A 72,089-nucleotide genomic window follows, 5' to 3' on the forward strand; every position below is an offset into this window, starting at 1 on the left:
ATCTCCATCCTTCATCATAGGTAACACTCGCACCGAATCTAACTCACAAGCAAAGGAGGGAATTTTTTTGAGTTTGACTATCAGGCACGAGTAAATTAGGTGTGGAAGTCGCGGAGAGGTTTTCTTACTATGGGATCAGCTGCAACTTCATAACGCACCTCACTGGGCCGCTGGGACAGTCCACAGCCATGGCCGCCGAGAACATGAATGTGTGGTCAGGAACGGCGTCGTTGCTTCCGCTTTTGGGTGCATTCGTGGCTGATTCTTTTTTGGGCCGCTACTGCACTACTGTCATTGCTTCTCTTATCTACATCCCGGTTCACCTCTCTCTCTCACACGTTGCTGCTACACAGAAAAATTGAAAATTCCTCTGCTAATCTATCTTTGAATTGAAAAACAGGGACTATTCTTGGTGACTCTGTTGGCTATGCTTCCATCTCTAAGCACTTCTTCTGACTACTTAGACACCAAAATCGTACTGGGTTCTTCAAATCAGGTCCAAGAAATCCTATTCTTTGTATCTCTGTATATAGTTGCTGTTGGGCAGGGCGGACACAAGCCTTGTGTTCAGGCTTTTGGGGCGGATCAGTTTGATAGGTAGGATCCAGACGAGTGCAGATCCAAAAGCTCATTCTTCAATTGGTGGAACTTTGGTGTTGTTGCGGGCGGCACAGTAACAATAATGATGATGAGCTATATACATGGAGGAGAAGACACGGAGATGGAGGAAATGAGGGAGCAGCGCAAATTTTTTTGAAAAACAAATGAAGGGTAATAGTATAATTTCACATCAGGGGAATGACTTAAACAATATCTAAGCTGAGCCATACCTTTTGCCAAACACCCCCTAAATGTTATACACCAATATATTACTCGACATAATGACACGCAATCATACACAGAACATTGCATAAATGTATAAGTTGCATAAACTTTTACTTTCATGAGGCCAATAACTTTAATTAGTTTAATCCATCTAAATTAAAACATGTTAAAATATTTGTCCAATATGTATAGTTTAAAATGAAAAATATAAAGAAAAAAAAATAGCAAAAAGAATTAATGACAAAAATTTCCTTCGAACGAGTACGTAGGAAATACCCTTCAATCTATTTAAAATAGGGATCCGGCTTATATGCTGTTATTAAAATAACAACACGTATGCTGTAATTGAATCAACAGTCAAGGTTGAATTTTAAAGTTGACTTACTTTTATAAGCATTTAATAAGAGAGAGAAAATGAAAAAGAGATTTTAAAAAATTTAATCTTGACCATTGATTCAACTACATCATACATGCTGTTATTTTAATAACAGCATGTAAGCTAAACCCTTAAAATAGTATCATGTGTTTATAAACATTTAAAAGAGACATTAAATTTAGGGAATGATGGAACTGATTGACTTTCCAATGCCCAGATGGAAAGAAACGAAAATTATGGCATGGTGCATGGGGGTCAACGTGGGAGTCATAAAGGGAGAGATTTTTTTCCTAAACAAAGCAATGCTGGAATTTATAATAAGAGTGATGGGCGGAATGGTGAGCATGAAAGGAGAGATGGTTCGCAAGAATTTAATGCAGCCAAATCTTCTTCAAAAGGAAAGGCAGATGGGGGGAGTTTTAATGGGGAGCGTGAGGTGGCAGTGGAGTGTTCAAGAGGGTCAAAAAAACGGAAGGGAATAGCTGAGAATGAAGGACAAGCTGGTCTTTCTCCTAGTCCTATGTCACGTGCAGATTCTCATTCAACATACATGGGACCTATTTTGGCCGATGTGGAAAAAACCATGCAAGCGGAGAGGGGTACGAAGGAGGTGAGTGTAAAGAGGAAATTTAGAGATGAGGAAGATATCCCTGAGAGAAGTTTGTCACCTCCCAAGCAAGGAAAATGGAAGTAGAAGGAAATTTGGGGTGTGGTTCAAAGCCTTGGTTTTGAATTTCGCGGACAGAAATTGGCTTCAATGACAGAAAATCTTAACGGTTCGGGGAGGGTGGAAGCTGCAGAGCAGCTCCGCTGACCGCAATGATGATTATTAGTTGGAACTGTTGGGGGCTTGGGAACCTCCGAATAGTTCGCGACCTTTGCCCAATGGTGAAGGAGAAGTGCCCATTGATGGTTTTCCTCATGGAGACCAAAATGCGAAAAGAAAAAATGGAGATGGTAAGATATAAATTGGGGTTTCCAAGTATGTTTGTAGTTGATAGTGTGGGGAAAAGTGGGGGTATGGCCTTGTTTTGGGGTGAAGAGATTAGGGTGGATATTCAAAACTTTAGCCAAAGACACATCAATGGCATTATCAAAACTACATATTCTGATGTTCCTTTGAAATTTACGGGTTTTTATGGACATCCGGATGTAGCTAAACGTCATGAGGCCTGGGAATTACTTAAGGTGTTGGGTAACCTATCTCCGGCTCCATGGCTTTGTATAGGAGATTTTAACGAAATCGTCTCCTTATCAGAAAAATGGGGCGGCAATGGGAGGTCTAGTCACCAAATGAAGAAATTCCAATCTGTTTTGCATGATTGTGACCTGTCTGACCTTGGATATCGCGGCCCTAAATATACATGGAGTAATGGTCGGAAAGGGCAAGATTATACGAAGGAGAGATTAGATAGAGGGGTAGCAAATTCGACTGGGTGCAATTTATTTCCAGCTGCTGAGGTATTGGTGGATTCCACGGTTAATTCGGACCATGCAGTGTTAATGCTCTTTTTAATTGGACAGAAAAATGGCTGAACGGGAGGCAGGAAATTCAGGTATGAAACGTCATGGGCTCTTGACAGGGGTTATATTGATTGTATCGAGCAGACATGGCACATGCCTTTGCGTGGGTGCACTGGTTGGGAGAGCATTAACATTAAATTATCAAGATGTAAACGTGCATCCTGGAAATGGCAGCAAGCAGGCCGAGGATCTCTACAGACTTCTATTCAGCAACTTTCCAAAAAATTAAATGAGTTGTATGGAGAGGAGGACGTGGCAGCAGTTGGGGAAGCCAAAACAGTGCAGCAGGAGCTAAACAATTTGTTGACCCAAGAAGATTTAAGGTGGAGACAGCGTGCTAAGGCCGAGTGGTTGAAGAATGGTGACCGGAATACCAAGTTTTACCATGCTTGTGCAAACCACTGGAAAAAATCCAATCAGATTTTTTCAATTAAAGATGAGGAAGGTGTCTTATGGGAGTCTCCAGAGGAGGTTGGGCAGGCCTTTGTTGACTATTTTTCGGGTTTGTTTTCAGCTGGTCTTGCAGGAAATTTGGAGCCATGTTTGCAGCAATTTGAAGGACGAGTTTCGCTCTCAATGAATGACGAGTTGCTGAAGCTGTTTCTTAGAGAGGAGGTTGAACAAGCATTGTACCAAATGGCACCGCTTAAAGCACCGGGTCCGGATGATTTTTCTGCGGGGTTCTTCCAAACTCATTGGGAAACGACGGGTGATGAGGTTTGTCGGGCTGTTCTTGATACTCTTAATTCTGGAATTATGCCATCTTTTTTAAATATGACGCATATTGCATTAATTCCTAAGGTGAAGAATCCAACATGTGTTACTGAGTTTAGACCTATTACTTTGTGTAATGTTTTATACAAACTAATCTCGAAGGTTCTTGCTAATAGACTGAAGAAGATTTTATCACATATTATTTCACCCACTCAAAGTGCGTTTATTCCGGGGAGGCTTATAACTGATAATATTTTAGCTACTTATGAAGCTCTTCATACCATGCATTCTAGGATGAATGGTAAGAAAAGTTTTATGGCAGTTAAATTGGATACAAGTAAGGCGTATGATCGGGTGGAGTGGTATTTTTTGGAGGAAACAATGAAGAGGATGGGGTTTGATGTAAGGTGGATTAAGTTAATTATGATGTGTGTGACGTCTGTCCAATATGCAGTGGTGGTGAATGGTACTCCATGTGGCCATATATATCCGACGAGGGGTTGGCGGCAAGGGGATCCTATTTCTCCTTACCTATTCCTTATTTGTGCAAAGGTGTTGAGCTCTATGTTATCACGGGCTAATCGAGATGGTTCCTTAACGGGGGTCCCTACTTCAAGACAGGGTCCTCGTATAAGCCATTTATTTTTTGCAGATGACAGTTTATTATTTTGTAGGACTAGCATCTTACAATGGGAGCATTTGTCGAGTCTTTTAAAAAAATATGAAGAAGCATCGGGACAACGCCTAAATTGCAATAAGACGGCTATTTTCTTTAGCGAGAATACTTCTGTGGTGGACAAAGGGAGGATTCTTGAGGCGGCCGAAATACCTTCCATACAATGTTATGATACTTATTTGGGACTACCAGCTTTGGTTGGAAAATCTCGCACAACTGCTTTTAGGGGGATTATTGATCGGGTTTGGAAGAGATTGCAAGACTGGAAGATAAAATTTTTGTCACAAGCTGGGAAGGAAATCCTGTTGAAAGCGGTGATCCAAGCAATCCCAACTTATTGTATGAGTGTCTTTCTCCTTCCGAAGACTCTATGTTCGGAAATTAATTCACTTATGCAAAAATTCTGGTGGAATAAACCCAATAAGGAGTCCGGGGTGCATTGGATGAGTTGGAATCGTTTGGGGATAGCAAAAAATTTGGGTGGAATGGGATATAGAGACTTCCAGAGCTTTAATAAAGCGCTTCTAGCCAAGCAGAGTTGGAGACTTTGGCAAAACTCGGACAGCTTTCTTTCAAAAATCGTGGAAGGTAAATATTATCCAAATGGCAATATCCTTGAGGCTTCTCTTGGTTCACGACCTTCGTACGCTTGGCGGAGTATCTTAGCTCGTGTGACTTACTAAAAGCCGGGTTAATATGGAGGGTGGGCGACGGGAAAAAAATCAGAATTTGGAAGGATAAATGGATTCCTAGGCCGTCTACGTATATGGTGCAATCCCGGCCATCTTTGTTACAGCACGATGCTACTGTTAGTGAAATCATCGACGATGATACTCGGTGGTGGGACTATACCTTGCTGGAACACCTTTTTACTAAGGACAAGATTGATCTTATTCAGTCGGTGCCGGTTGGTTTATCTAATAGAGCAGACCGGTGTATATGGCGAGGCACAAAAAATGGAATTTTTTTTGTTAAAAGTGCCTATCATTTGCAGCTGGAAATGGACCCTCAGAAGGGTGCTTCATGCTCACTACAGGTGGGACGTAGTACAGTGTGGAGCAAGTTATGGGCGCAAAAAATTCCAAATGTCGAAAAGAATTTTTTATGGAGGGCATGTCATGAAATTTTGCCTACTCAAAGCAACTTACACAAGCGGAAAATTGTTGAGGACCCTTTGTGTCCATTATGTGGGAATGCTCCAGAAACGGCTTTGCATATATTATGGGAGTGTCCTTCAGCTATGGATGCTTGGAGTATGGGGTGCCAGAAACTGCAGAAGAAAAGTTCTACAGGTGTCTTATCTTTTCTCCAATTGGTTGAGGATATTTTTATTCTTTGTGCAGAAGCTGAAATTAAGCAATTTATAGGCCTGGCTCGTCGTTTGTGGCTTCGACAAAATGACGAGGTGCATGGTGGCACTATGACCCATCCCACGTTACTGGTTCAACGAACAAAGGTGGCTATAGAAGACTTTAATGCAGCTATCGGGTTGGGAGCAGGGGCGCATGACACACGCACTAAAGGTATTATGGTGAAATGGCAAAATCCACGACTGGGCTGGAAAAAAGTAAATTGGGATGCTTCTTTGGCATCTGGAAAAGGCTGGATGGGTTTTGGTGTTTTGGTGCGGGATGAGCAGGGGATAGTCATCGCAGCTTTGAGTAGAACCTGTGTGGGCAGTTTGGATTCGCTAAAGGCGGAGGCACGGGCAGCTCTTGTGGCGGTCCAATTTTGCAAAAATTTGGGACTTGATCGCCTTCATTTTGAGGGGGATGCACAGGGGGGTAATAAAGGCCATTAATTCTTCAAACCCAGATTGGAGCAGCATGGGGATGATGGTGGATGATATCAAACAAGAATTATAGTCCATTCAACAATGGTAAATGTCTTTTGTTCGCAGGGAGGGTAATCAGAGAGCACATATTTGATCAAAAATATCAACTCATAATTTTATGGATAAGTTGTGGCTACATGAGCCACCTGCATGTATTTCTGATCTTTTACAGATGGAGCAATATGCTCTAGCTGGATTGAATTAATCAATGAGAAGGCAGTCTTTTCTTCAAAAAAAAAAAAAAAAAAATGCGTTGGATGATATTTTTTCTAGACTAAATTTTAAGGAAATTTATGTCCTATAAAAAAAATACCATATATAATTTTTTTTAAAAAAAAAAATTAAAAAGTAAAAGTAAAAGAAAAAAAGAAGTGGTTCAATTAATTCTAACCAAAGTGGTGGATTTGGTATCTCTTTCCACTTTCCAACATTAACGTCTCTCTCTCTTTCTCTCTCTCCATCGGTAACAAAATCAAAACTTATTAGCCTAAAAATTCGACTAAGCGGTAATTCTTCTTCTTCCTTTTTTTTTCTTTTTTTTACTCTCATACCAACAGTATTATAGATTTTTGCTAATTTTCTATTAATTCTTTGATGATCAGAATCTAAGTTTTATTCTTCTTCTTATTATTATTATTTTTTGTCTCTTATACTTCTTTTCATTTTAAACTACTCCACAATTATGACATGTTTTAATTTATATGGGTTAAACTAAAATTAAGAGTTTTATGTTTTAATTCATTTGAATGCTTTATGAGATTTTTTGTTTGTTTGTATGATTTACTCGGATTTTCAAATATTTTTTTAAAGTATTTTTTATGCTTTTGAAAGCAAAAGAAGGCAAAACTTTATTTGATTAATATACAAAAAAGGAACTTTGAAACAACTAAGAGATAATATGATGTGGGAAGATTATTTGATTGCATTATTGACTAAAATATTTATTATTATTTTGCTATGTACTTTTTTTTAAGACTCGGAATTATATGGGCTTATAATTTGTATTAAATATAATAGATATAACGCTAATAATATTAAAGATTTTTACTAACTTTCTATTAATACTTTGATAATCACAATCCAAGTTATAAGGACAGAAATTTTTTCCAAACCAGTTTGGAGGATATCCTCTGCTACAAGTCTAGTAATATAGGTATTTTAGGATTAAAATACTTGGAGATAATAAGTTATCTTTATAGAATTATATTTATAATTTAAATATTAGAGATTATATATTATCATTAAAGATAATATATTATCATTAGAAGTAGTTTATTTCTATTAATCTTTTATATCTATTATGTTTTGTAATTCTCTATTAAAAGATACCAAGTTTATTAATGAAATTAAGCAAAGATTAATAATTTTCAGATTTGAGTTGACTCCTTGAACTACCCTTATTTATCTGTTATGGTGTTTGAGAAATTAAGCCCGTAACATCCTCTAACCTATTAATGACATTAAAAATTTAATGTGTTTTTTAAATGTTTATAGACACTTGACAATATTTTAAATAAGTTTTGTGGGGAAAGATGAAAATTCCATGGCTGAGTTGGAAAAAATTGGGTATGTCAAAAGCCCGAGGGGGTTTGGGCTTTCAAGATTTTTTATGCTTCAACAATGCCCTTCTCGCTGTTGAAATATATATAGAATATAAAATACTAAAATATAAAAGAGAAAGAAAAGAGAGCTGAAGCGGAGAGAGACATATGGGCTACATCTTGTATATTCACTGTCTCCATCAATATTACATAACTCTCTATTTATAGAGAGACAATGAGTAGTGACCAAGAAAGCCAAATTAAACCTTAAAATAGATAAGGAAAGAAATAAATCCTACATTACAAATTAAATAACGGAAATATAAAATATTCCAATAAAGGAAATAATATATTCTAACATCCCCTCTCAAACTCAAGGTGTAAGCTTGAGTTTGGAAAAGAGAATAAATTGAAGGCCTCTGAAGTCGATGGTTGGATCAAGACAATGCCGGCGAGAAAGGCTGAAAGTGACGGCAGGAGAAATACCGGAGAACAGAGACAAGCTGCTAAAAGAATCCGGTTAAAGGCCAAGCCGCAACTGACAATGACGGTCGAAGAACGAAAACTAGTCATTAAATCCCTTGAAGGGCCAAACCACATTGTGCCAGGGTTCGCCAATAACAAAGACGAGAAAGGCTGAAAGTGACGGCTGGAGAAATACCGGAGAACGGAGACAAGCCACTAAAAGAATCCAGTGAAGAACCAAGCCGCAACTGACAATGAGGCTGGAGAACGAAAACTAGCCGTTAAAATTCCCATGAAGGGTCAAAACCGCATTGTGCCAAGATTCGCCAATGAATAAAGCCGTGGATCACAACAAAATTAAGAGATCATCAAAAGAGAATGCTATAAAACACCATAGAAACGTCATAAGACTTTTATTGAAAGCCACAGAAACAGAAACGTGGCTCTGATACCATGTTGAAATATATATATAGAATATAAAATACTAAAATATAAAAGAGAAAGCAAAGAGAGCGGAAGCGGAGAGAGACATATGGGCTACATCTTGTATATTCACTGTCTCTATCAATATTACATAACTCTCTATTTATAGAGAGACAATGAGTAGTGACCAAGAAAGCCAAATTAAACCTTAAAATACATAAGGAAAGAAATAAATCCTACATTACAAATTAAATAACGGAAATATAAAATATTCCAATAAAGGAAATAATATATTCTAACACTCGCGAAACAATGTTGGCGATTATGGCACATGCCGGACTGCTTGGTAGCCACCATTTTGAGGGCAAAGTACTATGCAAATAGATCAATTCTTGATGCCAAATTGGGTTCTAAACCCTCTTTCGCATGGCGGAGTATTTTGGGCGCGTGTGACCTCCTTAAGGAGGGCTTGTATAAGTGGATTGGCAATGGAGAGTCTACATGGATTTGGGGTGATAAATAGATCCACATCCCGTCAACCTTCTCTATTCAAAGCCCACCACATGTACTGGATGAAAATACGATGGTAAGTGCACTTATAGATAAAGACACTCATGGATGGAATACGGGTCTCCTGAAGGTTCTCTTCAATTCGGCTGAAGTTGAGGCTATATTGTCGGTCCCGTTGAGCAGCACCAATCGACCTAATGGGTGATCTAGCGGGGGAGTGTCAATGGATTGTTTATAGTAAAATCAGCATATCATTTGGCCAAGGAGATGGAGCTTCTTCGGCAGGCCAGTAGCTCCAATGGAGGGGAATCGGGTGAGTTATGGAGATCAATCTGGAAGGTGTAGGGTCTGAATGCGAAGAAACACTTCTTATGGAAAGCCTGTAAGGAGATTCTCCCTACCAAGGTCAATCTGAGACAGGGGCGTGTTCTTCATGAGGACTTGTGCCTGATATGCTGACTACACGAAGAAACTGGATATCACATCTTATGGGACTATCCTTCAGCACGGGACGTATGAGGCGCCAGTTTGAAAAAGTTTCAAAAACTGGTCCCGGATGGTCCAACATTCAGGCAGGTGGCAGAACTGATGATTCAGACGTGCATTGGGCCTCTTTGCTAGAATTGCATGACGAGTTTGGTTGCGGCGAAATGAGTTTATGCATGATGGCAAATTTACCCATCCCAGCGCCCTGGTAAAGTAAGCTATGGAGGCCCACACTGAATACAGGTAGCTAATTCCCAAAATAAAATTCCTAACCGAGTTGTGGCAGAGGTGACCAAATGGACTGCTCCTCTAGAGGGGTTTGCTAAAATAAATTGGGACATGGCAATTTGTTCCAAGCGAGGAGTGGTGGGTATGGGGGCTGTGGTTCGTAATATCAAGGGGAAGGTTTTGGGTGTTCGAAGTATGATACAACTGGGTAGACTATTCCCTCTAGCAGCAGAGGCGTGGGCAGGAGGACAAGCTTTACTTTTTGGGAAGGACTTGAGGTTGCAGAACATCATCTTGGAAGGGGACTCTAAGCTTGTGGTGGACACCATTAATGGTGGAGGCGTTAGTTGGAGTGGTTTTGGCCACTTGATCAACGACATGCACATCCTGTTATAGCTTTTCTCCAGTTGGAAGGTTATGGCAATTTGTAGATCTACGAATTATGCGGCCCATGGGGTTGCACGACTGGCTATTTGGGAGAACGTAGCTAGGACTTGGCAATTTGAGTATCCTGATTGTATTCATACGATTATCCTAGGGGAGATTCCCTCCTCTGATAATGTTTAAGCAATAAAGGTCCTATTATTCTTAAAAAAAAAAAAAAAAAAATAGGGTTTGAGGATATTTCCTCCAGACTAATTTGGAGGAAATTTATTTCTGATATATAATCAATATATATATATATATATATATTCAATTTTGTTGTCTTGTCCTTAACAAATATTTTGAATTATATCTAGATTGTTTAGATCCACATCTTCTATGAGCTTTAGATCTAGTTTACCTTCTCTACTTGATATAGTTAATGAAGAAGAATATAACATTCCCGAAGCAAATACAGATTCACATGATTGGAACATACCCAAGGTCCCAACCAAAGAAATTTATAAATCAAGTTTTTCACCCTTATCTTTTAGCAGTGATTACAGCGTAAAAACAGTTGAACAAGTTTATGCTTTAAATAAACATCATGATACATATCAATTACTTTCCAAAGAAGTAATTAAAAAACTTAGAGAAAAGAAAATGAATTTCCTTCATGTAGGATTAATCCAAGTTGCAGTAAAACCCCTAGTTTGTCTAGGAATTAATGCCTCTGTACTTTTGTGCTTAAGAGATGCAAAACATAAAGATTACAACACTAGCATGTTAGGAGTCGTTGAATCTAGTCTACATAAAGGACCAATTCATTTCGATTGTTTTCCTGACTTCAGTTTAAGCCTAAGTGATCCACAAATTTTAAAAGCTTTAACTTTGAACATAAAAACAGTAGGTTATGATATGTTAGAAGGAAGCCAACCTTTAGCATTTATTTACAGATTTTATTATAAATCAATGAAAACAAATCCTAATATGTATGCTCTTGTTAAAAGTCCCAAAGATAAAACTTTACTTATATAGACACATTCTTGTGATGCAAATGTTAGAGTACCAAAATCAGTAGTTTGGTCTGAAGTAGAACTTCCATCAGAATGGTTATTAGAAAATGAAAACATTCCAACAAAAATACAGCATTTGATCTACATTGTTTACAACAATACTTAGATGGTACGGTTAGGTTAAGCTTTGATAGACCAAGAATCAGCAAACCACCCTTCATGATAAAAGATACAGCTTTCTAGGATACACGAACAAGCCATAGAAATCCACAAGATACAAGCCGTAGAAATTCTGCCTCTTCCTCCGTTAATCTTGAACCTTTAAGAAGAGATAAAAATTTAAAATTAAAAAATATAAAAGTAGAATCTGTAATAAGCTCCCCATGCTATGCAGCTAATCAAGAAAATTGTGAAGAAGAAGGACCAAATTCCCCAACACAAACAGATATAGAAGAACCTCCTTTACACCCACAATTAATGACTATAAGTAAACCATTTACTTTAGACCTCCAACCCTTAATAAAAAACTATAATTCTACCAAGAATACAGAAAAAAGAGAAAAATATAAGTTAAAATATACAAAAGAACAAACGATAAAAATCTTTGCAGAATGGGAAAAATTTATGAATGAACATAAGTTACATATAAAATTCTTTGACTTTATAAAAATTTATGAAAATCAAAAATTAAACATGATAACCCAGTGGGAAAAAGAAGATAAGACAATAATAGAAGCAAGTCACCCTCCAAAAGAACCAATCTTTGTAAACTTTAAAGGATCAAAAATTTTAGCCTCCCCTTTTAAAACTTCCAAAGATGACGAAAACATAAAAAAGCTAATGGAACAAAATAATTACACAAACCAAAGCCTCATAACCATAGGAAAACAACTAGACCGAATAGAAAACAGAATTACACCTCCAACCAAAACGCAAACTGAAAAGAAAAAACCCCATTATGAACAACCCCTCTTAAAAATTTCACAACCCAAAATGTTATACTTAAAAGACAAAGAAGAAACCTGTCTTGAAAAGGTCAACAATATGCTAAAACAACTTGAAAATGTCAAGTATGACGCCCTAAAAACCCTTGAAAATGTTAAAACTGAAGCCTCTCCCTCTAAAACTGTCCAAGTCATCAGAAAAGATAAACAAATAATTACATACGAAACAACAAGTGAAACACAAAGCTCAGAATCTGAACAAACTACAGATCAAGAAATACAACAAATTGAGCAACAATTCAATGAATTCCAAATCAATAGAATGATTAGACCAACGCCTAACGCCCTCACTTGGTACACTAGACCTACACCACCAGATATTCAATATGAAGAACGAAATGTTTTTAACCAATTCTCAGTCTCTACTGACAAGATTTATGAATGGAATATTGATGGTTTATCTGAACAAGAAATTTTAAACAAATTACAGCACATGTCAATGGTTACTAATAATTATCTTACAAATTCAGAAAAAACTAATCCAGAAATTGTAGACGTTTTAACATCAGGATTTACGGGAACATTAAAAGCTTGGTGGGAAAAATATTTAACTGAAGCAGATCGTACTGACATAAAATATGCAGTTCAAAAAGACAAAGAAGGAATCCCAATTTATGATGAAGCACACAACAGAGGAATCCTAGATGGAATTAATGTTTTAATTTACACCATAATGAAACACTTTACAGGAATCCTAGTAATGTTACATCCAGAATTCATGACCAACTAAGTAACCTTAGGTGTCCAACCTTAAGTGATTTTAGATGGTATAAAGATGTTTTTATATCAAGAGTAATGTTAAGAGATGACTGTAAAAATGCTTTCTGGAAAGAAAAATTTATCAATGGTTTACCCCATCTATTTGCCCATAAAATCCGTGAAGAATTAAGCAATAAAACTGAAATTATAGAATATGATAAACTTACCTACGGAGACATCATAAGTACAATAAGTAAAATAGGATTAAAAATGTGTATATATATGAAGATAAATAAAAACTTGAACAAAGAAAAAGAGAAGCAAAATATGAAATGGGAAATTTTTGTGAACAATATGGCTTACCTCCTATACCACCCTCTAGAAAAAAACATAAGGATAAATAAGCAAAAACTAGAAAGCCCTACAAAAAAGGTTATAGAAACAACAAAAACTTTGAACCAAATCAATATTACAAGAAAAATAAAACAGCGAGAAAATATTACAAAAACCCAAAAAACACAAAATATGACAAAAAGAAAGTAAAATGCTTCAAATGTGGAAAAACAGGCCATTACCAAAAATGAGTGCAAAGTAAAAGATAAAATCAATCAATTAAAAAATTTCCAACGAAGAAAAAGAAGATTTGTATAAAATCTTAGAACTCAGAAATTCAGATTCTAGCAACAATGAAGATGAAATCTTTAACACTTCAACAGATTATGAATCAAGTCAAAATTATAGTAATTCAGAGGTAGAAATAGGCTGTAAAGATTCATGTTGTAAAACAAAATTTAAGATAAACGTCTTAACTAAACATGAAGAAATGTTAATCGATTTAATAGAAGGAATAGAAGACCCAGAAACTAAAGCCAACTACCTTAAAAAATTCAAGAGTAATTTAATAGAAAATGAAGCAAAAAAAGGACCAACAAAAATTACAGAACCACAAATTAGTATTGATAAAATCCTCAATAGATTTAAATCAAAACAAAGAGAAGTAACACTCCAAGACTTACAGCATGAAGCCAATCAAATCAAAATAGAAATAAAAAATTTAAAAGCCAAAAACAAAGAATTAGAACAAGAAGTAATGATTTTAAAAATTGATAAAAAATTTTCTGAACAAAGTCAATCTGAGAATGAACAAGAATCAGAAGACGAAAAATCTACAAGATCTTCAATAAAGAGTTTAATCTTCAAAGACAATACAGATGAAAAATACTTAAACATAATTGATAGAATCATTTTTCAAAAATGGCATTCTAGAGTAACAATAATTATTAATGGTGAATTCGAATTTGAAATTATAGCTTTGATAGATTCAGATGCAGATTTAAACTGTATTCAGGAAGGAATGATACCTACCAAATACTATTTAAAAATTACAGAACATTTATCATCAGCTAATGGCAGTGAAATGCAGATAGATTACAAGTTGCCTAAAGCACATGTCTGTCAAGGTGATATTTGTTTCAAAACTTCATTTGTCTTAATAAAAAACATGCCTGATTCAAAAGTCATATTAAGAAATTCCTTTTTATGTCTTTTGTATCCCTTTATAGTAGATCACAAAGGAATTACCACAGAAGTTTTAGGAGAGAAAGTAAAATTTAAATTCTTCAAAAGGCCACATATTAAAGATCTCAATATTTTAAAAGAAATTTCAATTTCTAAAACAATTAACATTTTACAGAATAAGAGCAAGCATTTGAACTCCCTAAAAGAAGAAATTAAACATAAAAGAATAGAAGAACAACTATCAAGTCACATTCTTTTACAGAAAATTGAAAAATTCAAAGAGAAAATACAAAATGAAGTTTGTTCTGATCTCCCCAATGCCTTTTTGCATAGGAAAAAACATATTGTAAAACTCCCTTATGTAAAAGATTTCAGCGAAAGAAATATTCCCACTAAAGCTAGACCCATCCAAATGAATCAAGATTTAATGAAACTTTGTAAAATTGAAATTAAAGAATTACTTAACAAGGGAATAATTAGGAAAAGCAAGTCTCCTTGGTCCTGTTGAGCCTTTTATGTACAGAAAAATGCAGAATTAGAAAGAGGAGCTCCAAGATTAGTAATAAATTACTTACCTCTTAATAAAATTTTACAATGGATAAGATATCCAATTCCAAACAAAAAGGACCTGATAAACAGAATAGGTCAAGCCAACGTTTTTTCAAAATTTGATATGAAGAGTGAATTCTGGCAAATCCAAATTCATGAACAAGATAGATATAAAACATCATTTGTTACACCATTTGGCCACTATGAATGGAATGTCATGCCCTTTGGGTTAAAAAATGCCCCAAGTGAATTCCAGAACATCATGAATGAAATCTTTGATCCTATAGGACATTTCTCAATTGTTTATATAGATGATGTCCTCATATTTTCAAAGTCAATTGATGAACACTGGAAACACCTTCATTCGTTTCTCAGTATCATCAAAGTTAGTGGTTTAGTTGTTTCAGCCACAAAAATCAATTTGTTTCAAACAAAAATCAGATTTCTAGGATTCAACATCAGCCAAGGAATGGTTAAACCTATTGATCGGGCCATTCAATTTGCAAACAAATTTCCTGATATCATCCTTGATAAAAATCAGCTCTAGAGGTTCCTAGGATCTTTAAATTATGTTGCTGAATTTTATCAAAATCTTAGAAAACATTGTAAACCATTGTATGATCGTCTTAAAAGCAACCCTCCACCTTGGACAGATCTTCACACTTCAATTGTCCAAGAAGTCAAAAAAATATGTCAAGACTTTGCCCAGTCTTGGCATTCCTGATATAAAAGCTTTAAAAATTGTAGAAACAAACGCCTCCAACATTGGATATGGGGGTATTCTCAAACAGAAAATCTCTCCAGATTCTCCTGAACAAATTGTTTGTTTCCATTCAGGAATCTGGAATTCAGCACAAAGTAATTATAGTACTATTAAAAAAGAGATTTTATCTATAGTATTATGCATCTCAAAGTTTCAAAGTGATTTGTTAAATCAAAAATTTTTACTTCGAGTTGATTGCAAAAGTGCAAAGCATGTTTTAGAAAAAGATGTTCAAAATATAGAAAGTAAACAGATTTTTGCCAGATGGTAATTAATTTTAAGCATATTTGATTTTGATATTGAATACATCAAAGGAGATCAAAATTCTATACCTGATTTCCTCACTCGTGAATTTTTGCAGGGAAAAGATGGATGAAAAGCCACAATCCAGTAAAAACAAAAATAAAACACCTTCCATCAAGTCACAACCAAGTCACCAGATAGTCCTGACCCCAGGAAATGTAAACCCCTATGACACATGTTCACCCATTAACATGTTAAACAAGTTTCAGGTTCTTGGTTCCCCAAGACCTACTTTTTCATCCACTTTAGCATCCCTAAGTCATCCGGACCCTTACCAGTTGGTAGAATGTCCTACAGCAACCGTTATCCCTACCCAACAAAACTCTTCAAAACCCATACAGCAGCAAAAATTCTATACCAACCAGCCCATTACCTATACCAATAGATCTAAGTTTGTCCAAAAAACCTATATAGAGAACCTATTTTTTGTAGAACATGACCAACGTCATCTCAAGAATCCTTTGGATCTTGTAAAGAGTTATTTCCCTCCTAAATGGAATTTCATTCCATTTCACCCATCTAAATCCATCAATTTCTATAGAGACATTTTACTCCAAACAACATCGATTTCCAAAGACTCGGTCCCAGACAAATATGATCTAGAACAGAAAAGAATAATTTTTTATAAAATGTACATCACAAAAATCATTTCAGCAAAAGAATGGGGTCACCCAGCTAATCTCAAAGTCCTGCAGGGTCACCAAGTTCAATACAGCTACTATGATTACATTGAATCATGGTCAAAAGTACTTCTTTATCAGAACAATAATAACAGTCATTCTTGGTACCTTTGTTTTGATAACAACTTCAGCAGCCAGCTCCCTATCTGGTTCAACAGATGGTGGCAAAGTCATGGGATGATTCCCGAGATTTTACCCCTAGAACTTGCAAATGCTTTACAACAGTTCTCTACAGCCTACGGAGTCAATGAAGCCGAAAGTCAATTTCCTTCTTTGCTCCATATGGCAAAGAAATATAAAATCCCATGGCTCTTCAAATGGGATTATGTCATTGATCAAGGAATTTACAGAAGAAACAGATATGTCCGTTGGTGGGACAAATACAACATTCAAAAAATCATTTCATCAATACAGAGAAAATTTCCTTCATTCACCACTCAAAGCCAATTCTTAGCAAATAAATCACATCTACAGACAGAAATTGCAGCAGCTATGGCCCAGGTCCAATGTAAAGAAGACCTCAAGGACCTTTGCAGAAGCCTTCTCCTTAAAGCAGAAGGCATTGAAGAACAAGGAGAACAAAGACCAACTTCGTCCTCCTCTTCGACAAATCAAGTGCAGCCCATTTACCAAGATGCCCAAGCCCCTATGATCTTGGTGAAGATTGAGACTTAGAGAAGCCCAAATACAGCAAACACTGTTCCCAAATACAGCACTATTCATGTCACTGTTTTTGGCGGTCATTACTGTTTGGCGGCCATTACTGTTCATGTACTGTTCATGTCGGCAATTATTGTTCATAAGCACTATTTACCCGACAGATCACTGTTCATCTACAGTATTCAGCACTATTCATCTACAGTATTCAACTTTTGATTTTTATTTAAGAAAGCTTCAGCTCTTGTAAACGGAACTTGAGTTCTTCTGAACTTAATTCTCTTTTCTTTTCTCCCTCTCTGATCATCTGTGAAAAACTCACGAAATGTATGTCAGAGTTTCATTTATGTACAACAGAATGTTTTGTTCAATGAAAGCTTCTTCAAGCTAATTTTACAGTATCATATTTTCATAAATCTTTATTTTCATATATCTTATTTTCATTATGTATATTCTTGAGTTTATGGTTCCAATTGAAGTATCTTCAACATTTCATATGCATATTTATGTTTATATCTTTGTGTATCCATCTAGATATGCTGTTCATATTCAACCTAGATTCTTTCAAGCAGTCTCTGTTTAAATTCATTACTATGTCTTCAATTCTTCCGCTTATGTCAACTCGTTCTGCGAGCCCCCCTTTGGTATGGACCAAGAATCAGCAAACCACCCTTCATGATAAAAGATACAACTTTCCAGGATACACGAACAAGCCATAGAAATTTTAAAAGCTTTAACTTTGAACATAAAAACAGCAGGTTATGATATGTTAGAAGGAAGCCAACCTTTAGCATTAATTTACAGATTTTATTATAAATCAATGAAAACAAATCTTAATGTGCATGCTCTTGTTAAAAGTCCCAAAGATAAAACTTTACTTATACAGACACATTCTTGTGATGCAAATGTTAGAGTACCAAAATCAGTAGTTTGGTCTGAAGTAGAACTTCCATCAAAATGGTTATTAGAAAATGAAAACATTCCAACAAAAACAAAAAATACAACATTTGATCTACATTGTTTACAACAATACTTAGATGGTACTGTTAGGTTAAGCTTTGATAGACCAAGAATCAGCAAACCACCCTTCATGATAAAAGATACAGCTTTCCAGGATACACGAACAAGCCATAGAAATCCACAAGATACAAGCCGTAGAAATTCTGCCTCTTCCTCCGTTAATCATGAACCTTTAAGAAGAGATAAAAATTTAAAATTAAAAGGTATAAATGTAGTATCTGTGATAAGTTGCCCATGCTATACAACTAATCAAGAAAATTGTGAAGAAGAAGGACCAAATTCTCCAACACAAACAAATATAGAAGAACCTCCTTTACACCCACAATTAATGACTATAAGTAAACCATTTACTTTAGACCTCCAACCCTTAATAAAAAACTATAATTCTACCAAGAATACAGAAAAAAGAGAAAAATATAAGTTAAAATATACAAAAGAACAAACGATAAAAATCTTTGCAGAATGGGAAAAATTTATGAATGAACATAAGTTACATATAAAATTCTTTGACTTTATAAAAATTTATGAAAATCAAAAATTAAACATGATAACCCAGTGGGAAAAAGAAGATAAGACAATAATAGAAGCAAGTCACCCTCCAAAAGAACCAATCTTTGTAAACTTTAAAGGATCAAAAATTTTAGCCTCCCCTTTTAAAACTTCCAAAGATGACGAAAACATAAAAAAGCTAATGGAACAAAATAATTACACAAACCAAAGCCTCATAACCATAGGAAAACAACTAGACTGAATAGAAAACAGAATTACATCTCCAACCAAAACGTAAACTGAAAAGAAAGTCCGGAGCTAACGCAGGCAAAGGTGGTATGGTTGAATTGTGGAGAGTATCATTCTGCAGGGGGATAAACCACAAAAGGAAAGTCCGAAGCTAACGCTAACCTCTCCTCACTCACGACATCTTGTCAGAATGAGAAAGGAAAGCTAGGAAGAAGGCGAAAATTCTGCTGCCAGACAGCCAGGGAGTGTCGGGAGAGCAAGGAAAGGAATGAACAAACGAGGAAAGAATATTGATGGGGATTACGAAGACTCATCTCAACGGTTGGGGGGAGTCAAATCCATAATGGATATGGAGAATTTTCTCCTTAAAGAGAAGGATTTCCTTTCTGTTGCTGGAAACGTTACTTTTGGAAGTAAAAATGAGAAGACAACTGTGGGGACACGCGTACTAAAAGGAGCCAAAAAAGCAACACGTGGTCATGGTGGAACTGAACCAAAATTGGATGGGGGATAGATATTAGGCCCGGTTGGCCCAAAGGTCGCTGACCTCGCAGCTTTGCTGGCCCAACAGCCCAATATATTCCTACGGGGGTTGAGGGTCCTCCAACAAATAAGAGACAAAGAAATGGACCAGATGAAGCCGGGATACTTGAAAAATTGGCAACGGAGTGTGTTAGCTTGGAAGACTTGGATGGGAAACGGAAAGAAGGCAGAGGAGAGAGCAGTAACTCCACAAGGGGTTCAGATGTTGCGGCGGTGGCTGAAATCTAGCCCCGCCGATCATTATAAGTCTCTTGAGTTGGAACTGCCTAGGGCTTGGGAACCCCCAAGCAGTTAGAGACCTTCGCCGTATGGTCAAGGAGAAGCGACCCAAATTAGTTTTCCTTATGGAAACCAAGTTGTCGACTCAGCGTATGGAGCGCATTAAAGTGCAAGCTGGGTTTGATAGTATTTTTGTGGTGGATAATGTAGAGTGTATTGGGGGTTTGGCGCTCATGTGGTGTGCAGAGATTGGTGAGGAAATCCAAAACTATAGTAAACGCCATATTCATGCCCTTATGAAGCTGGAGGTGAATGGTATCGAGTGGAAGTTTACCGGGTTCTACGGTCATCCCGAGGTGGGAAAGAGGCAAGAGGCGTGGAGTCTCCTTCGACACCTCTCTTCTTTTTCTCCGGAGGCTTGGCTTTGTGTTGGAGACTTCAATGAAGTCATGGAGGACTTGGAAAAATTTGGTAAGAATCCAAAGCCCAGATGGCAAATAGAAGGCTTTAGGGAAACCTTAAATTTTTTTCAACTACATGACTTGGGCTTCTTGGGGGGGCGATACACTTGGTGCAACATGTAGCTTGGTCCTAATTTGGTGATGGAAAGACTAGATAGAGCAATAGCAAGCATTGGCTGGAGGAACACTTTCCCTATTCGGAAGGTGGAAATACTAGCCAACCAGAGTTCGGACCACGCCCCTCTGCTGTTAACTTAGAACAGAACTCCTCGGAGACAATGGAGAAAAAAGAGGACGTTCTGGTATGAAGCTGAGTGGAGCTCTAACAAGGAGTCCCGGAATATCATCTCTAACGTCTGGAAGAATCAATCGTTGGGTATATGGGTGTGTAGAGAAATTCGGCAGAAATTGAGTGACAATAAGGTGGAATTGGAGAGGTGGGCTGATGCAAACATAACACCCATCAATGGTCTCATTAAATCCAAAACAGAGGAGCTCCAACAAATTCAAAATAAGGAAGGTGGTTTGGATGTAGTGCAAATGGGACATATCCGACGGGAAGTAAATGAGTTGATTGAGCAGAATGATACTCACCTCAAACAGCAGGCAAAGGTGGCATGGTTGGATTATGGAGACAGCAACTCTAAGTTCTTTCATGCATGTATTAATCAACGAAGGAGAGCCAATGAAATCCACTCCATTAAAGATGAGGAGGGTCGCTTATATTCCACTCCTGAGGGAATTGAGCAAACTTTTATATCTTATTTCCAGGGGCTTTTTCAGACTTCTTGCCCGAGTGGAATCGAAGAAAGCTTGGCAAACCTTCCTAGGAGAGTTACAGCAGACATGAATGAAGGGCTACTTGGAGAGTTTACTGAAGAAGAAGTGACGGGAGCTATTCACCAAATGGCACCCTTCAAATCTCCAGGCCCAGATGGTCTTCCAGTGTCCTACCAGAACAACTGGGAGGTGGTGGGTAAAGAGGTATGTAGGGCTGCCTTAAATTTTTTTAGTACTGGTTTGCTGGATGAAGAAATAAATCACTCATATTGCGCTGATTCCCAAAGTCACTCTACCTACCCGAGTGTCGAAATTTCGACCTATTAGCCTCTGTAATGTAATCTATAAAGTTTTATCTAAAGTATTGGCTAATAGGTTGAAACCCATTCTGCATATGATTATTTCAAGCAACCAAAGTGCCTTTATCCCAGGGAGACTTATTTCGGATAACATTTTGATTGCTTACGAAACCCTCCACACCATGCAAACACGGATGTGGGGAAAAGAGGGTTATATGGCCGTTAAGCTCTACATGAGCAAGGCCTATGATAAGGTGGAATGGAATTTCCTAAAAGCAGTGATGGAACGAGTTGGCTTCGCTCCTAGATGGATTGCTCTAATTATGGCATGTATTACCACTGTCAAGTACTCGGTCATTGTTAATGGGTAGCCGGTGGGGTGCATTCGGCCAACTAGGGGAATAAGACAAGGGGACCCTCTTTCCTCCTATCTCTTTCTCCTTTGTGCTGAAGTACTAAGTTCCCAATTACAACATGTGGAGAGAACCGGAATTATTCGGGCCGTCCCCACATCTCCACAGGGACCGAGATTGACTCATCTATTTTTTGCTGACGATTGTTTAATTTTTTGCAAGGCTAATTTGCATGAATGGCAAATTCTATCCGGGTTGCTTGATACATATGAAAGGGCTTCAGGGCAAAGGCTTAATAAAGAAAAAACTTCGGTTTTTTTTAGTAGGAATTCTAGCCAAAACTCTCGGAATGAAATGCTGCAGTTAATAGGAGTCCCGGCTGCCAAAAGCTATGACAAATATTTGGGATTGCCGACTCTAGTGGGCAAGTCCCGGATTCGGGAGTTTTAGCACATAATCAATAGGGTTCGGAAAAGGGTGAATGACTGGAAGAATAAATTTCTTTCCCAAGCGGGAAAGGAGGTCCTATTAAAAGCAGTGATTCAAGCTATCCCGACCTACTGCATGAGCATTTTTTTACTTCCAAAAGAATTGTGTCGGGCGATTAATTCCATCATGTAGAAATTCTGGTGGGGGCATAAGGAAAATGATCGGAAGATACACTGGATGAGTTGGGAAAAGATGAGCTTTGCAAAATCAAATGGTGGCCTGGGATTTAGGGACCTCCACACCTTTAATAAGGCACTGCTCGCTAAACAGTGTTGGAGACTGGTGCAACAGTCGGATAGTCTTTTGGGGAGGATTTTTCAAGGAAAATACTATCCTAAGACGGGTTTTTTGGAGGCCAACATTGCGAGTCGACCATCCTACGCATGGCGGAGCATCCATGCAGCACGTGAGCTTCTCCAAGAAGGAATGCTTTGGCGGGTGGGGGATGGCAAGTTGATTAAGATTTGGGGGACCAAATGGATCCCTAGGCCCATTACCTATGCGGTACAATCTCCTCCTTGTATGCGGCTAACACAGGAAGCTAAGGTGGTGGATCTCATCAATCAGAGTACGGGAGAATGGAAGAGGTCCCTAATCCAAACGGTTTTCCAGGAGAAGGAAGCTGAGTTAATATGTAATATCCCGATCAGTAAATATAGGCAACTTGATAAGCTGATTTGGAGACCAACTGTCACAGGTAATTTTACTGTCCGCAGTGCATATCACGTGGAGAAGGAGAGACAATCCCGGAACAAAGGGAAGGATCTACTAGATTGGGGATCACTCCTTTGTGGAAGGTACTGTGGGGGCTAGATGTACTAAATGCAGCAAAAGTTTTCTTATGGAGGGCATGTCAAAACATACTCCCTACCAAGGAAAATCTGCGGAAAAGGGGTATTCTAACGGAAGAGAGGTGCATTTTCTGCAATCGGGAAGCTGAAACAGTCTTACATGCTTTATGGGAGTGCCCAGCTGCAGTTGATGTTTGGAGTGCATGTAATCGGCGAATCCAGAAAAACCATGGAACTTTCCAATCATTTTTGGAGGTTGTGGCTAGTCTGATGCCCCGGTGTTAGAGGCAGGAATTACAGCAGGCAGTCTTGGTTGCTAAGAAAATCTGGGCACGTCGTAATACTGTGGTGCATGGAGGTTCTTTCAATTCCCCAAACCATATCATTGAAGAAGCTAACGTTCTTATGCAAAGTATTAAGAAAGGACGAGAGGAGAGGGATCAGGGGAATGCTCTGCCCGCGACTAATCGTCTGGTGAAATGGGAGGGGCCTCCATTCGGGCGGGTCAAGGTGAATTTGGATGTAGCCATTGATAAGGACCTGAATTGCATGGGGATAGGGATCATTATACGGGATCACTGGGGCCACATTTGTGCAGCTACGTGCAGAAGGATGAAAGGTACCCAAGACCCAACAGTGGGCGAAGCTTTGGCAATGTTGGCGGCGGTGGAGTTCAATCAGTAGCAAAATTTCCAAGATATCATCCTGGAAGGCGATTCCATGCTGGTGGTTCAAACCTTGAAGGACCCCAATCAAAGTTTACGATCTTTTGGCCATATTGTTGAAGACGCAAGGACTATTCTTGGAACGTGCAAGAGCTGGATGGTGCGACATGTTCAATGAATGGGTAACCAAGCTGTACATGGGCTAGCAAAGGTGGGTCTCCAATGTTCTACTGAGCTGGTCTGGGTGGATGAGATCCCAAGCTGTATTACATCTATTGTGAATTCAGAGCTTTGTGCTCTGTGAACATAGAACCTTGAGGGGTTCTCGATGTTTTTTCACCTTCAGTGAAAGTTAATGAAAATCTCATTTCGACAAAAAATAAAATAAAATAAAATAAAAACGCCCTTGTGAGGATTGGCAAATTAAATGTATGACTTAATTACAACATGATGTTAATTTTCTTTATGAAGTTCACATATATAATCTTGATGCAATTATCATTATAAAATCGGGATGCTGTGGCTCTCCCAAAATTATTATGATAATCACGACTTCATTAACATCCAATAACTGTATAGATGCCAAAACTAAAGTTCCCAAGAATAAAAGACAAAACCAACATGTCAGTGGGTAAACAGTATTTTTCCAAAGTACAACCGGACAGTGTCCCAGGTAAGTGAGGGGGCGCACAACGGCACACTTAAGTCCCAAGACTTGCCTTGCCAGAGCTTTCCGATTGCAATTTTGGATAGTACCATAAACATTCACCAACACATGAGGCTTAGTTAATTATTCTCAGGTCCAAGCATCAAGCAATTTATATTTAAACAATTAAAAGAATAAATATATCATTAAGTTCATGTATTAAAGAAACAATAATTTAATATTGAACGCTTTAAATCATAACAGAAATAAAAATGTAACAATAGCACATGATAATCTACATAGCCTAATAGCCTTGAAAGGAGCCTTAGGCCTTTTATACCTTAAGAACCCAACTTCTAAACCCCATGAGCCCAAATCATCTTTCTTCCTTTTTTTTTTTTTTTTTTTTTTAATCCGAATGGGCTATTATATTGGGTCTTTCTTTATCGGGTTGGGCCACTTTATTGGGTTACGGGTCAGCCTACTTAATGACCTTTTTTTTTTTTTTTTGAATTATTGGATCGGGCTTGGGTTAAAATAAACCCATACCCAATAGCCCAAAACACTAGACCCGGTTCCATATGGGTTTGAAAAAACCCTACCCGGATCATCATGTTCCCCAACCCGAAAAATTCCCAAACCCTAGCCGCCGCCCCTCCTCTTCCCCATATGCCGCCGCCGCCGCCCTTTCCTCATGCGCCACCCATGCAGAACCGTCACCTAGACGGCCAACCTTATGTACTGACCACCAAGGGCCGCCGTCCAATGGCCAACTACCTATGGCGAGCGGAGAAGGGCAGCCGTTCCGGCTAGACCACGGGCTGCCACTGTCATCTTTACGGGCGGCCACTCACTTTATGCGGCCAACGCCGCAGCTAGTGGGGAAAAACCGGTGCTTATCGGCGACGGGAACTCAGCCATCCAAGGAGTTTCATCCGCCATACACCACCTTCATGGGCTTCTGGTGGTTCGGTCTAAAATGGTGCTTCAGTGAGGCAAAAGGGTGTTGGTTCAATCAAAACATAATAGTGTATCCAAAAAAAGGGCCAACACCAACAATTCCCTTAGCACCTCTAAGTTAGACATGGTGTCCGTGAGTTTCAGTTTGTTTCTCTTGTACTCATGGTCGTGGGTTTAGCTTGTTTCAACAATATAGAAACAAGAAATAAAAAATATATACTAACATGCCGTGGGTTTCATGCTTTATGTTGGTCACCATATTTTGTTTCAATAATCAAATAAACAAAATAAATATTATTGAAACAAAAATAAAATTTTACAGCAAGCATATCTAAAAATTAGACTAAGCAAACATGACCTAGAGAAGACTCTAATACTACATGTAAGAATTTAATATATAATTAAATGCTAATTGACAATAATTAAATACTACATGTAAGACTGAGCAATTCTTTGAGTGCGATGTCGATCTCCTCTACGCCAGCTTTGCCGTTTACTGTCTTCTTTTGGGTCTTTTCACGCGTCCCCACCGCGATGTGCTTCCAGCGCCATCTACGCATCGGTTTCCAACAACCACGAGATCGGTGTTTCTTCCGACTGCTGTCATCCGCCTAGTGTGCTCGTATTTTTAAATTTTTAGTTGTATTGCTTTGATTTTCCTTGTATTTTTCTTGTTTTCTTGTTGCGTGTAATAAGGCCACGTCCTCTCTCTTGATCTACTCGCTTGTTATTTTGGTCCAGACCCCTGGGGTTGTGGATGTAAACGATATCCTAACTTTCGGGTTCAGGAGGATGTGTCGACATAGGGTCCTTTTGATCGCAAGGTCAAGGAATAAAAGCTACCTATGCATTAGTTTGTGTCTGCCTAACGCAGATCTGTTATTCCAACTGAAGATTAGTTATAAGTTAGTAGATGTTTGGCATCTTTGATGTGTAATCTTTAAGTTACGACTTTAATCTTTTAGCTTCGGTTAGGATCTTTCAAAACGTTATGTTCTGTAATTGTAAGAGTTTTAATGCTTTTGATTCCTCTATTAATGAGATAAGAATGATTTTCCTTCCAAAAACAAAAAAAAAAATGCTAATTGACAATAGAATTAGCAGCGAAATGAATAATTATATAAATACCTCTAGCCATGCTTTGCTCAAGCCAATTGAAAAACAACTTCACAAAAACAAAATCTGAAAAACTAAAAATATTGACAGGTTCTTCTAACCTATGCCTACCAGTAAGTGCCAATTGATAGAATACACAAGCCTTATTTATAGATAAGTCAATGACCCTCAATTAGAGCTGTTACCTTAATTATTCTTCCCATCAAGGAATAAAAAATCAAATAATTAATCAATACAGCTAATTGATTCCACAAAATAAAATCAGTAATGAAATCAAATACTTGTTCCACAAGAATTAAATCAGCAATTTAATTCAAAATATTTGATTGAAATCAAATACTTGTTCTACAAGAATTAAATCGGCAATTTAATTCAAAATATTTGATTTAACACAATAAGCCTTACTTGGAATAAATTAGTGAACACCATAATTATATATATATTTTATAATTACAATAATATATGTGACATAAAGGACATACTTTAAGTGGAATTTCTTACACATCTCTCTTGGTTCGCGGCACAGCGATGCTACTATTACCTCCAGCCTCTAGGTATTTTGTTGCTTTGATTTGCTTGCTTTTTGTATGATAAATCGGCAGTTGCGGAGCAAGGATTTTAGAATTCGGGGGGTCAAAATTTTTTCTTTTTTTAATGAATGAAAATAAGACCGTTAAAGTTGGAAAAAAAAAATTGATTAAAAATATTAAAAAATATAACTAACGAAACAAATAAGTAATACAACAAATTTTAATTATTGTTGAAAACATAAAAATATAACTTACAATTTATTTTGTCATGCCTAATACGTTAATTTAGAATTTGGTTGAAGCTCAATAGAACCATGTTTTTTTCCCATAATGTCAATAAATACAATTATATATTTCATATAATTAAAATATGTAACAAAAATTATTTATATTCATAATCAATTAATTTAAAAGAATAATATAAATATAAAAACTTAATTAACATAAAAAAAATTTAAAAAAAAAAAATGATTACATACTTCTCACACTCTAAAAAAAAAAAAAAAAAAAAAAAAGCGAGCAACTAATTTGAATTGTTGAAGGCTTGAGGTATGAAAAATTAGCATTTTTAAGTGTTAATTTCTTAAGATTCTCTTTGTTCTTTTATTTTTTGTTTTATTTTTTTAATTGGACGTGAATGTGACACATGAACAAAAATGCTAAGAAATCAGAGCTTACAACTGAATTTAGCGAGTTCATTCGACACATCACTATATTAGAGACAAAAAAAAAAAAAAAACAAAAAGGTTGACAATGTAGGTGAAGACTTCTAATATGAACAACTCAATAAAAGATCACATGAACCAGTGAAGTCAGAGCCTACAACTGAATTTAGCGAGTTCATTCGACACATCACTATATTAGAGACCAAAAAAAAAAAAAAAACCTCATTCTAGCATTACTCATTCCATTATATTACATAATCCCTTCGATTCCACGCAAAACCTCCAAAACAAATTTTATTAAAATATAAAAGAAGAAGAAGACAGAAATCTCCATCCTAAGAATGTAAAATACACCCAAAAGCCAAGTATTAATAGTTGATAAAAACATACCTCTTTCAAATGCTGGCGAATCTGTTGGATCGTGGCCGGGCTTTTGTAAACCCTGAAATAATCTATTGACTTTGAATCTCCATGAGTATCTTGTAAATTCCAGATCGAGGTTGCACTTACCTTGATGATCATACAAACCCGCCACTTCAATGGCCTGTGCGGCAAAATAGTATCATACATCAATATCCTTTTGACAACCAAAAAATGTTCATAGCGTGCGCATCAAAGAGATGGCCACAATACTATAATTGGATCTATGAATCTCTGGTATCTTCTTTTTCAAAACCGTACTGAATATAAACAATATAACAATATAACATTTATTCCAATCTTCCTGAATTTTACTCTCTACCCTAATAAAATGCTCACAGAGAGAGAGATTTTAGATGAAAAGCAAAACATTTGATTCGCAAAGAAAAATTGTATAAAAAGAAAACCTCAAATGATTCGGATGAAAAGCCCTAGATTTTGCAGATTGGGCCCCCGAACCAGGTGTTTTTGTCTTGTTCCACCGGTAGCTCGGAGCTTGGTGTGCAGAGCAGCAACGCAGTGTCAACCAAACTTAGATCTATAAGCACCAGCTCTCACCCAATCAACCAAAACTAAAAACAAATCACAAATCAAACACGAAATAGCAGAAATCGAAACAAATAAACCCATTAACGCGCATAAAAAGGAACACAAATAGAAATTTATAGAACCAAACTGACCTGGCACGAAGAGGGACAGAATGAGAGCGCGAAACAGTCCTGGGATTAAAATTTTAAAGAAAAATAATGGCGACTTGTCTGACAAGAGGCAAATTTACTGTAGCCCTACTGACCTTGCTGCAGGCGGCATTTTGAGCTCACTCGGTAAAAATTTGGCTAAAATGGGTTTTGCCGAGCTCACTAGGAATGGTCTTAGCTTAGGATCCGAACGTGGATGACGGAGGGAACCGCGAGAATATCAGATCTAAAGGAAAAGAGAGGGATGCGAGCCTGCGAGGTGGCGCCGGTGACACTGACAAGTGCGCCGAGAGAAACGCTAGACAACAGTCTTCACGACGAGGGAAGAGTGGTGGAAGACGAGGGTGAAAGTGAGAAGGAGAGAGAAAGAGAGCGAGAGGGAGTGGGAGTGGAGATTTTTAAAGCGTGAGCGGGATTTTAAAAAAAATTCACTTAACCCTCCAAGCTTTTCATATATTAACCCTCAAACTTTAAAATGAGACACAAGACCCCCCCTCCCCGGCGAACTATCCATACATTAGCATTTTAACACCTAAACTTCAAAATGAGACACAAGACGTCCTGAAGTATCAGCTATTAGAGCATTTTTAATGGAATAGCTAAATGTTCCTTTTATCTAAAATGATTCTTCAAATGTTTAAAAAACTTTGCATTGAATTAATCAAAAAAAAATGTAAAATAAATATTTAATTAGAAAAGCTAAAAAAAAAAAAAAGTAAAATGTAACAGCACTCTTCAAATAAGCCATTTTATTGTTTATTGTTTCTCACCTATTTTCTCTTTTTTTTTTTTTCAAATCTTTTTCTACTTTTTCTCTGCATTTTCTCTTTTTTTTCAAAATTTTTTCCATTTTTCCTCACATGTTCTTTTTTTCCCAAAACTTTTATCACTTTTAATAATATTTAAATGATAATGATATAGATAAAAATAGGAAAAAATTCACTTCACCTCCATAAAGTTTCAGAAGTTTTTCAATTTGAACCACAAAGTTTAAAAATTGGCAATATACCCCCCTAATATTTTAAAAATTTTCAATTAAAAATTCATTAGTTAAACTAGATAAATGTAAGTTTTGAGAAGTCATTTTGCATTAAAATTTAACTCCTCTATTAAAATTTGGCTCCTCTGTTATGGATGCTAATAATTTAGTACATCCGTTTATTCTATCTATCAATTTGGTTGGAAATCACTTATCAAAAATATAACCTTCCCAAAATACCCTCCAGAGAAACGCACCTTCCTTTTCTATCTCCCTTCTTCCTTTTCTTCTTCATTCTCTCCTCTTTGCCGAACCAGAGAACTAGGCGTTGAGGGAGACTGGGTCTCTGTTGGGTCTGGCCGCCAAACCCGCGTGGGTCACGGCCAACGCCTGGGTCTCTGCTGTGACCCACCTAGGTCTTTGCCGAAAATCCTCAAATCATCCTCCCCGCCGGCGGTTAACGCGGAGCAGCAGCTGCGGGAGTCTTCTTTTTGTTGCAGATGGGTTTGTGAGGATGGAGCAGATGAAGATGGAGATAGCAAGGGAGATCGAGGCGATACGGATGGAAATGGAGATGATGCGCACCGAGATGATCCAGGAGTCGCAACAACGGATCGCAACCTCGCCCCCGGAGGCTTAGAACGTGTTATCGGCGGTCCGATTTTGGGGGTTTCTGGCGGTTCCTTGTGTTTTCCTCTGATGTTGTATTTCTCTGTTTTTTTGCCCTGTATTTCCTCTGCTCTTTGTGTTTTCCTTTGAAATTCTTTGCTCATATAAGTTGATGGGTTGATTTGGTTTGGCTTTTTGTAATGGTCGAAGATATAGTTGATTCCTGGCTTTTTGCTTAAAATTCTGAGATACCCATTGAACTACAAGCATCATTTTTGCTAACATCATAAACCCATAAGGTGAAGAGAAACTCATAAGGTGAAAATGAAGAGAGTAACAAGGTTTGAGAAACTCTATCTTAAGGTGATGATAGAGAGTATTTTCATTACAATTTATAGAAGGTGTACAATAGACTATACATGGTAAACATCCCTTGGCTACAGTCTTTCCAAAACAAGGATAATGCGATCAATATCTCTCTGAGATATTTACATGGAAATAATCACAAAGAGAGGAGGATATTACGTAATCTACATAAGGCATAAAATATCAAATCATTTTATAAAATCAAGGACCCAATCAAGGAGGTTGTTGACCTTCCTTATCAGACCAACGTGAGATGTCCATGATGGAGAGAATTGGTGCCTTATCACTCCCCCTCAAATTGGGCTGGGGGTCAGGCCATAAGCCCAATTTGATTCGCAAATCGGCAAAAGACAACTTGGGCAGCGGCTTGGTAAAAATATCGGCAAGTTGACAGTTGGAGGGAACAAACCGTGTTTCAAGTGCACCAAGAGCTACACGTTCACGAACAAAGTGATAGTCTAACTCAATGTGCTTAGTCCGTCCATGGAAGACAGGATTAACTGTCATATAGAGGGCTCTAAGATTATCACAGAGAAGGACCGGCGGCTTGGGAAGCGAGAGTCCAATATCACGAAGAAGGAATGATAGCCAAGTTAACTCAGCCGTAGCAGATGCCATGGAACAATACTCAGCCTCTGTACTAGAGCAGGCCACGGTAGATTGCTTCTTAGCACTCCACGCGATGCAATTACTCCCAAGGAAGGTGCAAAACCCAGTCATGGAACGTCGAGTAGTTGGACAACTAGCCCAATCAGCATCTGAAAAAGCATAGAGATCAAGGAAACTTGAAGAGAGAATTCGTATACCAAAGTGAGTGGTGCCACTAATATAGCGCAAAATACGTTTTACCAACTTGAAGTGAGCCATTGTGGGAGAGTGCATGAATTGACAAACAAAGTTCACACTATATGAAATATCAGGACGAGTGAACATGAGGTATTGAAGTGCACCAACAAGACTACGATAGAGAGTCGGATCGGGGAATAACTCATCACTAGCAGGAAGCTTGCGACTGTGGAGGGCCATAGGTGTAGCAAGGGCTTTGCAGCCCTCCAAACGGGCATGGGACAACAAATCCTTGGCATAGCGAGTTTGACAGAGAAACAGACCATGATCAAAACGTCGAACTTCAATACCTAAAAAATGATGTAAGAAACCCAAATCCTTAATAGCAAATTCATGACCAAGGTGAGTGATCAGCCATTGGATACGAGCGGGGTTGTTGCCTGTGACAACCATATCATCAACATAGAGGAGCAATATTAAGATGCCAAAAGAGGAGTGATGGATGAATAGACTAGGGTCAGCAGTACTGGAGAAGAACCCGAGACTTAGAAGAAACGTACTAAGCCTATCAAACCATGCACGCGATGCTTGTTTGAGGTTGTAAAGAGCTCGATTGAGCTTGCAAACGTGCAAGGGATGATGAGGATCTTCAAAGCCCGAAGGTTGCTGCATATACACGGGTTCAGACAAAAATCCATGAAGAAAGGCGTTCTTCACATCCAACTGGCGAATATCCCATCCCTGAACCATAGCAACGGTGAGGATTAACCGAATACTTCCAGGTTTGATAACCGGTGAAAAACTTTCAAAAAAATCGATGCCATCAACTTGATTGAATCCCTTTGCGACAAGCCGAGCTTTCAAGCGTTCAAGAGACCCATCAGACCGAAGCTTTACCTTATAGACCCATTTGCTACCCACAATGTTCATACGAGATCCCAGGTGTGATTGGCAGGTGTGATTGGCAGAAAGAGCTTCAAGCTCATCATGCATGGCAGCCTTCCAACCAGGATGTCATAAGGCAGATTTGATAGTGCGTGGTTCAGTGGGCAGAGCAGGGGAGATGTGAGCGGCATGAAAGTCAAGGTACTTGGGGTTAGGCCGAGTAATCCCATGTTTGGATCTAGTCTGCATAGAATGAAGGTTGGGGAGATCATTAGTAGGTGGGGACGAAGGCACAGGAGAGATACCTGGGACTGTATGATTAGTAGCAGATGTAGAAACTTCTGAGGAAGAGGAATCCTCTGCAACTGGTTGGGTCTTGTCGATGAGAGATGTAGAGGGAGCCATATCATCAAAAGGGCTAGGACTGAGGGTGGGTTCACACGTGTTTGTGTGGGCTGGCTCACCTAAAGTAGGTTGTGAGCTGTCCACATCTAAAGACTAGTCCACAGCATCACAAGAGCCATGACTGGGGCTATTAGAAACGTCAAAATTGGGTTGGCCACATTTAGAGCATTGTTCAAGTCATCATATGAACCATGGCTGGTGCTGGGCCCACAAATGGGTGTATGGGCTGATACATGGCTAGTGTTGACTGTGGAGGGCTGAGATACCCACTTCAGATTGCAAACTGTCCATATCAAAAGAGGATTGAGGGGCTGTGTCTGGAGAAATAGTGTCTACAGGGGGAATTTCACTAGCTGGAGTTGGTGAAGTCACCCAATCACTAAAGGCGCAAAGCTCCCCCTGAATGGGAGCATCATCATAGAGACAACTGGGCTTCGTAAAGGGTAGTACCTTCTCATCAAAAACAATGTGGCGTGAGATATAGATCCGGCCAGTAGGAGGATAGAGACACTTGTAGCCTTTGTGTTTGGTGCTATAGCCAATAAAAACACAAGGCAATGATTTTGGAGAAAGTTTGTCATGCCGATAATCACCAAGGTACGGGAAGCATTTACAGCCAAATACCCGAAATGTGGAGTAGTCTGGATGTTTCCCAAAGAGCCAGAAGAAAGGAGAATCCATGTCAAGATGAGGTGAGGGCAATCTGTTAATTAGGAATGCGGCAGTAGAGAAGCATTCTACCCAAAAACGTGATGGCAAGCGTGCATGGAACATCATAGTAAGCCCAAGTTCAGTAATATGTCGATGCTTGCGCTCGGCAGTTCCATTTTGTTCGGGAGTTTTTGGGCAAGCAAACTGATGGCGGATGCCAAGGTTGACCAAGTAACTTGCAAGGCTACCATCATTAAATTCCCCACCTTCATCACTTTGAAAGATTCAAATTTTAGCATCAAACTGATATGTAACAAATTTCTGAAAATGAACAAAGCATTCAAAGAAATCAGATTTGCGGCGCATAGGATAGAACCATGAAAATCTAATGCAGTCATCAATAAACACAGCATAGAACCGAAATTGTTCTTTTGATCTCACGGGAGCAGGACCCCACAAATCACAATGCACTTTATCAAATGGTGATGTTATTGATTCATCAACAGATAGAAAGGGTAGTCTACAGGACTTTCCCATTTGACAACTAGTACAGATCTCGGATATTTTATTTTTGAAATCAAAAGAGATAAGTTTCCTATGCCGCAAATGATCAACAATCCGCTGTTGGGGATGTCCAAGTCGCTGATGCCAACCTTTGCCATTTATCCTCCTAAACCGATGTGAAAAGAAAACTGTTGAGCCTCCATCAAGAGCATACAGACCACCGCGTCTACTGCCCATAGCTACTATTTTGTTGGTTGTCCTGTCCTTAATCACAAATCCATCCCCATCAAGTTCAAAGAGAAGGGGATAATCAGATGTAAGCTTACTAACAGATAATAAATCTTTCTTAATATCTGGAACAAGTAAGACATTCTTTAATTTAAGGGATGAGGAACCAGAACCGATGGTAGCTTGCCCAATATGGGTAATAGGAAGACTATCTCCATTTCCAACCATTACTCCATCTGTGCCATGATAGGGGGTAAGAGAGTGTAAGTTACCTGGATCACCCGTAATGTGGTCTGTAGCACCAGTGTCAGGAAACTAGTGGAGTCTTGAGTATCGGCCAGCTTCATGGCTGCAAGTGCTTGAGGAATATCATTTGGGGTGAAGGCATGATTGAAGCGGTTGAAGCAGGTGAGGGCTGTGTGGTTTCGCTTGTTGCAGATCTGACAAGTGGGTTGTTCTTCTTTATTGTTGCCTGGGTGCGCAACAGATGTGGGATTCTTGGCCACATATGTAGAGTTGGAATTTTGAGATTTTGACCCAAAAAATTGGCCTTGTGTAAAGCCTTTTCCTTTTGAATTAAAGTGGGTGGGACCCATCCTTTTCTTATCTTTATAATTGTTGGTGTGAGTAAGTTGACGCACAAAAGCCATCTGATGGGTAGAAGCATTGGCATCATCTAGCTTGAACCTTTGAGTATGTGCTTCCAAAAGAATAAGAACTTCTTCATAAGGAGGAATTGGTGGCCTGAGCATGGTGGTAGTGAACATCTCATACCCCTTGCCAAGGCCACTAAGTAGCCAAAAGGTCTTCTTGTGATCTGGGACTGATTTCCCAATTCCAGCAAGATCATCACACACGGTTTTAAACCGTTGTAGATAGTCTTGCAGTGGAGCGGATCCACGTTGAATTGTGGTGAGCCGCTTCTTAAGTTCAAGGCGACGATCATTTGAGACTCGGGCAAAAGCATGCACCAATGCATTCCAAACTTCTACCGAGGTGTCGAGTCCCACTACAATGCCAAGAACATCTTCGGATAGCGTAGCAATCAGCCATCCTTTAACCAAGCGATCAGTCCGACGCCATTGAAGAAACATCGGATTTGGATCTTGGGTATCCGACGCCTCTGACGTTTTTGGATCTTGGGTATCTGATGTTAGGTACTTGGAAGGTGCCTTTGTCTCACCTATGAGAAATCCTTGTAAGTCATAGCTTTCAAGAATATTGAGCATTTAGGTTTTCCATCTCAAAAAATTGGTGGCATTGAGGCGAAGTGACACAAAATTAGCGACATTTTGTGTCACTGGGTAAGGGTATGGTTCAGTCGTGGTGGAAGATTTGGTGGTGGGCGACATTTTGGAAAAAAAAAAAAAAAAAGTTGCATATGGAGTTGATATTGTTGCAGGGGAAGAAGGGAAGTGTATACTCTCTATCTCACCAAAAGCTCTGATACCATAACAAGGTTTGAGAAACTCTATCTCAAGGTGATGATAGAGAGTATTTTCATTACAATTTATAGAAGGTGTACAATAGACTATGCATGGTAAACATCCCTTGGCTACAATCTTTCCAAACCAGGGATAATGTGATCAATATCTCTTTGAGATATTTACATGGAAATAATCACAAAGAGAGGAGGATATTACGTAATCTACATAAGGCATAAAATATCAAATCATTTTATAAAATTAAGGACCCAATCAAGGAGGTTGTTGACCTTCCTTATCAGACTAACGTGAGCTGTCCATGATGGAGAGAATTGGTGCCTTATTAGAGAGTTGCCTTGATTTCTTTTCTCATAAGCAAATGGAGAGACGTTTAAAAAGGAGAAGCAACCCAAACAATTAATCCTTTTTTTTTAAAAAAAGGTCAGAAATGGAGATAGATGAGCCTACAACTTGGAAATCCAGAAATGATAAAAGGGAATAGTGGTCGGTGTGAGGCGCTTTCCAACCCGCGGGGCAGATATGGATGAGGGTATTTTGGGAAGGTTTAATGATTTCCATCCAAAATGACGGAGATAACAAATGAAAGTATTTTTTTTGCCATCATCTGATACTTCAGGGGGGTCGTGTGTCTCATTTTAAAGTTTGGGGTTAAAATGCTAATGGTATGGATAGTTTGGGGGGTTATATATATATATATATATACTTTTTGTCACCAATAAAAAGTTGACATACAAGCTTATTATACTAAATTTAAGCTTTAAAAAAAAAAACACAAAACCAACGAAAAAAAAAAAAAAACAAAAACTTAAAAACTATATATATATATATATATTAGAAGGTGGCTGCTTTAACATTAGAGTATACATTAAAATGATGTGACAATTTTTAGCTGTTAGATTTTTTTTTTCAGGAAACTCCTAGCTCATGCACGACTACTCTCCAATTTAAAGGGAAATGGCAGGATGACATGACGCAACAGTATAGTAGCTGCTACTCTTCGGCTTTTTATACAGCTTTAAGATAAGATAATAATATAACTGGTATTAAACTACTAATTTTCCCAAAAGCTTAAGTTGATAGGAAGAGGTAAATTTAATCACTTAATCATTACTTTAACAACTTAGATAACGTGACAGTGAAAATTAACTATAATTTTTATTTTTATATAGCCTTTATTTATTCACATGTTATTTTCACTAATCAAGATAATTAAATACAATTATAAATTATAAATTAACAATCTAATGTAGACTATTAATAAAAGTGTTTGACATAACATAAATCATGATCTATATTACATTTATCATATCAGGTTCACATGTAACTCAACACTACACAAATGAAAGAAAAAAAAATCTTGGCTACTCTAGCTTCTTGTTCCGGCAATCAACCACCTCCTTGTGAGGCATACCCACCTTCTTGTGAGGTTTAACCACCTCCTAGTGATGTCTATCCATCTCCCTGTGAGATTTCCTCTTTGTGCGGAAGTTTTTGGTTTTCTCTCTTGTTACCCAGCCTCTAAACTTTCTTTTTTGTAGCTCTGTTTTTTGTAGTTATGGTTTTCTAAAGCTGATTTTCCTCTTAGTTTTCGGGTTCTTTGCATCCATTCCCTCTTGTTTATGCCCTTGTTGGTTTGGTGAACATGCGACCATTCTAGTTGGAGTTAACGGCATCACAAGTGTTTGTTAAAATGCCCAGATGACCAAGTAAAGAGAGAAGGCTTTCGATCATTAAGTTTTTCATCAGTAATTGCCTTGTTGCTAATTAACTGTTGTATGATCGATGAAAGTTCTTGCTTGGAATTGTCGTGGTCTAGCCCGTGGCCCCAACAATTCGTGCCCTAAAGGCGCTGATCTAAGCTCATCAGTTTGACCTCCTTCTTCTTTCTGAAACTAAGTACACTCTGCACACTTTCAAGCTTCTTTGTTTGGTTTTAGTTTTTCTAGCTAGTTGGAAGTTCCTCCTTTGGGTCTCAAAGGTGGGATTTATTTTGCTTGGAAAGATGATGTTGATGTTGAGCCGATTAGAATCAATAAGAATTGTATTTCATATTTGGTGTATTCGGATCCTCCAAACAATAAGAATTGTATTTCATGTTTGACCTCCTGTTTGGATACAATGGATCCAGCAATGCATTACTACTTCCTCTTTCTCTATTTTGTTGGATGGTGCTCATTTTGGGAAGTTTTTTTCCTACTCGTGGGTTGCAGTAGGGAAACCCTCTTCCCCTTTCTTGTTTATTTTGGTTCTAAAATTCTTTCTAGATTGATTGAAAGAGAAAAGAATTTAGGTCTCCTTCATGGTATTAGGATGACCAAATCATGTTCTCTGATTTCTCAATTATTATTTGCTGATGATGTGATTATCATCTCTAGGGCTAATGAGATTGAAGTGGTGTGATTATGAAATTCCTCAAGACTTATTCTTCTTGGTCTCGGCAATACATTAATATGTTGAAGTTTGATGTTTTCTTCAGTAGAAATTGTTGATCTAATGCAGGACAGAAGAAGGATTGATCGTAGACTTGCGATCGAGCGCATACGGGTTGCGATCGATCACACCCGTGCGCAGGAGACAGATCAAGTGGTGGCTAGATTGTCATTCCTTCCATATTAGGGTTTTCCAACTTCCAATTGTAATAGGTTTTGAAACCCTACGAAATCCCTAGGTTTACTACTTTGTCAAGGACTTTTAAAGCCTATAAATAGACCCTTAAACCTCTAGAATAGATATACTTTGTAAGGAGAAGAAGAGATATAATAGCTGTTGTCCACCTCCGGTTGATATGCTATGCATGAGGGTTGATGGAGGTTTGTTGGCACGTATGCTTGCTTCAATGGTCTCCTCACTCATGGTGGATTTGCTTCTAAGGGTCTTGGCCCAATTAGATTTTCTTGCAAATCTTCCATTTCAACTTCTTCTTCTCCTTCTTTGTCTCTAGGTCGTTGTCGAATTGTCCGCTCAATTTCAGGATCGAGGGGAAAAACGGTTGAGGCTTGAGATCGACGACCTTGCATGAACTTGATTACTTCTTCAGTTAGGTAGCATCAGTATTGCCTGGTCTGGAAGCTCCTTGGAACTACGCTCGATCGTAGGTCTGTGCGTGCGTTCGATCACAGTGCGCTCAATCACACTTGGCTGACGATTGATCGCACTCATAGAATGCCAATCCGCAACTTGAAACAGAAAACAGAAATGTTAGGGAAAACAAGAAATTCTTTTTGATTTTTTTTTTTTTTTGCTAATACTAAATTAAAAATTGAAAATTAAAATAACAAAACTTAAAGGAAGATAAATTTAAACAAAATTCGCCACAATCCCCGGCAATGGCGCCAAAAACTTGATGTGCAAAATATTACCTAAATTAATAGATAATAATTTGTGCGTTTTACCTGCAAGTGCACAAGGTCAGCATAGTAGTATATGGTGCAAGTACAAGATCATTCCCACGAGGATTGCTGAATTTATGTTTAAAAATAGATTCCTTAAGCAAAAGCAAAACAAAGATTGATTTTTGAAGTGATGATAATAAAGGGTAGGGCTTTGATATCCACCACTAATTATATTTAGCTAATATAACAATATGCCAATGCTTTGATCAGGTTATGCATATCTAATGTTTGTCAACCTTAGGGCATGGCGTCTACTCCTAAACCTATAGATTTCCCTAAGCAACAAGTTAGGCATGGCATCTACTCTAACTCTTTTCATTCCTAAGGGATTTAGCATGATCTATACTAAGTTGTTCCTTAGGAAAGCATACGTTTTATGGAAATCGACACACACACGAGGCCTAGGGCATGGCATATACTCCCGGTTCCCCATGTTGATTAACCCAAGAACCTAGCGTGGATTTCTTTTGTTACTTATGTTAAACCCAGGACTCGGCCATCCAAATTGATCTAACTAACTAGTTCATACCACATGCATATGTTGATCAGGCACACACATATGAGGAATTCATGCAAGCATGTATTAATCAAGTTAAATAGCACAACAAGGTCATCACAAAGGCGCTAATATTGAAATATTAACAAAACATAACTAGGGCTTCAATCAAGCTCTACTAATTAAATTAGCTACACATAAAGTTGATGTTAAACATCTTCATAAAATAAAAGAAAAGAAAGGAAAAGAATAAACCAGAGACTTGAACTTGACGAGCTCCTATTCTCTCCTTCTTAAAAACCTCCCTATTCTAAAGGCTTAAGAGTCTATTTATAGGCTTTAGAAGTCCTTGAAAAAGTAGTAAACCCTAGGGATTTCGTACGGTTTCAATCCTATTACAATTGGGAGTTGGAAAACCCTAATATGGAAATACGGACATCTTAGCCGCCACCTTGGTTTGTCTCCTGCGCACGGGTGCGCTCGATCATAGCCCGTGTGCGCTCGATCGCAGGTCTGCGATCGATCCTTCTTCTGGCATGCGCTCGATCGTTCCTAGCTTGCTTTGTGCTATGTCCTCTCGGGTACTGCACTCGATCGCAGGTACCCTACAATTGATCACAGTGTCAGGGAGTTCCAATTTTTCCCATCTTCTTTCTTTGAGCCCAAATCATCCAGTTTTACTTCATTTTCTTCCAAAAGCCTGTAAAAACATAAAAAACACAAAAAGGAATTAAAATGGCCTAATTAGGTAAAACCAAAGGAATAAAACATGCAAGTTAAGGGCTAAAAATATGAATATTTTAGCACTTATCAGCCTCATGTGTTTGTCGATTTCCATAGAACATATGCTTTCCTAAGGAACAACTTAGTATACATCATGTTAAATCCCTTAGAAAAGAAAAAAGTTAGAGTATACGCCATGCCTAACTCGTTGCTTAGGGAAATCTATAGCTTTTGGAGTATACGACATGCCCTTAGGTTGACAAACATTAGATATGCATAACATGATCAAAGCATTGACATATTGTTATATTAGCTAAATATAATTAGTGGTAGATATCAAAGCCCTACCTTTTATTATCATCACTTAGACAATCAATCTTTGTTTTACTTAAGGAATTTATTTTTAAACAAAAATTCAGCAATTCTCGTGGGAATGATCTTGTACTTGCACCATATACTACTATGTTGACCTTGTGCACTTGTAGGTAAAACGTACAATTATTTACCTATTAATTTAGGTAGATATTTTACACATCAAGTTTTTGGCGCCATTGCCGGGGATTGTTTGATTTTGTTTGGAATTATTTTCCTTAGTTTGTTTTTGTTTTAAATTTTCTTGTTTTTATAGTTTTTTCCGCAGTTCCTGTTTAGCCTCTGGAGGTGCGATCGATCGCCCAACCGGGGCGATCGAGTGCACTAGTACGATCGAGCGCACTCATAGTGCGATCGATCGCACATCCAGAGAGCAACACAGTTACTGCATTAATTATAGATCTGATTTTTTTTTCTTATGTTCATGTATGGTCATTCGAGTCTACATATTAGTAAGTTTTCTTTTTAAATTTTGTTTTTAATTTCCCTTTTTAATTTAATTTAATTTTTAATTTCACATATGTGGGGAGGCATTCCGACACCTTGAAGACCATGTTCATGTCGCCATGACCATTATCACGATATTAGAGAATGTCCTACAATGAGACAAATTTTGAACAAATTTTATGGGCACATGAACACATCATTCTCTAGACCGGGGAAAGACAACTATCTTGATTCATGCAACCCAACGTGGAGCCAACAATCAAATTTCCCGTGGCAAGCTCAAGCTCTTAGAAATCACGCATATTCCTCTCATTCGGATCCACCACTACAAGATCAGCTGGCTGCCATGCAAAAGACATTGAATATACTTGTAAATTCCATGGCTAGTCAGAACTTCTCTCCCAATCAGCCAGCCACCCAATGCCAGGTATGTGCCATATGTTCTCAAGTAGGTCATACTACTGAAACTTGCCCTTTGTATTCATTTGCAGATCAGGAGCAAGCACACTATGTGGGACAAAACAATTACCCCTACAAGAACAATCCATACTCCAAGCCAGGGTGGCAAAACCACCCTGATTTCTCATGGAGTAATAATCAGAACCATCAAGGGCAGTAGAGGAATTCCCAACAAGCAAGCCAACCAATTCAAGAGTCAAATTTGAACAAACTAGAGAGTATGATACACACCCTGGTGACTTCACAACAACAATTTGTGAATGAGCAACAACAAACCAATGCTAAGCATGAGCAGTCCATTCAAAGGGCCAAGCAAGTTGTCCAAAGATTGGAAGTACAAATGGGAAAATTGGCCAAGGAGCTGAGTGCATCTTCCATCAACTGGCGTCAACAATACCAAGAAGAAGAGTGTCAAAATCAGTTGATGGAAAATCCCAATGAGCATTACATGGAGGAAGAGTGCACCTACTATCATGAGCAAGCTGTCCCATTGAGGAGTGAAGAGGTGGCTGAAAATCAAGTAAAAGAGGGGAAAGAGGAGCAAACCAAAATTCCACAGGAGCCACATCAGGAAAAAGAAGAGAGCACTAAGATTTTTTCACCATTAGCTCTCATTCCTGAAACACCAAGAGGCCAAGAGAGAAGCCTGTTAGAGCTACCACATGAGCAATTTGAGGACATCAAGATAGAAAAACTCCTTGAGATTTCTTCTTACTTTATCCCAGTTCATGATTCCCCACCGGATGAGCAACTGTTTGAGAAAACTCAAAGTGCTCTTCCCCAATCTAGAAACACTCAGAATCACCTTGCAGCAGAAAAGATTCATTCCCTTTGGTGCAAGAGAAGAAAAGACTGGTGTTTCAAGTTTAAAGTGCCACAGTCTGGTTGAAGACATTAAACTTAGCGCTCATGGGAGGCACCCCAAAGCATATCCTTTTGTTTTGTTGTTTGTTTTATTTTGTTTGACTTATATTTTGTTTTTGTTTTCCTTTATGTTTTATTTTACTTTGGTATTTTAGTGTTTCAAGTCTTTTGTCATGTTTTTGCATTCAGTTACTGCGATCGAGCGCAGGTCTCCACTTTTGGTTTCATTGCATTCTGTCAGTGCGATCGTATGCACCATGTGTGCATTTGAGCGCACCTCACCCACACACGTACTCCACTGCACGAGTGCGATCGAGCGCACCAGATGTGTGATCGAGCACACTTAGACAGTAGGGCACGTGACCTATTTTAGGTCACTTTCCCCCATTCCCCACATCCTTTTTTTTCCCTACGGCCACCACCATCATCGCATATCACACACACCACCCCATAGTTATCGCGTTATTTTATTTTTGCCTTTGTGAACTTTCATTTCATCTTTTTATCTTTAGTTTTGTTTTCTTTTTAATTGTTTGTATGTTTTCTTATTTTGCAGGGACAAGTGTGTTTCACTTCAAGTTTGGGGGTGTGCTATGAGCCATGCTTTCGAAAACTATGTCGTCCCTATCCCGAGTACATTCTTTCCTTAATTTAGACACATTGGGGACAATGTGTCACTTAAGTTTGGGGGTATGGGCACACATGTTCACACACACTTTGTCCCAATTTCATGTTATTTGTTTTGTGTGTTGTTTGTTTAGTTGAAAAGAAAGAAAGAAAGAAAGTTTATGCATGTTCATGTTTGCTCTAAAATTTTAAGTTGATCTAGAAAGAATTATGGCTTGAATTCATCAATGAGCTTAAAATTTTGAACACATGATCTGATGAGTGAATCTGTTAGTTTGATTACTTGTTGAGGATAGTTGAAAGTGCTAAAATATTCATATTTTCAGCCCTTATCTTGCATTTTTTAATCCTTTGGTTTTGGTTAATTAGGCCATTTTACTTCTTTTTGTGTTTTTTCATGATTTTATAGGCTTTTGGAAGAAAATGAAGAAAAACTAGGAGATTTGGGTTCAAAAAGGAGAAGATGGAAATTTGGAACTCCCTGGTACTACGATCAATCGCAGAGTACCTGCGATCGAGCGCAACATCAGAAAAGACACTGCACGAGCCAGGCCAGGAGCAATCGAGCGCAGGCCAAAAGCATCGATTGCAGACGTGCGATCAAGCGCACACGGGCTGCGATCGAGTGCACCCGTGCGCAGGAGACATCCCAAGTGGCGGCTACAATGTCCCTATTTCCATATTAGGGTTTTTCCAACTCCAAATTGTAATAGGATTGAAATTCTACGAAATCCCTAGGGTTTACTACTTTTCCAGGGACTTCTAAAGCCTATAAATAGACCTCTTAGCCTCTAGGAATAGGTGTGGAGAAAAGAGGCACAAACTTTGGAAAGGAACTGAAGGCTGAATCAAGAGGAGTTTGGGTTTTTTCTTCTCTTCCACCCTTTTTATCTTTATTATGTAGTTTATACTTTGTTTAGGGCTAGATTGAAGCCCTAGTTATGTTAAATTAATATTTCAATATTGGCGCCTTGTGATGATCATGTTGTGCTATTTAACTTGATTAATACCTGTTTGCATGAATTCCTCATATGTGTATGCCTGATCAACATGTGCATGTAGTATGGACTTGTTAGTTAGATTAATTTGGATGACCGAGTCCTGGGTTTAACATAAGTAACAAGAGATATCCATGCCGGATTCTTGGGTTAATCAATATAGGGAACCGGGAGTATGTGTCCATGCCCTAGGCCTTGTGTGTTTGTCGATTTCCATAGAACATATGCTTTTCTAAAGAACAACTTAGTATAGACCATGCTAAATCCTTTAGGAAAGAAAAGAGTTAGAGTATGGACCAAGTGCTTAACTCGTTCCTTAGGAAAATCAATAGCTTAAGGAGTTAGGGTTTAACCCTTAGGTTGGCAAACATTAAATATGCATAACTTGATCAAAGCATTGGCATATTGTTATATTAATTGAATATAATTAGTGGTGGATATCAAAACCCTAATCCTTTTTAGTTTTTGTATATCTTTTATTTTATTGAATTCAATCGTGACAATTGAATTTTATCTTTAAATTAAATAGGAAATTACTTCTAAACATAATTTACCAATCCTCGTGGGAATGATCTCGTATTTGCCTGCTATACTATTGTTTTGATCTTGTGCACCTGCGAGTTAAAACGTACAATTATTTACCTATTAATTTAGGTAGATTTTTGCACAACAAAAATCACATGTTTGATCTAATCACACAAGCACATTAGCACATAATTTGTGAGGTATGACATGAGGTCTGATATGTGTGTTTTTGTATCTTGGATGAAATTGGATGACTTATTAGATGACACTATGGCATATATAGTAGTGAAAAAAAAAACTATGAAATAAATGATCATTGATGGCTTTTCACTGAGTAATTGGACCTCTTGCCTCAAAGCATTGAGTGTTCACGTCAAAAGGTGAAAATTGTTGAATTGATCAATGTCATGGTTAGTTGGTTTTGTAGCCTTTTTTACTCGAGTTAGTAGGTCCTTAGGGGTGTCTCTACACCTAATGCCCTAAAACCACCTAGTTTGGGAGCAATTGACTTAACACTCGCTACAAGGGTCAATTAGAAAGCTTAAGGGAACCAACATTGCACAACCTGACCAAAAATAATAATAATAATAATAATAATAATAATAATAATAATAAAAAAAAGAATAGAAAAAAAAAATGCCATTGTGTCATTCTAATAGGGACTCTAGTGAATTTTGAGATATGGAGCCATTACATATTGGAAATATTTGGAAGCCTCATAATTTTGTACTAATTCACTGTACACAAATTTCAAACTTGTGATGATTTAGCATATCCTTTGTAAGTAATTGAATTTTGAGATTCCAATTCATTGTGAAGATGGAGCTCATTTTTTTTTAAGCTTGCTTATGAATGAAAATCATAATCTTGAAGTGATGCTTTAATTTTTGAAATAACATGAACTGTGCATAATGTTTGTGGGTAACATTTCTAGAAAACTCTCACGAGACTTCACTCGTTCACTAAGGAATTCCTAGGGGTTTAAAAGGCTTGTTGCATATGCTAAATGCAATCGTATATCCCACGAAAGATGGATTTATCTTTTTGTTTTTTGTTTTTCCATTCTTGTTTTTAGTTTTGTATTGCTAAGGGACTAGCAATATGTAAGTTTGGGGGTGTGATAAGTGCTAAAATATTCATATTTTCAGCCCTTAACTTGCATGTTTTAATCCTTTGGTTTTGATTAATTAGGTCATTTTAATTCCTTCTTGTGTTTTTCATACTTTTGTAGGCTTTTGGAAGAAAATGAAGTAAATCTAGATCATTTGGGCTCAAAGAGAGAAGATGGAAAAATTGGGAGCTCTCTGACACTGCAATCGATCACAGGGTAGCTGCGATCGAGCACAGTACCCGAGAACACCAAACACAAATCAGGCCAGGAGCGATTGAGCGTAGGCCAGAAGAAGGATCGATCGCAGACCTGCGATCGAACGAACACAGGTTGCGATCGATCGCACCCGTGCGCAGGAGACATATCAAGTGGCGGCCAGATTGTCATTCTTTCCATATTAGGGTTTTCCAACTCCCAATTGTAATAGGTTTTGAAACCCTACGAAATCCCTAGGTTTACTACTTTGTCAAGGACTTCTAAAGCCTATAAATAGACCCTTAAGCCTCTAGAATAGATATACTTTGTAAAGAGAAGAAGAGGAGCTCTTCAAGTTCAAGTCACGGGTTTATTCTTTTCCTTTCTTTTATTTTATTTATGAAAATGTTTAACATCAATTTTATTTGTAGCTAATTTAATTAGTAGGGCTAGATTGAAGCCCTAGTTATGTTTAGTTAATATTTCAATATTGGCGCCTTGTGATGATCTTGTTGTGCTATTTAACTTGATTAATGCCTACTTACATGAATTCCTCATATGTGTGTGCCTGATCAACATATGCATGTGGTATGGACTAGTTAGTTAAATCAATTTGGATGGCCGAGTCCTGGGTTTAACATAACTAACAAAAGAATCCACACTGCGATTCTTGGGTTAATCAACATGGGGAACCGGGAGTATATGCCATGCTCTAGGTCCCATGTGTTTGTCGATTTCCATAGAACATATGCTTTCCTAAGGAATAACTTAGTATACATCATGCTAAATCCCTTAGAAAAGAAAAGAGTTAGAGTATATGCCATGCCTAACTTGTTGCTTAGGGAAATCTATAGCCTTAGGAGTATTCGCCATGCCCTTAAGTTGACAAACATTAGATATGCATAACATGATCAAAGCATTGGCATATTGTTATATTAGCTAAATATAATTAGTGGTGGATATCAATGCCCTACCTTTTATTATCATCACTTAGACAATCAATCTTTGTTTTACTTAAGAAATTTATTTTTAAACAAAAATTCAGCAATCCTCATGAGAATGATCCTGTACTTGCACCATATACTACTATGTTGACCTTGTTCACTTGCAGGTAAAACGTACAATTATTTACCTATTAATTTAGGTAGATATTTTGCACATCACGCACCTCACAGTGCGATCGATAGCACATCCAGAGAGCAACACAGTACTGCGATAATTATAGATCTATTTTTTTTTCTTTTGTTTTATGCAGGGTCAGTTGAGTCTGCATCTTTGTAACTTTTATTTTTAATTTTGTTTTTATTTTCCCTTTTTATTTTAATCTTTTGTTATTTTTAATTTCACACATGTGGGTCGGCACTCTAACTCTCCATGGACCATGTTCTTTATGCCATGACCCTTATCATAGTGTTAGAGAATGTCCTACATTAAGGCAAATTTCTAACAAAAACATGAACGCAACATTCTATAGACCGGGGAATAGCCACTATTTTGATTCCTGTAACCCAACATAGAGCCTACAATCCAATCTTTCATGGCAAGCTCAAGCTCCTAAAAATCATTCATATTCCCCTCAATCAGATCCACCACTACAAGATCAGTTGGCTGCCATGCAAAAGACATTAAATATACTTGTAAAATCCATGGCTAGTCGAAACATCTCTCCTATTCAGCTAGCCACCCAACTCTAGGTATGTGCCACATGTTCTTGTTTTGATCATTCTACTGAAACGTGTCCTTTGTATCTATCTGCAAATCAGGAGCAAGAGTCAAGGCTGAATAGACTGAAAGGTATGATACACACCCTGGTGACTTCTCAATAGTAGTTCATGATTTCTCAACAGCAGTTCATGACTAATCAAAAATAAACCAATGCTAAGCATGAGCAGTCCATTCAAAGGTTGGAAGTACAAATGGAAAAATTGGCTAGGGAGCTGAGTGCATCTCCAATCAATTGGCGTCAACAATACCAAGAAGAAGAGTGTCAAAGTCAGTTGGTGGAAAATCCCAATGGACAATACATGGAGGAAGAGTGCACCTACTATCATGAGCAAGCTGTCTCATTGAGGAGTGAAGAGGTGGTTGAAAATCAAGTGGAAGAGGGGAAAGAGGAGCAAACCGAAGATCCACAAGAGCCATATCAGGAAAAAGAAGAAAGCATTGAGATTTTTCCACCATTAACTCTTATTCTTGAAACACCAAGAGGCCAAGAGAGAAGTCTGTTAGAGCTACCACATGAGCAATTTGAGGACATCAAGATAGAAAAGCTCACTGAGTTTTCTTCTTACTTTATTCCAGTTCATGATTCCCCACCGGATGAGCAACTGTTTGAGAAAACTCAGAGTGGTCCTCCCCGATCTAGAAACACTTGGAATCACCTTGTAGCAGAAAAGATTCATTCCCTTTGGTGTAAGAGAAGGAAAGATTGGTGCTTCAAGTTTAAAGTACCACCGTCTGGCTGAAGACATTAAACTTAGCGCTCATGGGAGGCACCCCATAGCATATCCTTTTTATTTTGTTGTCTGTTTTATTTTATTTTATTTTTGTTTTCCTTTGTGTTTCATTTTACTTTAGTGTTTTAATGTTTTGAGTCCCTAGTCAATTTTGTTACATTCTGTTATTGCGATTGAGCGCACCCTAAGTGAGATCGAGCACAGTAACCAACTTTTCGCTGCATTGCATTCTGTCAGTGCGATCGAGCACACCATGTGTGCATTCGAGCACACATCACCAAAACACGCACTCCACTGCGCGAGTGCGATCGAGCACACCATGCGTGCGATCGAGCACACTCAGGCAGCGGCCACATGACCTATTTTGGGTCACTTTCCCCCATTCCCCACATCCTTTTTTTCCCTGCGCCATACACACTCCATCACTGCAAATCACCACACCACCCCTTATCCCTCACTTCCACTGGTCTTCAACCACCACCTCACCGCACCTCCACAACGCCACCACACAACCACACAACCCATTTTCCCTTCACACAACACATCACACACCCAACTCCTACTCCCCCAACTTCCATTTTTACATAATTTTTGCAAATTGTGGGTGTTTCACCACCCACATTTGCATCTCTGTGGTTGGGTTTTCATCTTTTGCAGGGGGTTTTGGGCAATCGTTGCCATGCCTTAGCAACCTTGGTCATCACAGTACACCAGGTGTTCGACAGAAATCCCCAACCAAGCATCCTCTTTGGGACAACTTTGAGCAGGGACCACAGTCTGGCTGAAGACGTTAAACTTAGCGCTCATAAGAGGCACTCCATAGTTATCTTGTTATTTTATTTTTGTCTTTGTGTATTTTCATTTCATCTTTTTATCTTTAGTTTTGTTTCCTTTTAGTTGTTTTTGTGTTTTCTTGTTTTGCAGGGGCAAGTATGCTTCACTTCAAGTTTAGGGGTATGCAATGAGCCATGCTATTTCAAACAGTTTGTCCATCTCTTGGGTAAATTCTTTGCATATTATACACACATTGGGGATAATGTGTAATTTAAGTTTGGGGGTATGGGAGACACCTTACACACACTTTGTCCCAGCTTTCTTTTATTGTTTATGGAAAAAGAAAAAAAAAAATTTCCCAGTTTTATTTATTTATTTTTTTGTTGTTTGTGAAAAGAAAAAAAAAATATATGCATGTTCATGTTTGCCTTAAAATTTTGGCTGATCTTAAGAATTGTGATTTGATTTCATTGGTGAGCTTAAAATTTTGAACACATGATCTGATAATTGAATTTTTCAGTTTGGTTACTTGCTTAGGACAGTTGAAAATTCACATGTTTGATCTAAGCACACAAGCACATTAGCACATAATTTGTGAGGTATGACAGGGGGTCTGATATGTGTGCTTTTGTATCTTGGATGAAATTGGATAACTTATTAGATGAACACTGTGGCATATATATATATATATATATATAATAATAATAATAATAACAATAAAAATGAATGAAATAAATGATCATTGATGGGCTTTTCACTGAGTAGCTGGACCTCTTGCCTCGAAGCATTGAGTGTTTACGTCAAAAGGTGAAGAATTTGGATGTGATCAATGTCATGGTTAGTTTGGTTTTGTAGCCTTTTTGACTCGAGTTAGTAGGTCCTTAGGGGTGTCTTTACACCTAATGCCCTAAAACCATCTGGTTTGGGAGCCATTGACTTAACACTCGTTACATGGGTCAATTAGAAAGCTTAAGGGAACCAAACATTGCACAACTTGACCAAAAAAAAAAAAAAAAAAGAGAAGAGAAAAAGAAATATGCCATGGTTGTTCATTTTAATAGGGATTTCGATGAGTTTTGAGAGATGGAGACATTACATGTTGGAAAGATTTGGAAGCCTCATAATTTTGTGCTAAGTTCACTTCACACTATTTTCAAACTTATGATGTTTTAGCATGTCTTTTGTACGTAATTGAACTTTGAAATTCCAATTCATTGTGAAGATGGAGTTCATCTTTTTAAGCTTGCTAATGAATGAAAAGCATGATCTTGAAGTGATACGTACTTTTTGGGGATGACATGAACTGTGCATGATGTTTGTGGGTAACATTTCACTACAAAAATTATGTTGTTTAGTTACGGTAGTTTAGTAACGTGTCACTAGGGTTAACACGTTACTAATACTTAGTAACATGTATATAGTAACGTGTCTGGCATGTTACTAATTTGGATGTTGCTAAATCCAGTTTAGTAACGTTTCAAGACTGACATGTTACTAAATAGTAACGTGTCAGTTTTTAGACACGTTACTAATACTTAGTAACGTGTCAAAAAATGACACGTTACTAATTTTTAAGATTTGTGTACCCTTCTAGTACTGTACTGTGTGCTCTGTTCTGTTCTTGTAGTGAAGTACTGATTATGCCAAGTGTAAGCCCTGCGCTTGCGAGGCAAAAAGTGACGTGTACATGTAAAATGCTAGTTTGTGGATGCATGGGTGAATTCTGTATTCCTCAATTATGGTCTTATTTATTTCAACACATGACTGGAAGACCCAAATGATTTTCTTTTTTGATCCGCCTATATATCCTCCGAAAGGCGAATTATCAATCCTTCAATGAGAATTATGAGACCTGGTTGGGCTTCTACAAATGCACTAAATCAAAATCTTTTTTCTTGTATTGTTATTATTTTGCTAACGAGTGTACAAATGGTCCATGACAAAATTCTAAGGGAGAGTTGCTTTGCCCATATCCATTTTATCTTTGATTTCATTGCATTTAGATTTGAGTTTACTTGCCGTCCAAAATATATCTAGAAATGAAATCATCCATCTAATTTTATTGATGAGTAAGCGAAACTAACTGATTTTTTACTAATTTATAAAAGTCTGCCCTGATGAGCTCAAAGGACAACGTGATCAATTGGCTTTCCACGTCTAAATCTTGATTGAATGTGCTCAGAAACATATATAAGATGTTAAAAGGTCTAAAACGCCTCTAAGAATTAACTGGTACAACGACTTAATATGGTTTTTCACAAGCAAATCCCAAAGCACCCATAAAATAAATTACTCTCGGCTAGAGAAAGACAGGCTGATACTAAAAGGGTAATTAACCCAATATTTTAACAAAACTCACAAAATATACTATTTAACAAACTCTTTACTCAATGTTAAATTTATCTCTCTTAAATAGTAGGAGGTGGATCTTTGCCACTACAAAAGGGTATATCATTGGCTTAGAGAACCCAATGAAGACCAAGAAACCCATTAATATCAGCGCACTTACAACACATAAAACAATACCCAATCTTCACAATTTTAAGATACACCAAATAAGTAAAAGATAGAACACAGCAATACTAAAGTGAAAGTTCTTTTGCAATTAGAAGATAAAGACCTTCATGCAATACCATACAAAAATCGGAGTGCACTATTCACTTCGGACTTTTGTCAAATAGTTACTAAGCTTCTACTCAATGGCATATAAAACAAACAATTAAAAAAGAAACACACAGAAATATGGAATACAAATGCAGATACAATGTGAATAAGTTGTCCTGGAGGACGAGAGGACAAATGGGTGAAAAAAAATTTGAGAAATTTTTTTATTTGCCATTCACTCAAATATGAGAAATTTGAGTATATATATATACCTGCAGTATAATATTGGAGAGGGAGAGAGTGTCGGAGAGTCACCTGGCTTCGACGCCGCCGGAGTGAGAGAGGCCGCCGGGAGGGAGACAGTGCTAGCCAAAGTAGAAGAGAGAAAAACGAGCGAGGGAGAGAGGAGGGCATACGTGCGCGTGGGAGGAGCTAGAAGCAAAAAGAGAGAACGCCGGAGAGTGAGAAACGCCGGAGGAGGAAGAGAGAAAAATCACTGTTTGGGAGCTGGGGTATGGTACTGGCGAGGTGGAGGGAAAGAAGAGGAAGAAAAAGAAGAGGCCAGGAGAATAGGGGGAAAAGAAACTAAGCTAGCACGCGCTGGGATGGGGAAAAATATCAAACCAATTAGTAACGTGCCACAGTGGCACGTTACCAATTTTTATGTTTTGAATTTTTTTTTTAAAAAAACTATATATATATAGTGTCCGAAAAAGTATATTGTGTCGGGAAATATATGTATATAGTGTCGGGAAAACTGTGGGGAAAAAAAATATATATATATAGTGTCAGAAAAACGCTTGTTGGACAAGGATTTTATTCTGTAAAAAATTGTGTCGGAAAAACTTCTTCCATCTGGATGTATAAAATTGTCATATACAGGGGCAAAAACTATATTGTTTCGACTTGACGGGATGAACTTAAATAAATACTAAATTATTATTTTTTGGATATCTTAAGGAACTATAAATTAATTTTGATACCACATAGAGTCGTTAATAATTGCAAATCAAGTAAACCACAGCAACTGTCAAATTTTTAAATAAATTGACAACACATACTAAAATGTTTAAATAAATTGACAACATGCATAAACTAAAATGATTTATTTAGTTTTCATAATAATTTTGTTATATTTTATAATAACATATACTAAAGTAGCTACGAAGAATAAAGATAATTAAACTATTCAATTACTCTTTGTTATATTTTATAAAGCTTTCCATTTGATATATTTATCATATTGTAATTATAATTAAACTATTCAATGTTATTAAAAAATAACATTGTGATTTTTATTGTGATTTTTAGAAATCACAATATTCTAGACTATATACGGAGTTGCTAGTATTTTGCTAAATACATATATATTTTTAAAATAACCAATATGTAACTAAATAATATTAATGGAATTAATTAATTGAACAAAAAATTAGTAACGTGTCAGTTTGACACATTACCAATTAGTAACGTGCCAAAATGACACGTTACTAATTTGTAATGTGTCTAATTGACACGTTACTAATTTGTAACGTGCCATACTTACACGTTACTAATTTGTAACGTGTCAGTTAGACACGTTACAAATTAGTAACGTGTCTGATTTCACACGTTACTAAAATAATTAGTAACGTGTCACAACTTGACACGTTACTAATTTGTAACGTGCCAAAAAGTAATGAATAGTTAACACGTTACTAATTGATATGTTTTTTGTAGTGTTTCTGGAAAACCATCACGAGACTTCACTCGTCCACTAGAGAACTCTTAGGGGTTTAAAAGGCTTGTTGCATATGCTAAATGCAATCGTACATCCCACGAAAGATGGATTTATCTTTTTGTTTTTAGTTTTCTATTTAATTTTTAGCTTTGTATTGCTAAGGGACTAGCAATATGTAAGTTTGGGGGTGTTGTAAGTGCTAAAATATTCATATTTTCAGCCCTCAACTTGCAAGTTTTAGTTAATTAGGTCATTTTAATTCATTTTTGTGTTTTCCACACTTTCGTAGGCTTTTGGAAGAAAATGAAGTAAATCTAGAAGATTTGGGCTCAAAGAGAAAAGATGGAAAAAATAGGAGCCCCTGACACTGCGATCGATCACAGGTTCCTTGCAATCGAGCGTAGTACCAGAGAAGACAAAGCACAAATTAGGCCATGAGCGATCGAGAGCACAACAGAAGAGGCTCGATTGCAGAGCTGCGATTGAGCGAACACAGGTTGCGATCGATCGCACCCGTGCGCAGGAGACACATTAGAGCTGCGGCCAGAATTCTAGTATTTCCATATTAGGGTTTTCCAACTCCCAATTGTAATAGGATTGAAACCCTACGAAATTCCTAGGTTTACTAGTTTGTCAAGGACTTTTAGAGCCTATAAATAGACTCTAAACCTCAAAAATAAACATCCTTAGAAGGGGCACAACTTGGGGAGAGGAATTTGGAGGCTACTTCTAGGAGCGGTTTTCGATTCTTTCTTTCCCTTCTCTTTTCTTTTTATTTTAATTATGTGTAACTAACTCTTAAGGATGGCTAGATTGAAGCCCTAATTATGCTTATTTAATATTTCAATATTGGCGCATTTGTGATGATCATGTTGTGATTTTTAACTTGATTAATTCATATTTTCATGAATTCTTCATATGTGTGTGACTGGCCATTATATGTATGTGGTATGGACTAGTTAGTTAAATCAATTTGGATGACCGAGTCCTGGGTTTAACATAAGTAACAAAAGAAATCCACACCGGGTTCTTGGGTTAATCAACTTGGGGAACTGGGAGTATACACCCATGCCCTAGGCCTCATGTGTTTGTCGATTTCCACAAAATATATGCTTCCCTAAAGAACAACTTAGTATACACCCATGCTAAATCCTTTAGGAAAGAAAAGAGTTAGAGTATACACCCATGCCTAACTCGTTGCTTAGGAAAATCTATAGCTTAAGGAGTATACACTCATAGCCTTAGGTTGACAAACATTAGATATACATAACATGATCAAAACATTGGCATATTGATATATTATCTAAATATAATTAGTGGTGGATATCAAAGCCCTACCTTTAGTTTTTCATTTATCTTTAGATCTTTTTATTTCTTTTTTACAATATCAATTCAGTGACAAGTTGATATTTTTAATTATCACAATCTCTGTGGGATCAACCTCGTACTTACTACATTATACTATTGTTTTGATCTTGTGCACTTGTGAGTTAAAACGTACTAAATATTATCTGTTAATTTAGGTAGTATTTGGCACAACAAATCTTTCAACTAATGTTGAAGATGAAGCTTCGTCATTGACAAACTCATGTATTCTCGTATTTTGTTCATACAATTTTGACTTTGAAATTGTATTTTGTTGTAGATTTTCATTCAATTGGTTGATTCATATCTTTTAATTGAATGTGATGAACTATTATGTGTTGGAGTTGGATATTTGATGTGTTTCATCCTTTGGATATATCAAATCATTCGATTGAAATCGGATATCCGTTGTGATTCATTAACCAAACGGATACATAGGATGATTTAATTTCAAATCGGATATTTGTTATGATTTGTAAAAAAGGTGGTTTCATTGAACGATTTAAACTAGATATTTGTAAAACATCGAACAACAGTTTGAGCAAAAGAGTTTGTCGATTGTAGGAACATATACGAGAATATAGAGTTAAGATTTGGCGAAGTGAATTCTTAAACCTTAGTGTTCTCTACCATTTTATTTCATCATTTTCTTTACTTTATGTTTTATTTTGTACGACAAAAATCATGAATTCGAAACTAGGTTAAAATAGAGTTAGTTTAAATAGAAAGTGATTTACACAACACAAATCCCTGTGGATCGATCTCGCACTTGCACACACGCTAAATTGCACACGACTCATGCGCTTGCGAGTATAATTAAATTTGTACATCAAATTTTGGCGCCGTTGCCGGGGATTTGTTTGTTTGTGAAATTGATTTTTATTTGATTTGATTTTATTTTTCTACTAGTTATTTTCTTTTTGCAATTTTATTTTATTGTAGATTATCCTTGTTGTTTTGTAAAAAAAGGTTTGTTGTTTATGTTTTTCTTCCTGCAGTTTCGGAGAATTTCAGTCTCTGTCAGTACGCTCGATCGTACTCCATCTGTGATTGAGCACACTCGTGCCTTTTGCAGCGAGCAGCCCGCATGCCTGCGCTCGATCCATTCTGCAAGTGCACCCGAGCGCACAGTAAACGCACATCTACGCTCGATCGCATCGTTCGTGCGCTCGAGCGCACCACCAGAAGCAGCTAAGCACATTTTTTTTTTTTTGTTGTTTTGAAATTTCTTTTGTATATTTTTGTTGTTAGTTAGTTCTATTTTATTTGTCTTTTGTTTGGTTGTTTGTGTCCTTTTTGTGATTACTCATTGTTGTTTAGTCAGTTTGTTCGAGCACTCGAGATTGGTGTATGCTTGGTCGGAGATCCTTGAACTTAGATTTGACACCTTTGGATCCCAACATTGATAGAACTCTTAGGAGAACTTGGAGAGCACCTATTGAGAGTGAGGATAGAGGTGAAATGGAAGACCAACAAGGTAATATACCCTAGAATATGGAGCAACGTAGGGTTGAACATGAGGATGCTAGAGCTGGGAATCCCGAGCAAGCTAGAGCTTGGAACGTAGACTTCACTACATCACTTAGGGAGTTGTTTGCACCTGTGGACTTCACTACATCCCATTCATGTATACTGTTGCCACCAACCAATGCTACTCATTTTGATTTGAAACCATAAACCATCCAACTCCTACCTTCGTTCCATGGCCTTGAACTTGAAAATCCTTACAGTCATGTAAAGAAATTCAAGGATATTTGCGTAACATTCAAGTTTCAAAATTTTTCCGAAGAGTCTATCCATCTCAAACTATTTCCTTTCTCTCTGCACAACAAAGCTAGGGCATGGTTGGATTCCAACACGCCCGGATCTATTACATCTTGGGAAAGCTTGTTAAGCAAGTTCTACAACAAGTATTTCCCAATGTCAAAGGTCAATGAATGCAAAAAGGAAATAAGTTCCTTCACTTAGGAGGAGGACGAGAAATTTTCGGAGAGTTGGGAAAGAATTAAGGAGTTGATGATAAGATGCCCTCCACATGGATATGAGAAGTGGAGACTCGTTCAATTTTTCTACCAAGGATTGACCCAATCCAATCGTAGTATGATTGAGTCAATGAATGGGGGAGCATTCTTAAGTTTGACAGGGGATGCAGCATATAAGGCATTAGACAAGTTGTCCGATAGCTCATAGCAGTGGGATTGTTTGAGTTGTTGGGATAAATCTGCCCGTATCCCCAAGAAAGGTGGCATCTATGAGGTTAAGGAGGACACTGATTTGAGGATAAAGATAGATGCCCTGACCAAGAAGGTTGAAGCTCTTGCAGTGGGTTAGTCCGTAAATGCTGCTAACACATTCAATGTTGATGGTTGTTCAATATGTGCTAATCCTATGCACTTAGCATGGAATTGTCCATTTTCACCGGCTTTTGCCGAGTGCTCCATGGAACAAGTGAATGCTTTCAACGATTTTAGGATGCAAGCAAACCGACCTTATTCGGAAACATACAATCCAGGGTGGCGAAACCACCCTAATTTCTCATGGATGCAGAACCAACCAATGAACCAAGGATTTCCCCCACATGCTCAGAACCATGGTCGTTCGGCTCAACCAGTGCAACCTTCTACATCTTCATCACAATCATCGCTGGAAGAAACAATGAAGGCATTCATACAATCGAATAGCCAGACCATACAAGAGCTCAAAAATTCTACCATGGCAAATACCCAAGCGATAGATGAAGTGAAGAATGCCACCATGGTTAACACCCAAGCAATTGTGAAGATGGAGCGTCAGATTGGATAGATAGCCAATCACTTGAGTGAGAGAGAAAAGGGGAAGTTACCCAGTCAGCCCGTGCCCAACCCAAAAGGTCAATATAGGGTTGGGAATTCCTCAAATCCTACACACAGGCAAGAACATGTGCAAGCGATTGTCACACGGAGGTCAGGGAGACAAGTGGACAATCAGGTGTTGTTCCACAAGTACCCACCTAAATTAATAGGCAAATAACTGGATGTTTTACCTACAAGTGCACGAGGTCAACATAGTAGTATAATGTGCAAATACGGGGTCATTCCCATGAGGACTGTTGAATCTTGTCTAAAATTAATTCCCAAAGTGAAATAAAACAAAAGATTGGATTTAAATTGATAATGATAAAAAGGTAGGGCTTTGATATCCATGACTAATTATATTTAGCTAATATATCAATATGCCAATGTTTTGATCATGTTATGAATATCTAATGTTTGTTAATCTAAGGGCATTGGTGTCTAATCCTTAAGCTATTGATTTCCCTAAGCAACGAATTAGGCATGGGTGTCTACTCTAATTCTTTTCTTTCTTAAAGGATTTAGCATGGGTGTCTACTAAGTTGTTCTTTAAGAAAGCATAAAACTGTGAAAATCGACAAACACATGAGGCCTAGGGCATGGGTGTCTACTCTCGGTTCCCCATGTTGATTAACCCAAAAATCCAGTGTGGATATCTTTCGTTACTTATGTTAAACCCAAGACTCGGTCATCCAAATTGATTTAACTAACCAGTCCATACCACATGCACATGTTGATCAGGCACACACATCTGAGGAATTCATGAAACTAGGTATTATTCAAGTTAGGCATCATAACAAGATCATCACAAAGGTGCCAATATTGAATATTAACAAAACATAACTAGGGCTTCAATCTAGCCCTACTAAATAAATTAACTACACATAGAGTTGATGTTAAACATCTTCATAAAATAAAAGAAAAGAAAGGAAAAGAATAAACCCGAGACTTGAACTTGAGGAGCTCCAATTCTTCTCCTTACAAAGCATACCTATTCTAGAGGCTTAAGGGTCTATTTATAGGCTTTAGAAGTCCTTGACAAACTAAGGAATTCGTAGGGTTTCAAAACCTATTACAATTGGGAGTTAGAAAACCCTAATATGGAAAGAATGACAATCTGGCCGCCATTTGATATGTCTCCTACGCACGGGTGCGATCGATCGCAACCCATGTGTGCTCAATCGCAGGTCTGCGATCGAGCCTCTTCTGTTCTGCGCTCGAACGCTGATTGCCTGCTTCGTTCTATGTCTTCTTTGGTACTGCGCTCGATCGCAGGTAACCTGTGATCGATCGCAGTGTTAGGGGCTCCCATTTTTCCCATCTTCTCTCTTTGAGCCCAAATCTTCCAGATTTACTTCATTTTCTTCCAAAAGCCTACCAAAGTATGGAAAACACAAAAAGGAATTAAAATTACCTAATTAACTAAAACTAAAGGATTAAAACATGCAAGGTAAAGGCTGAAAATATGAATATTTTAGCATTTAACACACCTCCAAACTTACATATTGCTAGTCCCTTAGCAATACAAAACTAACAACAAAAGTGAAATAGATAAATCCATCTTTCGTGGGATGTACGATTGCATTTAGCATATGCAACAAGCCTTTTAAACCTCTAGGAATTCCCTAGAGGACGAGTGAAGTCTCGTGAGGGTTTTCCAGAATTGTTACCCACAAACATCATGCACAGTTCATGTTATCCCAAAAATTAAAGTATCACTTCAAGATCATGATTTTCATTCATTAGCAGGCTTAGAAAGATGAACTCCATCTTCACAATGAATTGGAATCTCAAAGTTCAATTACTTACAAAAGACATGCTAAATCATCACAAGTTTGAAAACAGTGTAAAGTGAATTAGCACAAAATTATGAGGCTTCCAATTCTTTCCAATGTGTAATGTCTCTATATCTCAAAATTCATTAAAATCCCTAATAGAATGAACAACAATGTCATATTTCTTTCTTTCTCTCTCTCTCTCTCTCTCTCTCTTTTCTGGTTAGGTTATACAATGTTTGGTTCCCTTAAGCTTTCTAATTGACCCTTGGAGCGAGTGTTAAGTCAATGACTCCCAAACCAAGTGGTTTTAGGGCATTAGGTGTAGAGACACCCCTTGTTGTGCAAAATATTACCTAAATTAATAGATAATATTTGGTACATTTTTACTCGCAAATGCACAAAATCAAAACAATAGTATAGTGCAGCAAGTACGAGGTCGAACCCACGGAGATTGTGATTTGTTTAGAATTAATTAAAAATATCAACTTGTCACTGAATTGATATTGTGAAAAAGAAATAAAAAGATAATAAAGATAAAGTAAAGGTAAAGGCAAGGCTTTGATATCCACCACCAATTATGCTCAATTAATATAACAATATGCCAATGCTTTGATCATGTTATGCATATCTAATGTTTGTCAACCTAAGGGCATGACACATACTCCTTAAACTATAGATTTTCCTAAGCAACGAGTTAGGCATGGTGTATACTCTAACTCTTTTCTTTTCTAAGGGATTTAGCATGGTGTATACTAAGTTGTTCCTTAAGAAAGCATATGTTCTATGGAAATCAACAAACACATGAGGCCTAGGGTATGGTATATACTCCCGGTTTCCCATGTTGATTAACTCAAGAACCCGGTGTGGATTTCTTTTGTTACTTATGTTAAATCCAGGACTCGGCCATCCAAATTGATTTAATTAACTAGTCCATACCACATGCATAAAATGGCCAGTCACATACATATGAGAAATTCATGAAAATAGGAATTAATCAAGTTAAATATCACAACATGATCATTACAAAGGCGCCAATATTGAAGTATTAAATAAGCATAATTAGGGCTTCAATCTACCCCTCCTTGAGAGTTAGCTACACATAATTAAAATAAAAAGAAAAGAAAAGGGAAAGAAAGAACCGAAAATCGCTTCTAGAAGTAGCCTCCAAATTCCTCTCCCCAAGTTGTGCCTCTTCTAAGGATTTTAGGATGATTTGAATTGTGAGGCTTAGAGGTGTATTTATAGGGCTTAGGAGAGTTCTAGAAGCCCTAGTAATCCTAGGAATTTCGAAGATTTAAGTCCAAGTCCAATTAGGATAAAGAAAACCTAAGTCCAAATTGGAGAAGGATTCGCCCAGAATCGCGGTCCCACCTTGCAGTGTGATTTTGGCATTGTGGCGCTCCAAATTAGGAAAATACTATTTCAAAATTATAGAATTTTGAGTTAGCTTTCCAATGGCACTTGAATCATCTCAATCAGATATTTGAGCTGAAAGTTATGGTCAAAATACCGAGACATGTTCAGAATCCAATTTTGCATCCAATCCGATTTGACTTCAATGTGAGAAATTCCGATTTACTCCTTTCCTTTATTGGATTAAACTTAACCATGATTGGGTAAGCTTAACCATATCTTCTAGGTCTTCCCAATTTGCCCTTTAAGCTTGTAAGTTTTCCAGAAACGCTTTCTTTTCTTCCGAAAGCCTAAAAAACAAAGAAAATACAAAAATGAAGTAAAATGGCATAAATTAACTAAAACTAAAGGATTAAAACATGCAAGTTAAGGCTGAAAATATGAATATTTTAGCACTTATCACCCCTAAGGACCTTCTAACTCGAGTAAAAAAGGCTAGAAAACCAACTAACCATGACACTGATCAAATCAACATTTTTCACCTTTTGACGTGAACACTCAATGCTTTGAGGCAAGAGGTCCAGTTACTCAGTGAAAAGCCATCAATGATCATTTATTTCAAATCTTTTTTTTTTTTCATCACTATATATGCCATAGTGTCATCTAATAAGTCATCCAATTTGATCCAAGATGCAAAAACATACATATCAGACCTCATGTTATACCTCACAGATTATGTGCTAATGTGCTTGTGTGATCAGATCAAACATGTGATTTTTTTTTTCAACTGTCCTCAACAAGTAACCAAACTAACAAATTCACTCATCAGATCATGTGTTCAAAATTTTAAGCTCACTATTGAATTCAAGCCACAATTCTTTTAGATTAACTAAAATTTTTAGGGTAAACATGAACATGCAATTTTTTTTTTTTTTTTTTTCAAATAAACAAACAAACACACAAAACAAATAACATGAAATTGGGACAAAGTGTGTGTGAACATGTGTGCCCATACCCCCAAACTTAAATGACACATTGTCCCCAATGTGTCTAAGTAAAGGAAAGAGTGTACCTGGGAGATGGTCGACAACGTCTTGGAAAGCATGGCTCATAGCACACCCCCAAACTTGAAATGAAGCACACTTGTCCCTGCAAAATACGAAAACACACAAACAAGTAAAAATAAACAAAACTAAAAATATATAAATAAAAATTGAACTTAAAACACACTAAGCAAAATAAAAGGATAAACTATGGGGTGCCTCCCATGAGCGCTAAGTTTTACGTCTTCAGTCAGACAGTGGTCCCCGCTCAGTGCTGTCCAGAAGTAGATGCTTCAGAAAGTGGTGCTATATATTAGACAGACTGAAGTGCCAAATCTTGTGATGCCAAATCTTGATCTCTTGGTGCAAAGTTTGTTTCAATGTATGGCTTGACTCTGTGTACAGACTTTGAATGACTGGTCGGTCTGGGGGTTGTGAACCTCTAAAGCTCCATGAGAGAATACTTGTGTAACAATGCAGGGCCCAGACCATCTTGACTTAAGCTTTCCAGGGAAAAGTTTCAATCTTGAGTTATAGATCAAAACCTTTTGTCCTACTTGAAACTCCTTCCTGACTAGTTGCTTGTCATGGTATGCTTTGGTTCTGTCTTTGTAGAGCTTGGCATTCTCATATGCATCACACCTTAGTTCCTCTAGTTCATTTAGTTGGAGCTTCCTTTTGTCACCAGCTTACTTCATATCGAAGTTAAACTTCTTGATGGCCTAGTACGCTTTGTGTTCCAATTCCACTGGTAGATGACATGCCTCCCAAAAACCAAACGATATGGAGACATACCGATAGGTGTCTTGTAAGCAGTCCTATAAGCCCATAGTGCATCATTCAAGCGTAGTGACCAATCCTTCCTATTGGGGTTCACTGTCTTTTCAAGGATACCTTTGATCTCTCTATTGCTGATCTCAACTTGGCCACTGGTTTGAGAATGGTATGGAGTGCCAACCTTATGAGTGATGCCATACTTCTTTATCACATAGGCAAAGGCATAGTTGTTGAAGTGGCTCCCTCCATCACTAATGATTGCCCTAGGTGTCCCAAATCTAGCAAAGATGTTTTCCTGCAAAAACTTCACAACCACTTTATGATCATTAGTCCTTGAGGAGACAACCTCGACCCATTTAGACACATAATCCACACCCACAAGAATATATAGATAACCGAATGAGTTAGGAAATGGTCCCATGAAGTCAATACCCTAAACATCGAAGAGCTCTACAACTTGAATATTTTGCAGTGGCATTTGGTTTCTGGATGAGATGTTACCTGTCCTTTCGCATCTATCACAAGAGTTGCAAAACAAGAAAGCATCTTTAAACACATTAGGCCAATAAAAACCAGATTGTAATACCTTAAGAGTTGTTCTCTTGGCCCCAAAGTGTCCACCATAAGCAAACTGATGAACAGTGCTGCAAAATACTCAAGTGCTCTTCGTTTGGGACACACCTTCTAATGATTTGATCAGGGCAAAATTTGAATAAATAGGGGTCATCCCAATGGTATTGTCTAGATATGGATATTAACCTCTTCCTTTCTCGGCTAGACATACTTGGAGGAAACACCTTGGCAGTGATATAATTCACTATATCTGCATACCATGGGAGTTGGATATCAACTGCAAACAACTGCTCATTTGGAAAATTTTCATTCAATGGGAGCTCATCTCCTCCTTCTCGTGGTGTAATCTGGATAAGTGATCCGCCACCACATTCTCACTGCCCTTCTTGTCTCAAATCTCAAGGTCAAACTCTTGTAGTAATAATACCCATCTGATCAATCTAGGTTTAGCATCTTTCTTGGCAAACAAATATCTCAACGCAGCATGATCAGTGAATACAATAACCTTAGAACCAATTAGGTACGACCTAAACTTCTCCAAAGCAAATATGACAGCTAATAATTCTTTCTCAGTGGTAGAATAATTTAGCTGGGCATCATTCAATGTTCTAAAAGCATAATAAATGGCATGAGGTACCTTCTTGATTCATTGACCCAAGACAGCTCCTACGGCAAAGTCATTGGCATCACACATGAGCTCAAAAGGTAGACTCCAATCAGGTGCCCGCATGATTGGTGCAGATGTGAGCAGCTTTTTCAGTGTATTGAAAGCAATCATGCATTCTTTAGTCCATTCAAACTTGGCCTCCCTCCCTAGCAGTGCACAGAGGGGCCTAGAGATCTTGGAGAAATCCTTGATGAACCTTCTATAGAATCCGGCATGTCCAAGAAAACTCCTCACCCCCTTTACTATCAGAGGTGGGGGGAAGTTTGGAGATGATATCTATCTTGGCCTTATCCACCTCAATGCCCTTGCTTGAAATAGCATGACCAATACAATGCCTTGTTGAACCATGAAATGACATTTTTCCCAATTGAGCACTAGGTTGCATTCTTCACACCTCTTGAGAACATTCTTCAAATGGTGGAGGCATTCATCAAAACTAGACCCAAAAACACTAAAGTCATCCATAAATACCTCAATATTTTTCTCCACCATGTTTGAAAAAATGCTCATCATGCATATCTGGAATGTGGCTGGGGCATTACATAAGCCAAATGGCATCCTTATGTAGGCGAATGTGCCAAAAGGACATATGAAGGTGGTCTTCTCCTGATCTTCTGGTGCTATTGCAATCTGATTATAGCCACTGTACCCATCCAAGAAACAATAGTGGCTATGGCCAGCTAACCTTTCTAGCATTTGATCAATGAAGGGTAATGGAAAATGGTCTTTTCTCGTTACCTTGTTCAGTCTTCTGTAATCAATGCATACCCTCCACCCAGTGGTTACTCTTATGGGTATCAGCTCATCATCTTCATTCTTGACCACTGTGATCCCACTCTTTTTGGGCACTACTTGGACTGGACTGACTCATTTACTGTCTGAGATGGGATAAATGATGCCCACATCTAGCAGTTTTAAGACCTCTGCCTTAACTACCTCCTTCAAGTGAGGATTGAGTCTTCTCTGTGCATCCCTGGTTGGCTTTGCTTCGTTTTCAAGAAAGATCTGATGCATGCACTTAGTTGGACTTATTCCTTTGATATCAGCAATGGTCCACCCCAAAGCGGTTTTATGTTCTCTAAGAATTCTCAACAGCTTTTCTTCTTCCCCACAACTCAGATTTGCAGCAATGATGACTGGTAGTGTCTTGTTTTCTCCTAAGTATGCATATTTTAGGTGCTTTGGCAATTGCTTCAATTCCAGCTTGGGTGCATGGACAATAGAAGGAACAAGAGAGGTATTAGTAGGCTCAAGAATCTCAAAGGGAGGAGTATACTTACTTGAGTATTTTGGAGAAGCCTCAAGGTGATGCACTGTTTCAATGATGTCATTAGTAACATCTTCAGGTTCTGGCTCAATGTCCTGCCTTGTGAAACTATAGGTGAGGGTGGCCTCCAATGAATCTTTATGTTGGTCCTGCAAAACTGTCTCACTAAAATCTTGGATCATACAAACATTAAAACATTCTAAATATTTTTGAGTTAATTTCAATGCATCGAATATTTTGAATTCTATTGTCTCACCATTTACCTTCATGCTCGCAATACCCCTTTTCACACCTATTGTAGTGTCAGCAGTTCTCATAAAGGGTCTTCCTAAGATAATAGGTAAAGGTGATGGCATAGGAGATTCTTCTACATCCAATACAATGAAATCAGCAGGTAAAATGAATGTGCCTACCTTTATCTCGCCCACCAGCTCACTCATTATTTTTAGCATCCGATCCTCAAAATTAGAATCTGAGGGAGGTGGTTTGGCCTAGTATTTTTGCAATGGAGTTGCTTGATATTGAGGGGAATATGATTGATCATTGAACTGCGGATATGCCTGATGGTACAGTTCATAATTCCCAGGAGCTTGAGCTTGCCACGAGAGATTAGACTAGTTGCTCCATGTCGGGTTATAGGGATCAGAATAAAGGTCATTCCCCGGTCTAGAGAATGGTCTGTTCATATGTTCATAAGAATAATTAGAAAATTGTCCTGCTGTAGGACAATCTCTAACATGATGATAAGGACTATAGCAATATGAACATGGTCCATGGGGTGTTGGAATGCCTCCCCACATGAACTAAACTAATAGAATTAACATAATAACAACAGAAAAATAAATAAAAATAAAAACTCACAAACGGCCCTTAGGTGCACTTAGGGTTTTGGATGCAGGTTGCCGCAAGTGTGCTTGATTGCACGGCAGGGTGCGCTCGAGCGTAGTGCCGCAGATGGGTGCGAGTGTAGGAGGGGAAGGCTCGACCACAGCTGGCTTGATTCCTGCTGTATTGCGTCCGTGCGCTTGATCGCAATCATAGAGAAGGCAGCTACGAACCTGTTTGCAAATTCTAAAAAAATAAATAAATAAATAAAAACCAAACACAACAGAATTAAAATTAGCACTTAAAACAGAAAAATAAATTATTAAGCTAAAATTAATCCTTAAAATTTGACAATAAAACCGTTAAGCAATCCCCGGCAACGGCACAAAAAATTGATTGTGGTATTCTTGTGACCAAAAATATCAATTATAAAAATAATCACTCGCAATAGGACGAATCTTTGTAGGATACGGCTATGGAGAGGGTGTCGAACCTCAAGGACTGCAGGGGTTTTATTATTAAAATTTGAAAGATTAAAATTAACTTAATTAAAAAGATATTTGATTTGACTTTCTTTAAAACTAAAGTGCATGAAAATAAAAGAGATATAAAATAAGAGAGAGAGTGTAGGGTATTGACTTCACCTCTATCCGCACAACAATGGTTAATCATAATTAATCACAGAAATTCATTCTATGGATGTTATTAATAAACAAGAAACTACCTTATTAAAGAATAAGCATAATCTATCTATCTTCGGTTGGCACAGATCGTCCACCTAACCACTAAGATGCGGTACGACCCGTCTTCCCTAGGTATAAATTATCAAATTCTTTAACAGGATACATATAATCAATGAATAAGTGTAACCCATCTTCGGTTGGCACAGATTGTCTACCTAAATTACACTAAACTAGGGTGTAGTACAATCTGTTTTCCTTAGGCATGGCCTATCAAATCCTATTGATCATATGTCAATTAAACCCATTGTATAACCATCATTCTTATAATTACAAAAAGAAGAATGATTTGAGATCAATAAAAGTAAAATACTTTATAAGACAAGAGAAGAATTTCACAAATATTGATTTTGGAATTTAAGAACAATTGCATTTAATATGAAGAGCATAAATCAATTGTAGCAATCCTCATAGTTATAGAATCAACATGCATAAATTGAAAAACTAGAAATTAAAGATAATCAAATCATTGTGCTTGGATAGGGTTACATCAACACCCCACGAAGGGGTTTAGCTGCTCATGATCTTCTAAGCTCCAAAGACAAATTTCTGATTTCTAGCTCTAGGAAGCGGTGTCTTTTCTTTCAATGCTTAAAGGCCTATTTATAGGGCTTAGGAGAGTCCTAGAAGCCCTAGTAATCCTATAAATTTCGGAGATTTAAGTCCAAGTCCAATTAGGATAAAGAAAACCTAAGTCCAAATCGGAATAGGATTCGCCCAGAATTGCGTTCCTATCTTGCGGGGCGATTTTGGCATTGCGGTGCTTCGAATTAGGAAAATAATATTTCACAATGATTTGTAGAAATTTGAGTTAGCTTTTCAACGCCGCTTGAATCATCTCAATCGGATATTTGAGCTAAAAGTTATGGCCAAAATACCAAGACGTATGCAGAATCCAAAATTTGAATCCAATCCGATTTTGACTCCAATTTGAGAAATTCCGAATTAATCCTTTTCTTTATTTGATTAAACTTAACCACAAAATATAGGTCCTCTGTTATGATTGGCTAAGCTTAATCATATCTTCTAGGTGTTCTCAAAGTGTGCTTTTAAGCCCAATTTTCAATGGTTTGTCAAATAAGACCTGAAACACAAAAACAAAATCAAACAAATAACAATGCTAAGGAATTAACATATGTAAATCAAGGGACTTGAATGTGTAACATTCGGCGCTTATCAGTCTCCTATCCTGCAAGGAATTGTAAAACTGCCTGGGTCTGTTAGCTTTGGTGGTAGTTTTCTTAACAAGACTGCACTTACTTCTTTTGTTAAGGTCACTGTCTCATACTCTTGAAACTTTATTATGTTAGTGCAATAATCCTTTAAAAATTTAGCATATGAAGGGATCTGTTTAATTGCATCTAATAAAGGAATGTTGATTTCTACTTTCCTCAAGGTCTCAAAGATATCCATGAATTGCTTTTCTTTCTTTGGTTTGACTAACCTTTGGGAGAAGGGGGGCTGCATTTACCTTCTCTATTTTACTTACCTTGGAAGTTGAAGCTTCATCTGGAGATGCTTGAGGTGGCTCTTCAGTTCCAATGACCTTGCCATTTCTGAGAACTGTGACTGCTTTCATCTGTTGGTGACCCCCTGGATTGGGTATTGTTTGGGCTGAAAATTCTTCCTGCTTTCTTTCACTCAGCTCCTTTACCATCTGTCCCATTTGCACTTCCAATCTTTGGACAGCTTGCTTGGTCTTTTGAATGGATTGCTCATGCTTGGCATTGGTTTGTTTTTGATCAGTCATGAACTTCTGTTGAGAAGTCATGAACTGCTATTGAGAAGTCACCAGGGTGTGTACCATATTCTCCAGTTGGTTCAATTTTGACTCTTGTGTTGGCTGGCTTGCTTGTTGGGGATCTTTTTGTTGTCCTTGATTGTTACTCCATGAGAAATCAGGGTGGTTTTGCCACCTTGGCTTGTAGGTGTTGGAGTATGGATTGTTCTTGTAGGGATAATTGTTTTGTCCCACATAATGTACTTGCTCCTGATCTGCAGATGAATATAAAGGGCAAGTTTCAGCATATGACCTACTTGAGAACATATGGCACATACCTGGAATTGGGTGGCTAGCTGATTGGGAGAGATGTTTTGAGTAGTCATGGCGTTTACAAGCATAAAGAATGCCTTCTGCATGGTAGCCATTTGATTTTGCACTCCGCTATTTTCTTCATTCCTACCTTTGCTCCTTACACCTTGCCTCCTTCTGGATGGGAATTGTTGGGTGTGTTCACTCAACATCTCAAAGATCCTTATGGCTTCCTCACTGCTCTTTTCCATCAACATGCCTCCACAAGCTGTATTCACAATACCCTTGTTAGTATCATCTAAACCCTCATAGAAAATTTGTACCTGATCATCTTGATGGATGTTGTGATGTGGGCACTTTAGAAGCAATGAATTGAAGTGATCCCTTGCCTCAAAAAACAGATCTCCATCTCGTTGTTGGAACATTTGAAGTTCCTTTTTAAGTTGTCTTGTCTTTTGAGCTAGGAAAAACTTGTTCAGAAACTTGGTGGCTAATTCTTCCCAAGTATGGATAGAATCTGTAGGCAAAGAATTATACCACAGTTTAGTGTTGTCTTTCAAAGAGAAAGGAAAGAGGACTAACTTGAGTCTCTCTAGAGTTAGGCCTTGGACATGCTGCAACTTGCATAAATCAAAGAATTCTTTAAGATGCAAGTTGGGATCCTCAGTAGCTGTGCAGTAGCACTCCACAAGGAAGAGGATTCCTCTTAACATCCCGAAACTACTTCTCCCAACTAATAGGTCTTGATGCTCCCCATGAAGATGTTTAGGGTGTTTGTCCCGAACTGGTTTCATGATCAACCTCTTGTCTCTATGGGAGTTCTCAAAAACTGGGGTAGCCAGGGAATTCGCAAAAAAAATTTCCACCCCAATGAAATCCACTTCAGCAAGCTCTGGATGAAATATGTCCCCTGTGGGGTTGTCATCAGGTGGTGGAGTACTTAAAGTGAGAGGCATAGGCTCTGGTGGGTTTCTCCATGATGGGGCTCTAGATAGAGGATCAGGAGGTGGGTCTTCAACAGTTTCTCCAATGTCATCCTAGAAGAAACATGCATTCTGATCAGGAGCATTCTAGAAGGCATTGAAGATATTCAATCTGATCTTCATATTCCCAAAAGAGATCTTCATTACTCCGGTTCGGCAATTGATGCACGCATTGGCTGTGGCGAGGAAAGGACGCCCAAGGATGACAGGAATCTGCTTCTCTGGATTTAAGACCGGTTCTATGTCCAAAACTATAAAGTCAATTGGATAGTAGAACTTGTCCACCTTGATAATGACATCTTCCACAATCCCACGAGGTTTCTTGATCGAGCGGTCAGCCAATTGCAAGACAGTACTTGTCAGTTTCAATTCCCCTAAGCCCATTTTCTGATATACCAAGTATGGAAGCAAATTAACACCAGCTCCTAAGTCGAGGAGAGCTCTCTCAATCTCAGTGTTTCCGATGACACACAAAATTGTAGGTGCTCCAGGGTCTTTGAACTTTGGAGGAGTGTTATGCTGAATCAAAGAGCATACTTACTCGGTGAGAATGACCTTCTTGGGAATGTGCTTCCGATTCTTTCTATTTTGAGTGCACAAGTCCTTGAGAAATTTTGCATAGGCTGGAATTTGCATGATGGCATCAAGGAGTGGGATGTTGATTTGAACTTGCTTGAAAGTTTCCATCATGTTTTGTATCTTCTCTCCTTGTTTCCCGAAGTGGGAGGGTGCCTTAAGCCGCTCTGGGAATGGGACCTTAGGCTCATATGGTACCTCAGGAGTGGGGGCAGAAGATAAAGATGCCTCGATGCTTACTTGTTTACCCTTGTCCTGATGCAAATTCTGTGGGGCCTCAATTTGCTCATCCTTCTTTTCTTCCACATGATTGTCAACCTATCTTCCGCTTTGCAATGTGGTGATGGCTTGAACTTGCTCTAGATAAGATGTGCTTCCTTCTACCATGTATAGTCCCCTAGGGTTGGCCATTGGCTAACTTGGAAGCTTTCCTTCATCCCTCCTGTTGAGGGCATTGGCAAGTTGTCCGACTTGAGCTTCTAGCTTGGTAATGGACTGGGAATGTGAGTTCACTATCTCCTGTTGAGATTTTACCGTCTGATTTATCTTGCCCACCTGGTCGATCAGCTCACTCATCATTTTCAGCATCCGATCCTCAAAATTAGAATCCAAACGAGGTGGTGCGGCCTAGTATTGCTGCTGTAGAGGCCGGTAAGTGGAATGAGGTTGGTAGGGCTGCTTGTTGGATTGAGCTTGATTGTGTGGCCCTGGGGCTGAGTTGCCCGAATTTGGATTCTTCCATGAGAAATTGGGATGATTTCTCTACCTCGGGTTGTAGGTATTGGAAAACAGATCATTACCCGGTATGGAGAGACCTGTATTAACTTGCTCATTAGCAATATCAGTATAATTTCCAGCCAGAGGGCAGTTATTTACATGATGCATAGGACTAGAACAAAATGAGTAAGATTCATGTGGTGTGTGCATGTGGGCAGTATTAGTAGCAAAACCAGCAGTCATCAAAACTTGATCTAGCTTTTTGGTGATGGCCTCAACCACTTGGGTGGCCATATTTGGGGAATGGCCTACTTTATACAAACTCTCTGTCTTGAGTGCTTTAGGTGCTGGTGCCCTTCGTCTGATGGAAACTTGCTGAAGAGAATTGTTACTCAAATTTTCAAACATAGACCATGCTTCATCTTTGCTTTTTTAACATGAATGTTCCCCCACAAGATGCATCTACCATTTTTCTATTGGACTCAGTCAGGCCATCATAGAAACATTGCACTAGTTGCCTTTTCGGGACAGCGTGGTGTGGGAATGATCTAAGTAAGCCCTGCAGCCTATCCCAAGTCTCATGAAAATCTTCTCCCTCATATTGGGAGAAGGTAGTGATTGCTCTCCTAGTATCATTGGTCATTCCTATGGGAAAATACTTCTTAAGAAATTCTTGCTGCAATTGAGCCCAAGAAGTAATAGAGTTGAGTGTTAAGGATTGGAACCAATGTTTGCCTTTTTCCTTGAGGGAGAAAGGAAAAAGGCGCATCCTTAGGGCATCCTCAGTGAATCCATTCATTCTAATGGTAGAACAAATTGCTTCGAAATCACTGAGGAAGTCATAAGGGTTTTCAGTGCTAAGCCCTAGGAAAGAAGGTAAACTTTGTATAGTGCTAGGCTTAATTTCATAATGGGCTACCATAACCTCTGGCAGCCGGAGACATGTGGGAGTAGTGTAAGTGGTAGGGAGATAATGGTCTTGCAAAGCCACGTGGTTAGCGTCTCCCATTGTCTCAGTGGGACGCTCTTCTAGCAAATTAGGAGTCCCTTGGGATCTAATTCGTCTAAGAGTGCGTTCAATTTCAAGGTCACATGGAATTAATGGAAAAGACAAAGAACAGCGACCTAGCATAAACAAAACAGAAAGTAAAAGAGAAAAGAAAAACTAAGCTAAAACAGAAAAGTAAAGCTCACAAACGGCCCTTAGATGCATTTAGAGTTTTGGATGCAGGGTGCTGCATGTGCGCTCGATCGCACGGCAAGATGCACTTGAGCGTACTGCAGCAGATGGGTGCGAGCGCAAGAAGGGTGGGCTCAAGTGTTGCTGGCTTGATTCCTGCTAGAGTGTGTCTGTGCGCTCGATCGCAGTCACAGAGAGGTCAGCTACGGACTTG

At 38.1% G+C, this 72,089-nt stretch overlaps 1 long non-coding RNA gene across 3 annotated transcripts; it reads right to left on the reverse strand.

The window, feature by feature from the left end:
• Positions 1-11,215: 11,215 nt before the first annotated feature.
• LOC132161757 (uncharacterized) lies at positions 11,216-29,180 on the reverse strand. 3 transcript variants are annotated; one of them, XR_009438177.1, is made up of 5 exons: positions 28,643-29,180; positions 28,530-28,568; positions 28,257-28,421; positions 27,820-27,973; positions 18,092-18,344 (listed from the first exon to the last, which is right to left on the reverse strand). It is a non-coding gene; the product is annotated as an uncharacterized LOC132161757 (long non-coding RNA). The 3 variants fall into 3 exon arrangements; XR_009438176.1 differs by lacking the exon at positions 18,092-18,344 and adding an exon at positions 11,216-11,300 and having other exon boundaries at positions 28,530-29,180; XR_009438175.1 differs by having other exon boundaries at positions 28,530-29,180.
• Between the last annotated feature and the right edge of the window lie 42,909 nt (positions 29,181-72,089).

This window comes from Corylus avellana, chromosome ca9, assembly GCF_901000735.1.
Source record: "Corylus avellana chromosome ca9, CavTom2PMs-1.0".
Classification (NCBI taxonomy): domain Eukaryota; kingdom Viridiplantae; phylum Streptophyta; class Magnoliopsida; order Fagales; family Betulaceae; genus Corylus; species Corylus avellana.